This window comes from Trachinotus anak, unplaced genomic scaffold (assembly GCF_046630095.1).
Source record: "Trachinotus anak isolate AG129_WGS33_773 ecotype Australia unplaced genomic scaffold, CSIRO_AGI_Tana_v1 ptg000008l, whole genome shotgun sequence".
Lineage (NCBI taxonomy): Eukaryota > Metazoa > Chordata > Actinopteri > Carangiformes > Carangidae > Trachinotus > Trachinotus anak.
In genome coordinates, this window is record NW_027273859.1 from 16,618,347 (window position 1) to 16,686,323 (window position 67,977).

General features: G+C 39.2%; 4 protein-coding genes and 1 long non-coding RNA gene across 6 annotated transcripts; 1 reads left to right on the forward strand and 4 right to left on the reverse strand.

Annotated features, from left to right (window-relative positions):
* Nucleotides 1-328: 328 nt before the first annotated feature.
* Nucleotides 329-9,777, reverse strand: opn4xb (opsin 4xb). The gene is made up of 9 exons (XM_071483097.1): nucleotides 8,743-9,777; nucleotides 6,774-6,907; nucleotides 6,386-6,589; nucleotides 5,871-6,042; nucleotides 5,264-5,425; nucleotides 4,266-4,373; nucleotides 3,902-4,076; nucleotides 3,202-3,348; nucleotides 329-2,959 (listed from the first exon to the last, which is right to left on the reverse strand). The coding sequence occupies exons 1-9, from the start codon at nucleotides 8,907-8,909 to the stop codon at nucleotides 2,552-2,554; spliced, it is 1,677 nt and encodes a 558-aa protein (XP_071339198.1). The 5' UTR covers nucleotides 8,910-9,777; the 3' UTR covers nucleotides 329-2,551.
* A 4,133-nt stretch (nucleotides 9,778-13,910) lies between these two features.
* LOC139623464 (putative defense protein 3) lies at nucleotides 13,911-16,677 on the reverse strand. Its single transcript, XM_071481698.1, has 5 exons — nucleotides 16,482-16,677; nucleotides 15,714-15,826; nucleotides 15,308-15,417; nucleotides 14,887-14,951; nucleotides 13,911-14,805 (listed from the first exon to the last, which is right to left on the reverse strand). Exons 1-5 carry the CDS (start codon nucleotides 16,672-16,674, stop codon nucleotides 14,687-14,689), a joined length of 600 nt encoding a protein of 199 aa, XP_071337799.1. The 5' UTR covers nucleotides 16,675-16,677; the 3' UTR covers nucleotides 13,911-14,686.
* Nucleotides 16,678-19,375: 2,698 nt separating this feature from the next.
* LOC139624191 (uncharacterized) lies at nucleotides 19,376-21,153 on the reverse strand. Its single transcript, XR_011691634.1, has 2 exons — nucleotides 19,550-21,153; nucleotides 19,376-19,509 (listed from the first exon to the last, which is right to left on the reverse strand). It is a non-coding gene; the product is annotated as an uncharacterized lncRNA (long non-coding RNA).
* Nucleotides 21,154-46,298, reverse strand: LOC139624190 (pikachurin). 2 transcript variants are annotated; one of them, XM_071483098.1, is made up of 25 exons: nucleotides 45,929-46,298; nucleotides 41,723-41,832; nucleotides 40,246-40,332; nucleotides 39,672-39,698; nucleotides 39,312-39,429; nucleotides 39,069-39,204; nucleotides 36,094-36,260; nucleotides 31,941-32,053; nucleotides 31,509-31,747; nucleotides 30,623-30,810; nucleotides 30,425-30,525; nucleotides 30,238-30,338; nucleotides 29,546-29,690; nucleotides 29,203-29,392; nucleotides 28,335-28,460; nucleotides 27,625-27,868; nucleotides 27,404-27,515; nucleotides 26,617-26,733; nucleotides 26,263-26,443; nucleotides 25,623-25,646; nucleotides 25,327-25,405; nucleotides 24,986-25,129; nucleotides 24,642-24,725; nucleotides 23,868-23,971; nucleotides 21,154-23,735 (listed from the first exon to the last, which is right to left on the reverse strand). In XM_071483098.1, exons 1-25 carry the CDS (start codon nucleotides 46,032-46,034, stop codon nucleotides 23,584-23,586), a joined length of 3,195 nt encoding a protein of 1,064 aa, XP_071339199.1. In that variant the 5' UTR covers nucleotides 46,035-46,298; the 3' UTR covers nucleotides 21,154-23,583. The 2 variants fall into 2 exon arrangements, with proteins under 2 accessions (XP_071339199.1, XP_071339200.1); XM_071483099.1 differs by lacking the exon at nucleotides 25,623-25,646.
* An 8,008-nt stretch (nucleotides 46,299-54,306) lies between these two features.
* Nucleotides 54,307-57,684, forward strand: gdnfb (glial cell derived neurotrophic factor b). The gene is made up of 2 exons (XM_071483100.1): nucleotides 54,307-54,958; nucleotides 55,862-57,684. The coding sequence occupies exons 1-2, from the start codon at nucleotides 54,724-54,726 to the stop codon at nucleotides 56,434-56,436; spliced, it is 810 nt and encodes a 269-aa protein (XP_071339201.1). The 5' UTR covers nucleotides 54,307-54,723; the 3' UTR covers nucleotides 56,437-57,684.
* Nucleotides 57,685-67,977: the final 10,293 nt, after the last annotated feature.

Genomic DNA, 67,977 nt, shown 5'->3' on the forward strand with positions numbered 1-67,977 from the left:
TTCTTTATCTCAACTCCTAAGATCTTAAGATTGTCTTTTTTTCTCTCACTGCTCTGATCTTTACTTGTCAGAAATAATCAGCTCTTAAGACAACAGTAAGATCTTAAAGATTTGATTGACTTATAAAAGAGCTTGCACAACAGCTGAAATTGTGATTGTGATCAAATGAAGGCTTGTAAGCAGAGCATAAGATCTCCTGCTTTTCTTGTGTTTCTTCTGTTATTCTCAAATTGGACGAGATTGATTTCTCAGATCTTGAGCTCTTCTTTTGCTCCTTATTTCTCCTAGGGAGAGGTTTAGGAGAAACAAATCAGAATTCGGTGATGTTCACATAAGATCTTATTTATTTCTGTGAGACAAAGAAAAGACATCAAAATCTTCCTCTGGGGATGGAGGACCAAGAGGAGGAGGAAGTCATTAATTATCTCAAAGGTCACACTGCAGCCCCTACGAGAACACTAACAATACTCCCCCCTTTGTTGGCTGTCACTCTTCTCTGTTAAATTGAACATACATCTCAAAAATAATACATAATAATATAAACAAAAAGTAACACAGCACTTGTGATATAAAAATTACTATCCAGGTGACCTTCAGTGAGCCATGTGAGGTGTTTTTCACTCTTCTCTAGTCCATATGGCAGTTACAGCCCAAAATTAGCTGCACCAACTGTCATTCACGAATGACAGTTCAAGTACATTCAACTTCAGCCTCAGAGTTTGGAAACATGCAAATACTGGGTTTCAACAAAATAAAAATACAAGACAGAGATTCGTCAAAATCAAACATTCAGTTTCATTAGTGTAATCATCTTTTTCCTCTGATGACTCATGTGGTTTTTCAAGTTACATGTTTTGGTATGTTTAGTGAGGCTGTCACTGTCACATTGTTTGATTAGGATTAGCCATAACTTACTGTAAACCACAGTTTATTTGCCAAAGCCACAATCTTACTCTTGAACCAAACTGAAGTTGCTATCATGTGTGGACATTTACAAATTTAAGAATTTATTATACAGTGGCATTGAACACACAAAAGAGTTGTCATTGAATGTAATCCAGGGGGTTGTAAAATTGCCCAGTAGTAGTGGTCAGTCTGGTGACAGAATTAACATGACCAGTGCAGAGGTAACACATCTCTGCTTTTAGGTTAATCACATCAGGATAATCATGTGTGCTCTTCACAGGGACTGTGTCAAAAGTTGGATTTAGAACTGTTTAATCAGCACATGAACTAACATGAAAAAGTGCTACTTCAACATGTCTTCAACTTTCTTACTGCATAATGCTTATAGCTATAAAACCAACAGATGCACAAGTATCAAATGTTAAAACACAGATGATACAGCTGTCACACCTGACGTGATCACAGTCACTTTTGTGAATCAAGTCAGGAGCTATTTTTGTACTGCATTCTGCAAATAAGCCTTATTGGACGAATTACATAACTAGGAATAGGAATCAATAGCCAATTAGAAACAAGAGCAGCTGTCATTTATTGAGTGGAGTGATTCTGTCATCTGTCTAAAAAGACAGGACAATTAACCATCCAAACAAATTGATAAACAAAGTTAACAAAGTCTCCAGTGAGCATCTTTGGTCACATGTGTATATAAATCTCCTTTACTTGTTCTTCCTTCCTATAACGGGACAACGAAAGCACACACTCACTCAACATCACAGGCAACAACGCTGTAGCACAAGCAACAGAAATAGGACAGTTAGGATTTTTTTTTTTTTTATGAGGGAACAGAGGAGAATTTGTTACAAAGCACAGTGTCCACACAACGAGCAAGACACATAAAAAGTCATCACAAAGAAAATGTAAAAAGTTCATTGTTTTATGAGACATATTCGACCCCACTTTAGTCTTTTGACCAGCGTCCACAGCTTCACTTTTTCATTTCACCACTGTCTCGCTGCCAATGAAAAGTTGGAGAGGTCCACACTGCCTAAAGGAACAACTACCACAAGACAAGAATTGGATATACTGTACATGCTTTATATATTCCTTTATATAATCCTCACCATCTGAAGTTATTGCTTTGCTTTCCTAATTCAGAGAACTTGTGATGTGGACCTCAAAACTTTATATCATAATCACTGTAGTTTAAATAGCTAAACAAAGAATCCACCCTGTCAAGCTTGGCCCCAAGCTGATGAAAATATGTTGTTACACTTGTCATTTTTGAGGGATTTAACAAAACTATACTGCAGCCCATGTTGCCCCCTCAGGGTGCCCCTGTCTCTTCCAAGTCTGACAAACACTGCATAGTGCATTCCAGGAACCAGCTCATGTTGTTTCATTTGCCAGAGCAACTTTTCTTCTGCCCTCTACTTATCTCTGTTTATCTAAGAAACAGAGTCAATGAGCTCAGAAACAGATAAAATGTTGATTTCAGTGGATGAGTGCTTTGTCCATAGCCAATACAGGTCTGGGCATGTGGGGAAAAGTATGGTGTGACTTGTGGTCTGAACTTAAAATAATAATAATAATAATAATAAAATAGCTTTAATGGAAAAGTGTGCAATGTTAAGGAAAGTCCAGCTCGTCAAGAGAGTAGCTCCACTGCCTCAAAAACCTCTGATGAGAAGTTCAGACTGACAAAAACATTGTTCTCCATTGCCTCAACACTGTCCTCCAGGCAGATGCTGTCATGGTTGATGAGACTGCTTTCAGAAGTGGGACTGATGACAATTATGCGCGGAACACCCTGAGGCGACTTGGGATCAATGGATGGGACTTTTCTCAAATTGAGGGAATCAAAAGAGTCACTCTTGTGGCTGTTGAGCTTGTCACTAATGCTGTGTTTCTCCTCCCCACCGTCTGAAATATCATTGGTCAGACTCTGGCTGCGCCTCCTGGTAAGAACTAGTAAGGGGAGAGTGGCGATGGTCAGAGAACTGGAGACCAGTTCATGCTCGCAGGTGCTGGATGATTCAGTCATGGTAGGTGGATGCTAGCAATGTGAAGCAAGAAAAAACAAACAAACAAACAAAAAAACATTCAAACACAAATACACAAGAACAAAATCATTTGCAAAACATATATACAAATATATGATCCCTGATGCATGCAGGCAAATAAAATTAGCATGCTCAAAATCGTCCAATCATGCATGGGAAAAAAATCAGCAATGTCCTCAGTAACCCAAAAAATATTTAAGCTGATTTCACTATTTTTCGTGTTGTGTTTTCTCACCTTCTGTGGTGCTTGGGTCTTGGTGGTCTTCTGCTCTAACTGTTTCTTAAAGGACCTCCCTCTGCGAGACTGATTGTACGATGACATGCTTCTGAAGGAGTCACATGACCTCCTGCCCAAAGGCTCCATCTCTACGTCCCTCAATACCTGCAGGACAGAACAGAGCTGGTTGAGCTGAATTGAACTGAGCTAAATGGAAATTATTCAGGATAAATTTGCCTCAGATCATCATGTAATCTAACTGATTCATTTTGATTGTTTTAGCTTTAAGTAATGGAAAACCTGAAATAGCTTCTGTCATCAGATTCAGCCAGATGAATGTGCTGTCAGAAAGCTGCCACTTATCTGTTTCATTAACGTCTGTATTAATGTTTTCACCCTTTGTATTAAATGAAGCCTACCTCAGGCACTTTGCTGGAGGAGCACTAACACATGCACTTAATAGCATGGCACAAATGACTAACTTGCAATGATGGCAATTACATATGTTTTGTCATTTCAATTTAACTCATAGATAGATATAGATATAGATATTTTGAATTCCAAGTAAAGTTGTTGGTTGATAATGAATATAGCAGGTATGTATGTTTCTACATGTGCATTAAAGTTTCTAAAAAAAACAATGAGGACAATGAAATTGTCCATTTTCTTTAGTTGGATGGTAGGAAATACAAAATCTATGTATCTTATGTACAATTACCATGCCTGTGGAGTTGGTGGAAGCTGTAATGAAGTGAGTCCTTGATGCTGTGGACTGTCTGCTGATGATGGAGTCCCTGAAAGAGGACTCACTGATGGAGGAGGAGGAGATGCACTCCTTCCGAGGAGTAGGAGACAGAAACCAAAGGCAGGGAAACTTCTCTGCCAGAGTCATCCTAATGAGTAAAGAATGATAGAATAAAATAGACGGGCTTTTTTTTAAATTTTAAAATGGTTTAAATATGCAAATAACTGCAATATGTCAATGCTATCAACAATTAATCTGAATTACTTTACAAGTTGTATGCATGCCATCCATTTAAAGATAGACAGGATGAATACAATAACTCTGAGTCATCCTTTACCTGTATTTGTTGTGTATGATAGCATAGATGAAAGGATTGTAGATGGTGGAGGCTTTAGCTATGATTGCAGGGACGGCCTTGGAGTATGGTGACAAGATGTTGGCATGCCTATATGAGACAGAACAGCAGAATATAAACTTTCCTTCCCTCAAGTTCTTGTTCATTTTGCAGTCTGCAGTTGTTTGTTTGTAGCATGACAAAACAACATGCCTCAAAGGTCCCCTTATCTTCCTATATTTTGCAATAATGAAGAGGCATTTTGGGTCAGGGATTAGCCAAATGTGCCAGCTGCCACAGAGGAGTGGTTAAGTCTTTCTGATTGTGCACACACACATGTGTGTCTGTGTGTGTGTGTGTGTGTGTGTGTGTGTGTGTGTGTACAAGAGTACCTATCCCTGTGAACAAGCAGGGAAAAGATGTGATTTCAAAGTTACATAACTACATCCCATCCTACTGTATGTCTCAGGAGAGACATGTGGTTGAATGAATGTTGTGATAGTCGGGATTAGCAACTTCACCGTCTGTTGTATGTCACTCATCCAGGGGTGCTTGGCCTCTAGCTCACACAACATTATATAATAACACGGTTTAGGGAGATTTTATCCAAACTGTGTCCAAAATGTGTCCTAAAGTGTTCCCTGTACATAGAGTATACTGAGGACACGTTGCCCATACAATTTCTTCAACAATAATGGATAATTAAATACTGTATATTCTCTGAAGACTCCAACCATTAACTTTTTAATATATGTATTGAGATACATAAAATACATAATATATATTATATAACCGATTGGGGTCTACATGGTTCACACAAAGAAGTAGATGAATAAACATAAAATGTATAAGCACACTCATAAAACCACCATAAATTATTATTCTCCGGGCAACCAAATTTCCCCCCTTGGGACAATAAAGATTGATTGTTTGATAAAAGCTGCATGATAAATATTTTCATATTATGATTATTATTATTATTTACATGAAATAAGTCCTACCCAGCCCAGGAAATCAGCGTGACACAGGCGTATGGTGACCAGGAGAGGACATAAACCACAATGACGACAAAGGCGATCTTTGCCAACTTCCACTCATTCCTGATGGATTTCTGCTGGATAAGGGTGGATTTCCTCACCTGAGTCCCCAGACGTTCTACCTCCCTGTAGGTAGAGCAGGACGTAGGGGGCATTTAAAGAGAAACATTCACATATTCAAATAGCTTTATTGGCATGAACAAAAATATGTTGTTGCCAAAGCCAACATATGCATAGATTACATATACATATTAATGTATATGTATATGTATGAACCACGAACTGATACAATATATGTCATGGCTGCCATATAGATACAGTTAGGAACCTTCCTAAGCAAAAAATACTTTTCGACCGCAGCCACGAGGTCTGTACACACAGAGCTAATAAAGTGATCAAATTGACGCTGCAGGCCAAAAGGACCCTCAGGCCACCAGGAAATGACTCAGTGGTCCTGACAGGCTGTCCACCACACACACACACACACACACACACACACACACACACATATATATATATATATATATATATATATATATATAAACTAAAACATAGTTAACAGTTACATTACCTGCTAGTCTTCCGTATAGCCAGAAACATTAGGAGATAGCAGTAAAAGATGATTCCCAGTGGGATAAAGAAAACAAAACAGCACAGCATCATTGTGTAGCTCCTATTGGCCAATGTGTATGTGACATAATCCCATGTGCAAGATGTCATCAGGCCCTCAGGGATATAAGAGCCTAGAAGGGTAAAAGGACATAAAATACACTTATTGAAGGTACTGGAAGATATAAGGAAAAACATTAGTGGTTCTACATGTTTGAAATAAGACTTTGTTCTTGTTTTGGTGTTATGCCTGAGGTACAGCAGTTTAAGATCACAGGTGACCTATGTTACTGCAGGTGAATGAAAATTAGTTACGCTGATTTCTATATTCATTGGTTTTTCCACAGTAGGGAATGAAGAACAGGTCATTTTCCTGTTTCTGTTAGACTCTTACATGGCATGGTACAATATTAATGAGAGATCTGCAGCGAGTGAAGGAGGATTACAAGAAAAGAGACCAAAATAAATGAAACTCACTCCAGCCAACTAGAGGAGCCAGACTCCAGGCCAAAGAGTAAAGCCAGACCATGATGATGGCCAGGGCGGTTCTTCTCTTGGAGCTCCAGTGTATTGCCTGCAGTGGCTTGGTGATGACCACATAGCGGTCAATAGAGATGGCAAGTAGGTTTATCATGGAGGCAATGCCAAACAGGGCACCACAGAATGCATACAGCTTACAGCCTACAGGGAAGGAGCACATGCAAACATATGAATGACTCAGCAGTAGAATACTATTTTAGCTATTTTTGATTTATATATATATATAAGCTCTGTATTTGAGGCTGTAGCAAAGATCTAAAAGAAATGCTAACAGAGCAGAACTGGACAGAGTGCACTGTATTAGAAAAACAAAAAGCAGAATTACCCATTTCTCCAAACACCCATTCTTTGTAGAGACTGTTGATGAAGAAAATGGGCGACTGAGTGAAGGCCATGAGGAAGTCACTAACCGCCAAGTTCATAATAAAGTAGTTAGGCAGATTACGAAGCTTCTTGTTACTACACACACATACAGGGAGAAGATGGGAAGTCTGGTGGTTAGTAAACTGTACTGACACAGTGTGTTCAGCATGTTGGATTGTATCTGCTTTAACCACTGATTTCTAATCCAACAAATATCAAATGTGATCATGATCATGAAAACTAGTCTCTTTTGGTAATTTTTAAAATTTGAATGCTTAACTCAATATACACAGAACTGTTTCATTGTCAGAATTAATCAGATATAAGCCCTGTGTTGAACTGATCAACTCTGTGTGAACCTACATTCATACCAGCTTGATTAAGCAGCATATTGACCTGCTGTCTGCCTCCACAGCTCTTCATTGATTAAACTCTGCCTCTTTGTTCTCCTGAATTAAAAGTGGTTGCTCCCTGAGCTCCCCTGAACACCAAACTATCTGGTTTCTTATGCCTGGGAATATTTGTGCGTTTGTTGTTATGTCACAACTGGCTACGTGTTAGTCTGACTAAATGCCACATGTGCATGTGTGTGCATTTAAGTACAGCATTCACTTCATTCGCAAAAAATCATTGTATCGAGTGACATATCACCTGACAGACAATTCCCCCCCCCCCCCCCCCCCCCGTGTGTGTGTGTGCATTTGTGTGTGTGTGAGTGAATTTTCGTGGAACCCATAACATCATGTGCATTTCTGATTCAGTAAACACAAACTATTAGCACAACACAATGAAGGACCCATCTAATCTATCTACAGTGATTGACAGATGGAATATAAAAGCTCCTGACAATCCCTAGAACAAGCATACACACACACACACACAGACACACACACACACACACACACACACACACACACACACACACAGACACTTTCTCTCGCTGACCTAGTTTCTGTGAAACAGTTAACATCAGTAGAATAATAAGAGGTCAATGGCTGTCCAAATTACACAACAACACACATATACTCCCTCCTCGGCTTCTTAAAGAGTTTACCATTTGAGAGTCACTCATCTCGCAGAATTACTTACAATACTAAAACAGATTGTCCTTTACTTTTAACATTACCTGGTACATGTGTCTGTAAATGGACCGTGGGAATTTCACCATTGCTTTGAACTGCATGGTACATTTAATTCATGGTGAAATGCACAATAACTTTATGCAGTCTGAGTCACAGCTGTTCATTTATGCTTATAGATTTTTTACTAAATAGTATGTTGCTGTACTGGTTATTTCAGAGGGATTAGTGCCTTCTTAAAAGACACACGTAAGTGTTGCCACGTTGCCTTGTTAATTTGGCTAGAACACCTTGTCTAGAAGACCTTGCACCTATTGTGCAGATGCGTATTTCCACTATCAGAGGACAGGAAAGATCATATTTTTTATACAGGGTCACATGATATCTCAAGGATACAGGACAGATTTTCTACCATGAACACTATGTTTCACCTCGTTGCCATGCAACTAAGATGATCTTTTGGCTCTGATACTAAGATAAGAGAAGCAAAAGATCATTTACTGATAATCACTAGCTTTTTGGAAAACCCCTTTGATCCTCTGAGGAGTAAAAGACATGACATATAATGACCCTCACTGCAGTAAATTAAAGTTAATTGCAATGTTGTCTCCCAAACAATCAAAGCCCACAGTCCTGCACAGATATAGTTCTCTCCATCTGTGCAGCTCTCTCTGAGACCATTACATCTCTGAGTGATTATAACATGTCCTTAGGGTTCTGAGTGTAAGGGAGACCCACATTAAAAATGGTAAGGGCTAATACAGTCAGATGCTCAGAGCACTGAAAAGAGCAGACACACACATGAACTCAAAATGAAATTCTGGAATAAACAAACCACTCACACAAACCCACCTATAGAAGGCGAACATAACCAGAGCATTGCCAGTGATGCCCAGTGCCCCGATAACAAAGACGAATAAAGCGACAATGTAGTGAGCATGGTCAGGCACATCCACCTTGCTGAAGAAGCTGCTCTGAGTGTGTGCTTTCTCCGGCTCCATGCTTTCAGTGGACCACATGGTTCAAACACCTCATCAGGACTGCCAACCTGGCAGGATGCAATAGGTGTACCGGTCTGTAATCCACTTCAATTTGCTTGCATCGTGCCTCCATAATTGAATCATTTGCTACAAGAGATGCAGTGGAGATGTACAGTATCTTCTTTAGATCAAGCTACATTAAGGAATGGACTGATCAAGTTTAACTTTACTGAGTGTTTTCAAGAGAAGGTAACTATTGTCCTTCCCATCATAAATCATCCATCCAGCACTATGAAGGACCAGGTGAACTCCACTTTGTAGAGATGTGAAATGTCAAATCCAATCAAGTCCATGCTTTTACATCTGGAGAAATGAAAAAGATTATCTGTACAAAATGATATATTTTTTATAATGCCAAACGTTATCGCGTTGTCAATGTTGTATCATTCCGAAAATAAACTGTAATAAAATGTAGAACATGACAAAATAACAGTTCCTCTTTTACTTCTTTGTCAGGTAGTGTTAGATGCTAGATGACGTCCACAGCCATTCAAACATTAGTTTTCTCCAAATGTACTTTAAAAGCAACATCCTCCTCTGGTTATTCCCCTCTGGTCTGTAGCTCCAAGCGTGTCCTCCTCCTGCAAGGTCCAACTGTTTCCTGTTTGACTCTTGGGTTATTGAGTTGATGATACTCTCCAGCACATTAAATCCCACACTTGTTACACATTGTCACTGTCCGTTGACTCGCTGTCACCCTGCAGCCTCTTCACTCGTCACACCAGCTGTGCACCAGGCTCTGAATCAGTGGCCTGTCTCTGATTATCTTTCCAACTAGCAACTCCTAACCTCTCATCTCTCTCTCTCTTTCCCTCCCTCTCTCTCCATGTGTCTCTCCCTCACTGTCCCATGTTGCTCTGTGTTGCTCTCTCAACCCTGCCCCCTTGTCGCACTCTCTCTCTCTTTCTTCCTCACTCTCTCCCTCTCTCCTCAAACTCACTGCCTCCCTCGCCTCCCTCCCTCTCTCCCACCCCCTACCCACCCTCCATATAATATGGCCCAGCCCTGAGCTCTAACCCTTTAACTACCAGCTTCTTACATAACAGTCATGATGTTCACTAACACTACCAGCCATTTTAGCTCAGACATGCATCAGACTTTGTAAACTAGACATGCACACAATGATGCATGCACATCACCTTTCATGTTATCGATTCCTGCCAGTATGCAACTCATTGCAGCAGTCATCCCTGTAAGCCAATGAGTCTGTTCTGTGAAACCTCCTCCATGCATGTAAGCAGTCATGCATGCTGCACAAAGACGTGCATGTTCTCTTGTCCAAACGGTGCACGCTCTGCTTTGACATCATTGTGTCACTAACAAGCTCAGACTCTTTAAGATCCCTCATGGAGCCGGCCAAGCTAATTAGTCTTCTCACTCATAACTTATGGAGTCAATTTACCACAGCTGTGAATCGCAAGGCAGACATCACAATCCCTTCACGATACCGTCCCTGCAGCTGTGGATACAGGTTATCCATGTGCAGACGGAACAGCTTTGAGAAAGTCTTTGTTCACTCTGGAAGGAGAGCACTAAAAAAAGTTAACCCCAAAGTCAAAATACCATAGGGCAGTTATTACAAATGAGAAATCTATCAGCAGGATAATAGTGGAAAAGACTAGTTCGTGCTGTATTGGTTTTATGTTTTTGTTTAATTCTGTACTATAATGACCATGCACTGTCCCAATTTAAAACATGTGCAGCTTATCTGTCAGGACTACACGCTATAAAATATATATTTCATATTGTCATCACAGACATAATTTACACTGTATCAACTGAGATTTGTGAAACCATACTCTTATACTAAGTAAGGCAAATTAACATTTCTTGGTTAAATGCACTGGGTGCATTTTGTCTATAATAAGAAGACTTATGAATTAATTTTTAATAGTGGTATTAGATTAATCACAATCAATTTCAGAGAGCAAATGGGGACAAGATAGAACTGAGTAATATTCTTATGACTGCCTGTAGGACATGGGTCAGAAGCACGCCACATCTGCTGGTCATTGCTTTTTATGGTGCTGGACATTTTGATAAAAGGAGATGAAGGGAATAGAGGGTGGTGAAGAATGCAGAGCTTAGACAGAGATGCCAACTAAGCCCCTACAGCAAGGGATAGCCTTAATCTGCACACTGTGCATGCATGTAGATCAGTGTTTGATCTGCCTGGAATAAGAACTTGTATGATACTGTACATGCATGTGTGTGTGTGTGTGTGGGAAGGGGACTGGGGGTGGGGGGTGGGGGTGGGGGGGGTGGGGGGGCATGTGCCTGCACGCATGTCTGTCCATGTATGTATGTGTACTTATGTATATACGTATGTATTTGTGCACTTTATCACAGAGATATCACAGGGGATTACTGTTGTAGGGTTCTGCTGCCAGTCTTAATAACCTAATCACAGTTATTGTGTCTTCACTTACATGTCAGTACAGCAGGGAAATATACAATAGGAAATAAACATGAGGACATCTAATTCTACATAAAAAGCAAGATTTATTTTGTACATGTATATAATTCCCCATTTATGACCCAAGAAATGCAAACAGTTGTGATAGAAAGAGACCAAATATGATGATGCAAACTACTAAAGCTGAAATAAACTCAAATATATGTTGTATATTGTGAACTACTAAAGCTTATAAACAAATACACTTGAGTTAAAACAAAACACTAGACAAACATGGAATTACACATTTGCCTTTTGATTACATAAAATCAGTCAAATTTGATGAAATTTGTTGCTTTGCTTTACATTGACTGCGACTACAATGCCACTTGTCGTGTTATACAGTTTGTGTAACAAGCTTGCGTTAGAGCTGGATTAGAAAAAGATGAAAGAGGCAAGTCATACTCCTCATCCAGCTCTTAGCTCTCTCAGATGTAAGCAGCTAGTTGTAGAAAAAATGCTTTATATTCAAATATAAAGGTGACATTAAAATGAATTAACATTCAAATAAAATTCAAATTCTGGTACTGTATGGTATTGTATGCAATGACTCAAAAGCAGATATATGCTACAGTACAATGAATATCTTGTCTTTGCTTTCTAGCAAAGGTTGCAAAGCACATTTATACACCAGAGATTTTGAGTTGCTTTACATAAACTTATTAAAATATACAACTGAGTACATATTACGTGTCATAAAAATGTTTATTGCATAGAGACTTGTTTAGAAAGAATTTATTAATTATGGAAAAATGTTATTAGGCCTTAATTTGAATTAGGCTATGTTTCAGGATAATTTCAGGTTTTCTAGCAAGCTATGTCAAAAAATAGCTGAATGTGGCTTTGCTATTTAATTCATTTATTTTTCCCTGTGGAAACACTATGAGGCCTTTTCCAGAAAACCTAATAGACAACATAAGCAACTCAGAAGCATCTTTCAGCATAATCTTTATTCTGCTTGACAGTCCTGCAGTCTTATATCCCCAAGTTTTTTTGTTTTTTTTTGGCTGATGTTTTTTTCCTGCAGGTTGTGAGCTCATGTCTCTGATCTTCAGAGTGCCCCCTAGCTGTAGTCTCCCCTCTGTTACACTTCATGTGAGCTGGATAAATGACCTTGTCTTGATGGAAAAACACATCAGTGGTGTAAAATTCACGGAGCACGACCCGAACAGCGGAGTTCAGAATTCCACATGTCAATGAGTCAATTACTATTGAACCAGCTGGTAGTGCTAGTGCTTAAGTCCTGGGCTCGAATACCCTGTTTAAAGCTTTAGCTAGCTTTTTGCCCACAGCGGAAGCAGACTAATTATTATTGATCATTGCTGGTCGTATGACCAGGCCTGCTTCCTCTGGCACATGAGTTAGTTGCAGATCAATACATCAGAACGCAAAGGCAAATAAGTTACTGTACTGTGCTGTACTGAGCACCATCAGCATAAAAAAATATGTCCCCACGGAGGTTGAGTGATTGTCAGCTGTTTGTTGCCTTGAGGTGGCTTCTTTACCTATGACAACTGGCTCACTTCTTAATCCAGATGTGCCAGATTTTTTCTTTTTAACTCAAGTGGGGAGAATAGCACAATTGCCCTTTCTCAGAATTTGCATCAGCAACAAAAGCTGATCGTATGTTCCCATGCTGTAACTTCCCACCAAATTTTAATTGTATCTGTTCTTGAAACATCCTGCCAGTTAATAAGCAAACAGACTTAAAAACTATAACCTCTGAGAGAAGTAAGAGGCTGTATTTACTATAAATACATGTATAAGCTCTCAAGGGAAGTTTACTTCCTGCAGAGTATATAAAACAGTTTGTGGTAGGATTGTGTCACAAAATCTGCTTTTTAATGACAAAAACAGATTCTAACTTAATTTCAGTAGAAGTCATGCTGTGGTCATTTGTCTGCTGTTTTGGATATTGCCTTGAAGAGGTTGAAAAGTTTGAATACTCTTCAAACAAACAGAAGTTTTGCATTTAAATGCCATCATTTATGTATTAAGGCTGTTCCATGTTTACGGTCTATAATCAAGATCAAGATTAAGGAAGAGCTCTTGATGTTAGGTAGCACTTACTATCTACCTAGGGTTTGTCACCCTGAACATGCTGTGAATAAAACTGCAGCTACCTCTGCTTTAGCAAAAGTAAACAGACATACACCTGCTCCTCTGGTTTCAGGCGCATATGTTACAAGGCCCAGCCTCATGTGGGCCACAGAAGTGTGAGTCAAACAGGAAATGGTGGAAATGCTATAGAGATTTAAATCACATGTAATGCATGTCTTAAGCTTCTTTAGTGTTTGCCTGGATTTCTGTTAACTACCATACTGGGAATCTGGGTTATAGATGAAACCATGTGGAAAAAGCAGGTCACAACATGCCCTTCAATAAGTGGAATGAATTTCAGTCAATAACAAACCATCAGTCAGACCCTGGATGTCCAGTTCATCTCTTTCTGTCAGTCTTTCTCTTTCTGTCTTTGTCTCACCTTCCCTTTCTTTCTCTCTCTAAAATGTAAAGACAGCAATAAATTTGGTGTTTTTTTTATTATTATTATTATTATGGGAAGTGATGGATTAGGAGATACACAGGTACATACAATATAGATATGGAGAATATGTGAGAAGCATAAAAGTCTGGTGGCAGAAAAACAGCAATAGAGTCAACTTGATAACAATCCATCAACTAACAACAACATAAAGAGGAAGTGGGTTCACAGCAACACACATTTTTCTCATCGTTCAGATTGCAGGGATTCATTGGGTATTAAGTACATTAAGGGAATAGGAGTGTATCCTGCCTGCTGTTATACAATATCATCATGCTGAAGTAAAGTGTTAAATATGATAGAAGTGGGAGTGATTCAGCAGGCTGACTGTGCTTTGTTATATTCATACATCCATCCTAGAAACTTTTTATGTATTTTATTGAAAGTGCTGAAATGATTTAAATGGCGGTTCAGGTCTGCAAAAGTGTCCCAGTTCCTCTCTTTGCAGACCTCCATGTATTTTGTTAAGTATTAAATATGACAGAACACACACCATAAAAGCTATGGACAAGACGGCATGCTGCATTTTCAGCTGAGGTACATTTAAAATTTATGGCTATGGTGAGTGAATGGATATAAGTCTGTTGTTAAGAGGGACATGATATAAAAGGTAGGGACCACATTATCTATCTATGTGCTCATGTGTTTAAGAACAATATCTGACAAATCTGTGAAATTCAGTGTGATTTGACATGAGACCATAAGACTGAAAAATAGATCATCTGAAAGCATACATTCATACATTCATTGTAACAGTTTTCATTGTGGTCCCCCCAGCACCTGTAAAATCAGAAAACCTATCACAGGCAGAAGCAGAGATTTTTCTCTAGTCATTCCAGCACTTGCATGAACTGCCAAACCGAGACCCCCTGGTTTCTCTGAGAAGCAGAAGATGAGGATAAAATCATCACAATTTTTCTATGTAAAGTCACTTTTGATTTGTCACTGAATGTACCTACCTCTGGCCAGGGTGGTGGACTTCACATTTACCCAGAAGACTGTGCGCTGCTGAGCAACCGTGGCTCTAAAACACAACAGTATTATATGTTTCATGTTTTATAAAGAAATTCAATTCCTCTCCTGTTTCAAATTAGACTAAACTCTTGCTTTCTGCAACATGGAACCCTATCGAGTTACACTGCATAAGGTTTGCAGAGATCTGAAACATAAAAAAGCTCAATTTGGACCTTTGGAATATTTTGAAATGTTTGTTACTATGATCATTCTATGGAAATTGCTATTCACCCATTTGTAAAATCTTGCCATTACAGACATAAAAAGACTAATGTGTCCTGTGAGACCTCGGCAAATAATGATTTTAAGTAGGTTTATGTTGATGATGGTAAAAAACAGGTTTTAAAAAAAAGTATTTTCCCTTACATGAAGTAGACAGGACTTGTAGAGTTAGGTGCGATCCATCTGTACGCAGTGCTGTTGCCCTTCAGGTTGGTGTTGGAATGAGTAACAGCACCTTGTGGATTCCCTGAGCACTGTGAACATAAATTATTTACACTGATCAGCCTCTCTAGTTAAATCCACTTGTAATTTTTTAACCTTCTTGCATATTATCATGAAAAAAGTCACAGTGGCTTAAGAAGGTGCAGTTTTGAGACAAGAGCATTACATTCCGAGGACTTGGGTTGGGTTTGCTTGTCTTGGTTGGATTATTTGTGACATTTTGTAGATGTAGGTTGGCACTTGTTTAGGTCCTCAACATACACATTATATCCCTTCTTAGCACTTTAACATTTGTTACCAGCTTAAGTGCAAAGTGCCTGAGAGTCACCTCAAGAAACTTTGTGTCTGGAGGAGGAAGCTCCCAGTTCCCCAGAGTGTTCATGTTGCTGCCTGTACGGGCTTCCAGAAGCACACCTCTGTATTCTGGTCCACTGATAGTCACTGCAGGAAAACATAACAGACAACTGGTTGTATATAAAATGGCCTTTCATGCTATGGACTTACTACAAATAAGAGAGATACATAGATAATGAGACTATGCAGCAAATAAAGACCATTTGAAGATCAGCAATAGTGTGACAAGCATGCACATAGCCCTTCACAAAGATAGGCGTGCACACACACAGGTATGGTCAAAATCTTCGTCACTTTGCCTCCTTTTAATATGTAAAAACACTGTTCTCATGTCAATATTAACATTAATATATTGGCTTAACCCAAGCAGGGGGTCAGAGTTTGAGAGATCCATCTTCCATCCTTCTGTGTATAAAACCCCTCAGAATAAGATTCATAAACTAATATTTACTGTTAATGGCACTATTACTCAAACCAGCCATGGTGTAACAAAGCTTTAATGAAAGATAATACAATTTATCAACCACATGAACTGTAAAATAATCCCATGAATTTGGTAAATATAAATCCCCCTTTATCTATAAAGTGTGAAAACAAATGTTCAGTCTCTTTATTAATGTCTTTGCTTATGATTTAATCCTTAAGTTCCACTGGAGACTTTCCGTCTACTGATTTATTAATAATTTTGTTGTGTTTAATCTAATGTTTGTATCACCTCTGAAAACAATCATGGACTTCTTACCTGTAATGGGCTGGCCCGGCTGAAATGTCCTGGTGTCGGTGTGAAGGGCATAGGGTGCTGGTGAAGACTGAGGCAGCACCCCAGAGTGGCGAGGCAGCATGTCCTCACAGGCACCAGTGGGAGCACCACTGGGATAGCCCCCAACAAAGCAGAGCAATTGAAGCACAAGTAAAGCAGGCAACAACAGCTCCATCAGGTCGACTGAAAAGCTACCGCACTTCAAGCAAAAGAATGAAAAGAGTGGTACATGATGTTAAACAGAGATGGATACTGTTGCTGAGTCACACAGCCAAAAGAAATTTGATCTAGTTGTCACTTCTCTAACCGTGAAATGTGTTTTCACATGCATGCTCTCACAATTTCTTGAAAAGAATAGTGGTATTCATGCATTTTAGGGCATTGTAACACTTTCTATGAAGGTCATGTGATCTTTTCTTACAAGAAAGAATAGTCCTTAAAATGTGCCATTATATATCTTAAAAGCTTTGCTTTTAAAAAGCTTTAAAATATGAAATCCATGTGAGGCATTAAACCATAGCTGAAAAAACAAAAAATTCACACAAACAATTGCTAATGCTCATTAAGGATTATTCATGACATAAAATGAGCATATGTCATGGGAGAACATTTTGACTTGGCAGTATTTATCCACTGTTATGGATGCTGCTGGCTGCTGGCACTATGAAATACACATCATCTTAAATAATATGCAAGTCTAGGCAAGTGCTGCAGTTAATCCTCCAGAACCCCTGCACAGAGCCAAACCTTCACATCTCAGCGCATTTGCCAAAGATTATAGACAAAGATTATACTTTGAAGAAAAACTGATAGAAGTAAGAAGCACAAGTGAGTAGGGAACAGTAACAGTGCCACCACAGAACATGACCATTCAAAAGCACTCATATCTGGTGAGTTATTGATAGGCAGCTCAGTGGGACGCTTATTCTCAAACCTCTGTAAAGGTGTAAGAATGGTGTAGATATAGGCTTCCAAATGACCAACAGGAATATAGAGAGCGATTGCACAGTGCAGATGCAGCCTGCTTATGTCTTTTAAAAGGAATGTATAAAAAGCCAACAGTGACAAGGGCTGGTTAAGTAAGGGAAAAACCTAAAAGCTAGCATGAGAGTTTTCAAGTATAATCTCTTGATGAAACCACATCCAGGTCATTTGCTCCTGAATGTGAATATTAAGGCCTTTAGATAGACATTCAAATCAGTGCAGTAACACTTGAATTACACTTGATGTGTTGCTGTGAGTTCATCACACGTTTAGTATATGGTTTATATAGGATTTGTCCACTGACTGAAAAAACTGTTTGCCGGCATTGAGGAACTGAGAAGGAGAATATTACTGACTTTTTTCCACCTGTTCTGTGTTATCCTCATGATCAGCAAACACAAATAAACGCACACCAAAAACAAGCAGGAGGAAACTGCCCAAGCAGACCCAGTGAAGTAGCCTGTGTAGCGTTACCAAGTCTTATTCATTCACATACCAAGCATGAATAACGCCACTCAAAATGTTATTTCAGTATGTAATGTTAAACATCTCCTGAGTCTCTGATTTAGTGCTTATCAGGAAAGGTTTTCAGAGTAAAAAAAAAACCCATACACATGTGTAATCTTTGTGCTTAAAGGATTAGTCTCTCATTTGCAGTATTCGGGCATTTCTGAGTGAGGCATAGCAAGAGTTGATTGTGTCTTCGTGTCTCCTTAAAACTTGTTAAATCTTTTCTTTCTAAAAAGGGATTTGTCTGTAACAAAACAAGAATGAAGACATGATTAAAAAAGAACTGAACCTCTCATTGAGACCATCTGATGTCTGTAGAATATATGTGTTATTTACTTTACATATAACAACACATTTAACAGCTGGTGTGAATTTGACGCTAAGAGGAAGAAGCAGACTTTTAATCTGAACAGATTTAGTGCTGAGGGGATTGCATTTACCTGAGAATACCTTATTCCATGACATTCTGTCTGGCTTTTCTCTGGGGAAATGGACTCTACTCTTTCATCATTTATCAAGGGATATATGGTTTTAAAAAAATGACTTGAAGAAGCATTATGGTTCATACGTCAGACTGTCGTAACAGTCTGACGTATGAACCATAATCATGTTTGAAGTCTTTTTTTTCTTTTTCGCAGACTGACTTTGGGCCACATTGAGTGATAATGTTTTGTTCCAGCTTATTACTGAATCATTGATGGGGCACATTCTAACTAATTCATTTTCCATGCATTGTCAGAGGAGACTGGTTTTGTAACAGGGTGCTCTGTTCTCCATGTTACTTCACACCTTGCAGTCGAAGTCTTCACAGACACGGTGAGGATAACTTTACAGCAACATTTTTGAAATTTTTGCTGTTTTTCGCTGCACAATGTTGCACAATTTGGGAATAGTTTGTTTAAAATGATAACCCAGCAGGAAACAAAGCAGATGAGTAATTAAATAGAGATTAAATCAAGGAAGAAAATGGCCTTGAATGATACTCCGCTCTGCGTACCAGCGCTTGTCTCCTCCAATGGAATAGTTACATTTCCTCAGATTCCACAATGTAAGGGAGGCTGCATCAGTGGAAACGATTAAGCTAACACAAATCCCCTCTTGGTCAGACTAAACACTGTCCTCCCCTTCTCCCCTAAATACAGTATGGTCCGTTAGGCTAGTGAATGTGGGGAATACAAATCCAACATAACATTCCCTTGTTTGGTAACACAGTTCCTAAAAGCCGATGTGAGCAAAGACCGAATGAAAAAAATAAAAAGAACTGTGCACAAAGACAAAGGTCAAGTGACTTTTCAATCCATCTCCTCAAGTAAGAGCCTGAGGCTCTCTGAGTCAGCTGAGCAACTCAGAACAGACACACAAGAACCAGTAGAAGGTGCAAGTCCGTTTCCACACTAGTTTAATACGTCTAATAGATGTAAAATGTGTTTCAATTTTCATCTTCAGTCCAGTTCTCCCAGTACAACTTCTTTTACAGCAATAGCAAAACCATGAGTGCAAACAGAACAAAATTAATCTTCAGTCTCACATATCTAATGTTACCACTTGCAATTCACCAATATATTGATTGTTCAATCTTATTTCTTTTAAAAGAGGTCACAAACTCTCATTGACACTGCTTTTTGATTAACTTTGAGTTTGCTCTATTCAAACGAGTCAATGTGTTTATTTAAAAGGTGGGTGCTGGGGTTGTGTCTGAAATCACAAATATTGATGACCAAAAAATATCTGCGTGGCTAGATACACAAGATGTGAGTGCAAAATGTTAGTCCTAACTAGAGCAGGATGACGTTATACAGTTTCTGGCATATGTAATATGATTTGCTACAGTATCCAAGTCGAGAGAGAGACCGTGAGAGTGAAAAAATGGATTAGGGTTAGGGCGCAGGTTAGGTAACTGTTCTGATAATAGCATTAATAAAAAAAATGGAACATACAGTGTGACCAGATAAAACCAAATTACATCCCATTAGTTATGTGACTGAATCGTTATCATGAGTGAAGTGAATAGAGCAGGTTTAGAGCAAATATTTTTTGAGGTTACCTTTAATCTTAAACTGTGATAAAATGTGGAGCTGACCTCAATATGACTAAATGCTTTCACCGACATCAGTTACCTCTGCTTTCAGTTCATTCAAATGTGAACGCTACTGACTTTTTGCTGTTCCTCTAGTTTCAGGCAAAGGAATATCTCGGACTAATATAGGCTCACCGCCCAAGAGAAATGGGGACACTATGGCGCATGTCTTTAAGTGTACGTGTACATGTTCTTGTGTGTGTGTTAAGGTAATAAGTGACAGGAGGGAACAACAGCAGCAGAACAATCGAATGAAATTCAATATAAAATTCCACTGAGCAACAGAGTCAGTGACAGGGTTACATTAATATGATGGAGCTGTGTGCTGAATTTAAGTGAGACAATGTCCTTCCTTCTGTTAAACCACGACTCAACAGTGATCAGGAGAGACACATTACAAGATCCGCATTTGTTGGAGTACAGTTACATTGTTAAAGTACATCGAACACAAGTCAACGGATTTGCCTGAACACAATACAGATGTTCTTGTGCAGTCATTTCTGTATGTGGTGAGTACTCTAACCTTCAAGTCGAGCAAACAGGTTCAAGAAGTACAGACGCAGGTCACCAAATGCATTAAACTGCCTGTTTTCAAAGCTGAATAGAAAAACCTTATAGCCCCATGCATGTCACAAAAAAACCAGAATGCTCTGAAATGTAATGTCAAATCTTGTAGCTTTGCTTGTGATTGAAAAGCCCTCTAGAAAGGGCAATAATACAATAAAAATAGGCTACAGGGAAAGAGAAAAGAAAAATAAAATTACAGGTATTCAGTGTGCCTCTTTGTCTGCAGACCATTCTTCTACTGAACGTTGAGTTCTTGGGGTTTGTGTTGTGGGTTAAAAATTGTCTGTAATGTGGCAAAAAAAAAAAAAAATTCTAAGATTTGTGTGGGTTTTCCAACATCTAATCAGACCATAATGATAGGTAAATAGGTAGGTTGCCTCCAAAATGACCTGTGTGACGTTTTCTTTTTTTTTTTCATTTTCATTATCTTGATACTGAACCAATTCTTCATTCATGCCTTTCATTTTCCTCCATATGTCTGAGAGCTGTGAAACCCTCAGTCTTTGACTCCTTTTTGCTACACTGTATACTTGATATGCAGATTTATTTTTTCACATAATCATCTTTGGATTACAGCAGAAGCATTCCCTTGTCTTCTTTTATGAATGTTGTTTCCCACTTGACCCCATTTTTGTAGAGCAATTTGCAGACCTTGTAAAGAGCGTTAATGTTAGTACAGCTGTTAAAGATACCCTATGACTGTTTTGTAATCTCCAGCTCTGTGTACCACACCACCATCAGTTAGCACAGCAGGTGAGAGCGTGCTGCCGCCCCTGAGAGACCATACAGAGTAAAGCAGGAACAGCTTATGTTGCTGCAATTCTGGTTTAAATGGGATTTGTTTTCAAAGAAACTTTGAATAAATGTTACTATAATAAATACAAATTCTGCCCATGACTTTGTGTTTTTCAATTTCTTCACAGACATACAGTATGTGACTTCAGCTTAGTCACATACATAGTCACATGTTTGAACTGAGCCCATTATCCCAAAATGAAAATGCAATGACAAACAATGACTAAATTTGGTTAGCAAGTTCTGTAATTGGCTATTTGCCTTTTTGTTTAGTTTACGTTATTTGCAGAATTAAGTTATTGACAGGCAGCTGACAAAGGGTACCAATTACAAATACAGTGAGCCATAAAATTGATTTTAAGAAAGATTTTTGCAAAATAAGTTAAACATTATTTAAATCACTTCATGTATTTCATTGTCTTGCAGTGGGAAGTGACTGCAAGGCTGTGGTGTATCTTTCAAACTGGCCTGTAATGAGTACTCTTTCATATAGCATAAAGTAGTGGCACCTGGATACACCTGGTCATTATGATTTTCAGGGAATTATTTAGGGGTTATTAAGGCTTGAATAGTTGTATGTTTTTTTTTTTTTGGTGAGTGCACACTCAGCCAGGGTGGTTCCTGTTTGTTTGCCCCATTTCAACTGCACCCAGATCAGATATTTGCACATATTTTGATAATCTGGCTTCACTAAGTGACAAAGTTGGCAATCAGCATAAACCTACACTTAACGGACCTTCAGACACATATGCTGACAACACAGATGCTACATCAACTTCTTCCTACATTCTACAGATATTTGCTATGTTTCATCAAATACATACAGTCAAAATATGCTACATTTTGTACAGTGGACAGTCAACCCTGTGGTGGATCACTCAGTGGATACCATGTCCATTCACACTCTACAGTAACATGGTGTATTTCAGTGAATGAACCTGTTTTGTAATTTTTTTTAAAACTTCACACGTGTTGAAGATGCTGCAGGCCTTATAAAAAATCATTGACTTTCACCGTCCTCAAACTAACTAACTAACTAACTAACTAACTAACTAACTAACTAACTAACTAACTAACTAACTAACTAACTAAGTTGTCAATCAATGTTATAATTGTTGATTTATTACAGGATTTGTGATTAAGTCAGACTTCAGATCCTTTTAAAGGGTAAAGCTTAGGCATGGGAAAGCAGTTGACATGCAAATAAATAAGAGAACTGATCTATTTTTCTCTGGTGTGAAAACAAGAGATACAAAGTTGCTCAGCATAAAAGCCACATTACTATGGTTTGTGTCAAATGATAGCAGCAGACTGTCATGCCCAGTTTGTTCAGGATTTTGGTTGCTTCACTGTGTCAGCATCAGACTTTCATGTGACTAACATCTGAGAGTCCCAAATAAAGGAGCATGTAAACTAAAAGAAGGTAAAGAGAAACAATTATTTTGAGCAGCTGATATCTTCACCCTCCAAAACTAGCAACCTATAAAAAACTGACATCAATCAGACTTTAGAAAATTTAGTCTACAGACTGATAATATGTCACAAAATACAAATGTCACAACAAAAAAACTCCCAAAAAACAACAGAAATCCTCTAGGGCCACAACCAAAATCCTCTACAAAGAAGTTTATCTCTGCTAGCTGCTCTAGTTTTTCAGGTTCATGAAAAACTTGTGATGACACTTGATCCCTTGGATCACTTGGTTCTTCCAGCAATCAAATAAGGATTTACAGTAAAAAAAAAAAAAAGAAGAAAAAAAAAGATACAATTGGAATCATCCCATGAAAAAAAATGTCCTTCAAAAGGTTTTTCAAAGACCCTCATTACCCATAATGCTAAGCTTTTTCTCTCCTTTCACAGAGTACTTATGCTTTGTAATATCCTCTGGTCGTTTTTGCTGTTGCCATGTGTCGAAACTGTTTTTCAGAGCAATTCATCAAGTTGTTAACTGAAAGCAAACTTTACAACTTGGCAGGTTAGAGTTGGTTTGAAAATTTAGTGTCACAGGAGCCAATTAAATGGCTCCTGGTTTTAGTTTTCACTCATTTGGTGCTGGCAAGTATGTTTCAAGATGACAAATCAGCTGGTCGAGGTGTTCACTCCGGTTTAAGATGGTGCTGAAAGGGGACTTTCCTCTGTTGAAGCCATTTTCTAGTTGGAGCAAGTATTGATGTTCTTGCCATCAGCAGCATCTTCCACCAGTGCCAAGTGATAATCAGTGGAGAGTGTGAAGTGGGACACGCAGCCCACCAAGCCTCCAATGTACTGCCTGTTTGTGTGAAGAGCTATCTCTTTCATGCCACCTTCAAGGGGAGAGCACAGAGAAAACAGAAATTAAAGAAAGAGAATGTAGAGATGTAGAAATCAAAATTACTGTTTGAGATGCAGCACATATGTAGCATTTTAGGGGATTGTGAGTTGTGAGCTCCACCTACCAACATATAATGGTCCGTTGATATTGAGTTGTCTCATCTTGCCAGGTGACCTGCCTGTCTTTGCTCCATAGTCATCCACTGTCAGCTTCCCTGACTGGCCATCCCTGAAGACAAAAGTGATAATGGTAAACTTATTAGGAAACCTGAGAAACAGTGCAAAGATTCTGTAATGTAATTCATCAAAGAAATTAAATTTGTCCTTGAATTTTCCAAAGATTGAAAGTTAACGTGTCTTGTGCAGGAAAGGATAACAGGATCCCAAATGACCTCTCTTTAAAGCTGCAGTAATCAATCATTTTATATTTACTGATCAAATGACTATGTGTAACATGCAAGGGCTTCCTCATAGGGGTGAAACCACAGACAATTATAACTTGATTCGGCAGTTTCCTTCAGCTCTGCTGTGAATTTTAGCATCCTCAGTGTTCAGTCACTCAGTGTTTTGGTTGTAATGATAATGTTTTGGGTTTTTCTCACTTTTTTTCATTTCTCTAACGACTCTCAATAAACACAAATATTGCTCCATGTGTCTGCAAGATGTGTAAATAGCCATATTTCATAACACGATAATATGTCAATGTTGAGATTAAAGCATGTTCTGCTGCCCCAAAGTGGACAGTGAAATCAACCGATGGACCGATATGGCTTTAATGTTTAAGCTGTAAAGACAAAGGCAAAAGCAAAACAAGGCCACAGATGTGTTGTAGTCACTACAGCAGACATTGATTTCAGAGGATTTCTTAATAAAAAGAGGGATTCTTTTTTAGAGCTTACCTCACAGCTTTGACTCTGTGCCACTTTCCATCGCTAAAGGTCCCATTGACAACAATGTTAGCTGCACCACTGCCCAGGTTATAACTAGAACATGGAAACATATGTAATGAGTTTAGCTAGCTACACAGGGTGCAGCGGAGTCACATTTGTATGGAACAGCACAGATAGATCTTGGCCCCTTTTCCGGGTAATGGCCCTGCCTCAGACTTTGGCTCATCAAAAAGACACAGGAGAACCAAGTGTTTAACACTTTGATTAAAGAAGTTTCTTTATACCCTAGATATATTTAAAAAAGAATAAATAGGCCAGATATTAGTGGTAGTATATTTTACACAAACAAATACCTGAAGATTAGTGCACCATCCTGAAGCCCCATGGACAGGAAGTCACTGTTGGGTCTCATTGGACTGTCTCCTCGCCATAGCAACAAGCCATCCTTGGCTGTGCTCTTAAAACGCATGAAAAGGTTGGTCCTGGACCCAGAAACCCTGCAAAAATAACAAGCACAAGCAAATATGGTTACAGCAAACACTTTTTCTGTGTCAGTCAGCTAGTATCTAAAGAGCAGCTATGAAAGTTCAAGGGGCCTTAAAATGAGGAGCTGTCACCGCACATATCAACTGTAAAAGACACCAACAACCCTTTTGAAAGCTTTGTCTTATTTCATACACATTTCACAACCAACCTTTTAAGAATATCTCTGTTGTCATAGTTCAGGTAACTTCGTCCAATGAACTGTGGGATCTCAATGGCCTCAGTCACAGCTGTGTGGAGAAAACACTGTATTTACTTCATATCACCACAAGGTGGCAGCACCAACATGTAGCTATTGGCTGAAGCTAAGGGAGAACACTAAAACTAATACTGAGGACACATGAATGATGGGGAAAAAGTACGAGTATCATTAAAGTTAATATTAAAGGTTAAGATGTTGTTCTGTTAGTTAATATATCCTTTTTGAATTCATACAAGAAGACTTACTGTTCAAACAGTAATTCCCACACTCTGTTCAGTGAAAGCATTAAAAAACAGAGAAGACATATATAGGCTTAAGGGATTATGTCTAATGTATTATTCTATAACACATTATATGATAACAGTGAAAAAACATTTAATCCACGAGAAGAGGAATGATCATATCACATTAAAGCCATATATTACACACACACAAAAACATTGCCATCGTTAATTTATTTAAAATCGTTTGTAAAGAATGGAAGTGAATGGCTGCATCTGTTTTTCTTCTTCTTTTTTTTATTTTTACTCTACAGAAGACAGAAATGCCAAAAACTGATATATATTTATTCCTAGTCCTCAAAAACACATGGCAGCAGCTGCAAAACATCTTTTTTGATGATTTGAAAGCACACACTGTTTTAGTGATATGTATCATCTGATTTGATTCGTGATGTTCTCTGATCACAATGCAACAAACTGTGAAGTGCTTTGTTTCTACACAATCGCATCAGCTATTGGGATGTGCTGGCAATTGTTTGAACTCTAACACAAAACCAACCCCTGAACTGCACCCATTTTACAATTTCTATAAATGTGTCTACTGACTTAATGACATGCATAAAATTCACATAAGAATGATAGAGTGGTAAATACTGAAACTGACCTTTCTGGCAGTGCCTGCCATCATACCCTAGGGGGCAGTCACACTCATATCCATCCCACTTTGGCCTGCAGGTCCCTCCATTGGCACATGGACTTTCCACACATGGGTGTGCTGAATTTGCAACATTGACACCACCAGCAGAGCCAGTTGTTATTGGGATGGTGCGATCATTGAGTACCAGCTGTTGAGATGAAAAGAAAACAGACAGAGGAGAAAAATGAAGATAACGCAAGAAAAAAATTAATCTTGTCATAGTGGTCAGTTCTGTGGCTGGTGAGATTATATATTTATATATAGAGTGACAAAAGGAGTCTCAGACTTCTGGACTCCACTGTAGATTATATATAGCCATACCTTCTGTATAATTCCAGTGAAGGGCTTTATCACACCTGCTGTCTTCTTGGTTTTATCATATTCTGGTACTCCTCCAATATAGAGAGGCGAACTGCAGTTGATCTGAGTGAAAGCTCCCTGTAGAGAAAGATTAGTTATGTCAACCATTCATGAATAAATCTAGTTATGCCATATAAATGAATATGGTAATTCGGACTATGCTTTGCTTATAAAATACTTGCTTAAGAATTCTTATGTTTAACCAGGTATAGTATAATTCCCTCTCTTCATGCACATTGCACTTGCATCAAGTTTACTGGAATAGCAAATCACATACAGCAGTTGGCATTTTACCAGTATTTATTATTGGAAGTCTTTTTTGTTCTGTGTTGTAAGTACATTTAATAAGCAAAGTAATGTTATACAGCCAAATCTGCCATCAAGTTTAAAGTGACATCTTTGTAAAACAAATATATGAAATTATGACCAAACATTAAAGAGGTAAAATTCCCATATCTGTCACTTCAGAGAGTTGACGAAGAACAAATCAAAGAGAGCCTGATATTTTTCTCTGGAGTATGAGGACCAAACCAGGGCTAAAAGACGATTAATTGTCGCACATTTAGAATGTGACTGAAATGCGACACCCATGTTGCTTTGCTTCTGCTGAAGGTGTGAGTAAACAGTCATCAGAACTTTAAGTGTGTGTGAATGCCCTGTTGCTGAGTTTATTGTAAGGTTTTTCTGCCCTCTTGTGGTCATAAATAACACAAACCAGCTTCATGCAACACACATCGAAGGAAAATACCTCAGCAATTCCCTCCATTGGCCTCTGGCTGTCCACCTGAAGGATACCACTCTTTGCTGTGCGAGACACCCTCAGCTCATGCCATGTGTCCAGACTGATCTGCTCCTCACTCCTGTAGCACAGATCATCACATTTAGTGTGGGGCATCTAGTTAGAAAATCTAAATGGAAGAGGAAAATAAAAGAGACACAGACTAGAATAAAGGTGGATCTAACCGGTACCTTATGACTGCTCCTCCAGAGCCGCAGTCAAATCTGAACTCTACATATCTGTCCACCAGGTTTATAGCCAGGAAGTCTCCGCTGCCTGCGTCATCACTGTACAGCAGCATCCCGTCGGGCAATGATGGCCGAAACGTCAGCTCGAACTCCGTGAAGGACAGATAACTCTGAGAGGACTGAGGCCAGGGGATGACAGCGTATGAAAATACTGTCTCATTGAAGAGTGGCGAGGACAGTGAGAAACCTGAGGAGTTTGAGAGAGGACAAGGGAAAAGAACAGGCGAGAGGAAAGAAGAAGGATTTGGGCCATGGGGGAAGAAGAGGCGTTGAGCATTAAAATGATTAAGAGTGAAGAGGAGGAAAAGGAAGAAGTCGATGCAAATGAAAGAAAATGAAAGGACATGTGGAGGAGGAAAACTAAGTGGTAGGCTGTATTGTCTGACAGCTGGTCTGACATGCAATCAATCCCTCTGCCTCTGTATTAGAAATAATAATCCTCAATTCAACCAGTTTTCTTCATATTGCACCCAACTGTTCAGCAATTACCTTAAAAGGTGTGTGTGGCAGTATATGACAGCCGTCGAGTAAGAACAAATCTCAAAGAGACTTTACTTTCTGCTTTCGCACAGGTACAAAACTCCTCTTGTAAACAAGACAAGTGTCTGTTTTTTTGTGTAGGTGTGAGAAAAGGAAAAATAGAGTTGACTCACTCTCTTCACAAAGGGTTCCCCTGAAGCCGAGCGGGCAGAGGCAGATGTAGCCGTCAGCACGGTTTGCAAAGCAGGCGCCGCCGTTAGCACAGCTGACCAGGTCACACACAGTGTCGCTGCACTCACCTGGTGCAGAGTGGCAAGGAGATATGAGGTGATTAGGCCAGACTCATCACATGTATCTACACAGATAACTGGAGGAACACGCACACATTTAGAAAACAAATACAGTTTCAGTGGTTACATTGTTTCCAACTGGCAAAAACAAAAAAAGAGCAGAAATAATAATGTATGTGGGATTGTCATTTCACACATCAAGTAAAAAGGGATTTTCAAGAAGGCTGATATTTCATATTTTTACTGCATTCATAAAATGTTTTGCAAAATCCTCTGCAAGATTATAATTTGCCAAACATTTCTGCTTCCCGCTTCATAGACTAATTGGCCAAAACCTAATTATCAAAAAGCAATTTTTTCTGTCACTGTGCCAGAAAATGATCTAGAGTTGTTAATATTGAAGATACAATAACCAGATTTTTTTTTTCCTTTTTTAATAGCATGTTTGTTGTTCATGGTTGCACCTGCTTTAACCAAAGGATTACTGCTGCACTGCTGCTCTCAGATTTGAAGTAAATGACAATATGACCAGTCTGTGCCATAAATAAACATTAAACAATGACCAACTCAAAAAAGCTGTCTAAGTGTATTACAATTATTTGCATTTGAAGGCCAAAATAAATAGTTTAGACTCTTAAAACTGCTACTAAACTACTCCACAGAGAGGGGAAGCCAAAGTAGCCAAAGAAAAACAACACTAATTTCACAAACACACACACACACACACACACACACATATATGCTTCCTCACCTACATCAGCTCCACTCAGAGCTCTGCCCAGTGGCCAGGGTCTGGTATCTGTGGCCTTGTTGTTGATGGTCAGACTCTGAATGCAGCCAACAAAGCCATGATTTGTCCCTGTTGCCCTGACCAGCCAATAAGCACTCGGGGATCCCCCGACATACAGTGGGGAGCGGAAAGTGATCTTTGTGTACTGGCCCTGAGACAGCAAGAGTGAAGAGAGAATCTTGTATTACTTTATACACAATCCGTACTTTTAACCAGTATAGTTAGCAATAGTTGACACATCCTTTGTTATCAAAAAAATGATGTTTAACAGGAGCGGCGAAGCTCTGTATGTCTTATTATTAACCTGTGAGCGTCCAGATATAGGGGTGTCATTGTCCATACGGAGCCAGCCGCTCATGCCGTCTCTGAAGACAGTTACTGTGTGCCACTGACCCAGAACTATACGACTCTCACTGACTATCTGAGCTGCTCCTGTACCACAGTTAAACCTGTCGAGACAAAAATCAAACAGGTAATTGTTATGTATATATTCATGAAGAATATGCTGTAAAAAGCTCAAATGATGTAATGCTATATTTCACCTTAAATCTTTCCCGTAAGAAGAAGTTTAAGAGATTCAGGGTAGTTGTTTATCCCCATGTTTCCAGGCTTTTTTGATATCAGTCTTCTCATCTAACTCTCAGTAGGTGTGCACTTCCCAAAATGCTTAACTTTTCCTTTGAGACACTTTAAATCTAAAATTAAACTTTTCTACGCTGTATCATATGTATATTCCATATGTGCTTATTGTAATGCTCACTGAAAATGTACAGTGCTTAAAATGAGAAAAATGTATTTCAGGTGCAATGTTTTTATGGCAAAATCACATAGAAATGCATCATTAAATCTTACATCAACCCTCCGTTTTGTAACATAATATTGAAATGTAGGTTGTGTTTCTTACTTGGCCTATGATGTGTGGTTGCTTTTAATTCTCTCCAAACCCATGAGCGATATGCAGTGGATATACAAAATGCGAGTCTCTGTCCTCCTCACCTGTAGTGCAGCTTGCCCCGCACCAGGGCCACAGAGGTAAAGTCTCCACGACCGTGTTCGTTTTCTCCACAGTATAGCAGCAAGCCATCCTCAGAGTCTGCCTGCACCAGAGAGAAAGTGTTTCAAATATGTTTTCAACACTGTCAGGACAGAAACACAAAGGTATAAAAACAGCACAATGCCTTACCTTGAACTCCAAAGTGATCTGAAAGGTCTGGTAAGAGTTTTTCAAGGGTTCAAAGGTCATGTGAGAGTGGCCATAAAACCTGGGAAAGTTCACCGATACCACTGAAGAAGAACAACGGATAAAATCATGATAAATTCATGATAACAGAGCTGGTGGGAATAGCTGCAAAAAGACAAGCAGTCAACAATGTTCTCTCACCCTCAGAGCAAGTGTCCCCTCTTCGTCCCAGGTTACAGTGGCAACGTGAACCTCCACTGTCATAATCACTGAGACAGAAGCTGTCGGGGGGACACACGGTATCATCGCAGGTCAGGTCATACATACGAGGCACATCACCTTTCCATGGTGACATAGTTGGGGTGGTAGTGGTGGTGGGCAGAGTGATGCTGGGTGGATCCAAACAGGAAGAAAAATAGGGAAGTTTATTGAAAACAAGGTGTTTACACTGCAAAATGGTTTAGCTAATAACAGTCTTTCAATGTATTTACTGCATTATCAGCTTTGTCCTCAGCTTTATCTAAAGGTGACATTTGTTTTTTCAAATGTTCTTTGTAGATACAATTTTCCCCTCTGTGCTTTAGGGAAAGAAACAAACAGGGAAAAAAGTATTTACCTAGATGTAGGTGAACAGTAGTTAGATCAACCTATATTTACTCCAGTTAAAGCTGTACATTACAGCCAGACTGACAGCTTAAATTGATGTGATTTTCCTCCACACTGCTCCAATCAACATCTTTATCAAATAATTAAGTGAAAGAGCATGAAAAAAGCAAATCGTAGGTGGCTTTTAGGAGAAAGCAGCAAGCCAGGACAGACAACAATCGAGCAATCAAAGAGCCAGAGGAACATCAATAAGAATTGTGATTTTGTCAAGATAAAAAAAAAAAACCCTTTCCTAATACCCATGTTTTTTTCCCTTCATAGAAAAAACATCCGTTAATGTTCAGTTTGCCTTTTAAAAGAGAGGCCATTACCTTCTCCAGTTGCTGATAAATAGCACTGACATCTTTCCAATCAAAAACAGCATAGCATCCTCAGTAATACAGATACAAAGGTAAACCAGGGCTTTCAAGGCACATCTTACCTGGTAGTGGTAAGTGGGGCAGTAGTTGTGGTGTCAGGGATGGTAGCGGGCTCTATAGTGGTTGGGAAAACCAGATCTGAGAAGTCTGGGAAAATGGACGGTGAGACTGGTGGGGCAGTAACATTGGGAGGAGCGATGGTGTTCATGCGGTAAACAACGTTCCGACTAGTTGATGGATCAGAGCGAGAACGAAGCTGGGATTTTCTGTTGTCCTGACTGATACCCGGGAATGGTTTCAACTGGGAAGCAGAGAAGTAAAGAAATAACAGAAAAAGATGGATAGAGAAATATTTTAGACATAAAAGAGTGCTGCATTACTTCTTTTGACCAATGTGTTCATTGTTCCCTATCTCCAATTTAATTTGATTTGAGAGTCTGAATAAACCCAAAAAGTCAATTATTGCTATCCAACTCTGTCATGTAAAAACCTACCTCTTCAATAAAGATATCATAATCAGAGTCATCAATCTCAAAGCCATCGTCATCTTTGATCCTGGAATCTGTGATGTAACGGCCATAATCACCACTGCCTACGTCGGATGCGCCTGTTAAGAAAGTCAATGAGGATTATTACATGTCTATTATTAAAGGCTGTGAAAGGACTTAAATGATGACGGCTGTAAAATGAAGGGGAAAAAAGGGTCCACAAATACAAGTCATGAGTTAAATACAGTAGATGCAGGTCAGAGAATCACATGGGTAGAGAACAAGAAGTCAAAGGAGTGACACTGCAAACACAGGTAAAGTCCAAATTTTCTTCATATTGTTTTTGTAGAAGGAAAATTCCTGAAAATTTAAGATTGTGATAACAGCTGCCGTGGAGGGCGCTCCGTTTGCTTGTATCCATTGCATCTATTGAAAACCTTTAAATATATCTATCATCAATAATTATGTCCTACTTCTCCTCTTATTCTCTTTTCAGTGTCAGGTTGGTGCTCACTAAAATCGATTACTGTCACTTAATGTTTAAATGAGATTTTACATGAATACTACAGAACAATCAGTGGTGCAGGTTTGGACTTCTCCATTTGCAGTATCACCATCATTTACAGCGATATTTCAGTCACAGCAAAGTAATGGTGACAGTGAACATGACCTAAACAAACAATGAGTGGTTCACTGAAGGAGATGTTGAAGAACGGTGGATCTTTCTGTAACCAATGATCGGGGTGTGGAAAATGTGACCATATACCACTGATAACGGAGATGATGATGATGATGATAGACTGATAATAGTATACAGCTGCTGTTGGCCGAGTGGGTCTACCTGTTAGTCTGTACCCAGGCTGCTGCACCACGTACTGAAAGGTGTCTCCTCGATACAGAACAGTGCCATAAGGAGCTCATAATGTACAAAGACAAAGCCAGACAGTGAATACAGTGAGCATGGCTTAAAACAACTGCCAAAACTGATGTTTTTCACCATTCAATTTAATTAATTAATTAGTAATTATGATTTTTTTTAAACTAATCTGATAAAAATAGGTTAGTTGATTGAAAGCCCAAAGACCTGCTATTTCTGTTATTGTATAAGTATGTTCAAGACAGTACAAAAAGTAAGTGAGAAGATCATTTTATAAATGCAAAAAAGTCCAAAAACTTACAACAGAACAGGTGCAGGAAAAACTGAGGAATTTCAGATGGAAACACAAAACTCTGAAAACCTGAACTGAAGTAATCCAAAAAAAAAAAAAAAAGAAAAAAAAACTGGCAAAACTCACAAGGAAATTCACAAGGGAATGTGACCACAACCAATAGTAGCAAAAACAAACAAACTGACAAAGGGGAAGAGAGAGACTTAAATAAAATTAAAAAGGACAATTGAACACAGGTAAAACACATTAGGGCGGGGCAGACAATCTAACTGGAGGGAAAAACAACGCAAAGACAGGAAGTAAAAAACAAGGGAAGTAACTAAACAGGAAATGACAAAACAAGAGACCAACTAATATAAAAAGTCCAAACATAATTTGTCCTCTAGGGCACACCATGACAATTTCCCTGTCCTCAATACCTACGAGTGTTGATATACAGTGTTGGGGAAGCTACTTTGAAAGCATATTGGTGCTGAGATTGGGAGGTTAATAAATAATGACGTTGTCATTGTGTGAGCACTGGGCAATGCCGGCCCCTGGCTTTTGCGCATGCACAAAGGTCAAGTGTGTGGTGGTGACTGCCTGACACATGCATCGCCTGGGCTGACTTCACAGCGATCGGGGCTGGTCAAAGGGGGGTTCACTTACAGTAGAGAAGCAGTGGTAAAATCCTTCCATCCTTTGATGGCCCAAAATAATCTTTAGTAGTTTCAATTTAGTTAACTACACAAAAATGTCAAAAAAGTAATTTGATTACACACATATTAATGTAGCTGAACTAATAGTAAGCTACTGAAAAATGTAGTGTATTAGTTTAATTACATGTAGTTCACTAGTCTGCAACATTGGTTATATATTTTGTGCATATTCATTACACAGTATTATATAGTAGGCCCTATGTTAAATTTACTTTTCACTATAGTACAAGTACACTATACATTTTTTGTAAATTTTGCACATCATGCTTTATTCAGATATACTGAGTGTATTATTACTAGTTTTAGATGCACACTTCAGCACAAAAAGTTGAAAAAACAATAAAGTGCATGTTTAATATAACACCTCCCCTACATCCACCCCACGCTGAGGAAGCTTAATCTTAGCTTACATAACAGCGTCCCCTCCCTCTTGTCTCCTTGCCACTCCACCTCCCCATCTATCTTCATTGTACAGTATCATTCCTCATGTAGCATTGTTGAGTGATATCAGACGACCGATACAAATAAAATAACATTTCATTTGTATAACATCTCATGGAAACTTGACTTTTAAGCTTGAATGGATGGAAAGATTTAAAGCGGTAATTTGCACAGCCTAATAACATTAAGTCCTGAATACTGAGTGCTGGCATACAGGGAGGGGTGGGGTGGGGGGTGGGGGGTGGGGGGGGGGGGGTGCCCAAAAAAGCCCTAATCTGCTGTTGTGTAACAATCCCCCTCAATCCATACCACCCTCTTTCTAACCATTATGAACACATACACACACACACACACACACACAATGCACCGCTGCTTGAGTGAATAGCGGGGGTGGGCTTGACTGACTGACATACTTTTCTTGTTGCGCTCTCAGTGATAGCTTGTGTGTGTCTGTGTGTGTGTGTGCAACCATCAGGCAGGGGTGTGGACGGGCAGAGAAGGGGTCTGGCATACCGTCCTTAATCCTGTCTGATGAGACTCGGACGTAACCCGCTTTTATCCCCTGCTGAGAAACCACGCTTCTCTATCTCTTCGTTTCTGTCCGTCTGTCTCTCTGTGCCTCTCTAACTAACTCGATTTATCTTGTTTCATGTAACTTTCAGTGACATTATTCTTAACTTCTCTCTGACAGTATCTTTCTCCCTGTCTATCTTCTAGCTCTTCTCTGTCTCTGAGCGAACTTGCAGGACTGAGGGAGCTCAATCAGAGCAGTTTACAACAGTTTGTGACAGCTAACATAGCCTGTGTGTGACTGTGACTACATGGCTGTTTAATCTTAATAATCATACATACATCATGCCCACAAATCTGTAGGTAAACTGCTTGAATGTCATGGGCCTGAATCCATTAATACATTGCTATTACTGCATGTTTTTGTATTTGTGTACGTCTCCCACACACCTGTGTGAATGCGTATGTGTTTGTGTGCTTTAATATCAATCAGTCCTGACAACCCCCCTCCCCCACGCACCACCAGCAGCTGACTACATCAAAAATAATAAAGTAAATGAGTCGCTCTATATCTCATTGTGGAAAACCCACTGACACACTGCCAGGTGCTGTCCTACATTCAAGCAAATGCTGAAAGAGGCAAACTGTCTAGCACCATTTATATTATTGAATTTTCACTTGATCTTCACATGATGATTTAGGAGGTTATGTGAGCATCCCAAAGACCAAAAAAAAACACAAAAATAGTGCAAGATATTTGGAAAAACTACATTCAAAATTGCATTATATTATGGAAATACCTGTGATGACACCTTAATAATGTTATTTCAAACCAAATATAAAATAAATAAATAATATAATAAAAAACAAAATAATCAGCTTAATGTGATAATTTAGATTGGCAGCTAGGAAAGGTAAAATCTGCAGATAGAATAAAGTTAACCACATTATTCAATACAGGATGAAGTTCTACTACTTGTCTTTACATGGAGGAGTTAAGTAAATTATGTCTCTACTCTGACTGAGAGAAATTTGACTTTGAGTTTCTAAAACTTATCATTGCTTCACACTGCCGGGAGAAGACCACTGTCTCCTCAGTAAGACTGGGGTTTATATGGTGTGGTTGAACATGGTAAATATTTTATTGTGAGGATAACTTTGGTGATGCAAAAATAAGCATGGTCTGTTTAGTTCTGTGTGGGTGTATTGTTGAAACTAAACTGAAAATGACTTTGTTTTTGAAATGTGGTTGAAACCACTGTAACAAGGGAGCTGGGACTAAGCTCTAGTAGCTGTAACATCACAGCACGTTTTGCTCAGAGATCAGCATTTTTTCCTTACCGAGAGTGCGAACAGGGTTGTTGATGTGGCTGGGGGGGCTAACCCCATGCACGTTGACCGCCCGGACAACAAACTGGTACTCTGTTTCCGGTATTAACCCCTTCAAAACCATGGAGTTAGTCTCAATGGGTTCACGAATATACGTCCACTCCGTGTCCATTTCTGGCCTGAGAAAAAAAAGGGATATGTATAAAGATACATAAACATAAATTTAATGGACGATTAATCTATTAAAGAGTTTCACATCTGGGTGTGACATTTTACAAAATGCAAGCAGTCCTCATTTGATTCTTTTGACAAATCATCAACAAAAATCATCATTCTCAAAACATCTTCAATGTAATTGTTTTGAGGATGATGATTTCTGTGAGGGATGTTTTCAAAATTCTGATCCTTCACTTGATTGTGCTCCTCCTGCTGTTCTATGTACCTGGAAATGTGAAGTGAAAATTAATGCAAAGAGAACAATTGCTCACAAGCGTAGCTCAGAAAAATTCAGAGTCATAAAAATACTGAACAAAACAAAATGAGCAATTGATTGAGGTGTTTTTTTTTTTTTGTTTGTTTGTTTGTTTTTTTTATTATTGAACTATTTTTGAGCCCCTTCAAGCCTTAAAGTGTTTTTTTATGTTTTAATCAGACTTTTTGTTTTGTTTTGTTTTTTGGTGTTTTTAATTTAGTTTTTTAAGAGAAAAAGTGAAGCAAAAACTAAAGTGATGAACTCCTGGACTTCATTTTTTGGCTATCATCTCCAGCTTCCATCTCAAGCTGCCATGTTTGTGTGCTGATTTTGGACGCCTGGAGCTACAGCTATCTGCTGAATAGAGTCATCCTCATCATCACTCAATGTCTCCCTTCAGCAAGACCTCTTTTGATGTAAGAGGAGAAAGATGTGCCTCTGACACGGCCCTTTTGTGTGGAAAATCCCCACTTCATGCAAAAAAACAGGCACTGATTCACATCTACTCTCTCGCAGTAAGTGGCAGTCTCTCTACCCTCTCTCTCTTTGCTATGTCTCAGGGTGTTAACTTTATACCATGAAGGACAACACAACTGTGTTTTAAAGCGTGTTTCCTTTCATGTCTTTATAACTTTAAAAAAACAAACAAAAAAACAAAAAAAACAACTCTTTCAGGGGTATTAAAAAATTCTATCTGTCTTTTTTTTATTTGTGTCTGGCAAATCATCAGAGGACTCATTCTAGCCAGAGGACTTGTCGAGACATTGTAAGTTCTTTTATGTGTGTATGTTTGTGTGTATATGTGCGTGCATATACTGTTGATGTGTGTGTGAGGCTGGACGCTACACAGAGAATGAAGTTCATTCCTTCTCATGTCCCAACTGACCCTCATGTCAAAACACAACACTGAACAGACCAGCAAAGACCTCAAAAGAAAGTCACTGTAAAAGAGAGCTGTGTATTCTGCATTATAGTAATGTGACAATGAGAGGATGCAGAGTCTGATTAAAGAGGCTAAATATGCAGCTATCTGCACCCATTAATGCACACAGATAAAAGTTCGGAAAGAACTGCAATTTAAAGCTGATTATTTCTCAATATGATGCTTCATTCGTGTTTTGTTTCTATTATTCTGCCAATAAAGCACTCCTACACGTTTTGCCCCAAAAAGTAAAATTCATTAGTCATCATGTTTTTATAGCATAAATGTTCTCTTAAACTCCCATTATAATAGCATTATGGTGAAAAAGCCTAATTTATATTCTTCTCATTTTGCTTACATATAAGAAAATTATAAAATTAAATGGAAAGTAAGTACTACAGCATTTAGGAAAATACACTTTATTTGCTGTCTTGCTGAGAGATAGATGAAAAGATTAATATTTCTTTCATATTTGTGTATCAACTTTGGAGCTATAGCTGGGAGTCAGTTAGCTTTGCTTAGCATAAAGACTGGAAGCAGAGTAAGACAGGGAGCTTGGCTCAATCCAAAGGGTCAAAAACAGGCAAACAAGTACCTCTAGCACTCACAAATTAACATTGTATTCAGTTTGTTTAAACCATACCCGAACAGAATTATAAGCAACAGGTTTTGGTTTTACAAGGATACCTGGTAGCCTCATGGAAAACCCTTGGAAGTCACTGCTCCTGGCCAAGATATGGTTCCTGCATACAACTCTTCATTAAACCAGAACCTGTTGTTTTCAAATTTCTCTTTGTGTACAAATTAAACAAACACGGTATGACGGTATTAATTACTGAGCTTTAGAGATGCTGGTAGGTAGATTTTGTTGCTTAAGATGGAGCAAGGTTGGCTGTCTCCAGTGGTTCTCGTCTTTATGCTAAGCTAAGCTAAACTAGCTGCTGGCTCCAGCTACATATTTACCTTACAATGATGGGAATGATATCAATCTTCTTATCTAAATCTCAGCAAAAAATGTGAATGTGTATTTCCCAAAATATCAAACTATTGCTTTAGGATACTGTTATTTCAATGGCTGCACTAGTACATCTGTAACTACCAGTCTTTCTTCATAAAATTTTCACATTCAATATTTTTAGAAACTTTGAAATCTTAATAAAAGTTTGGGCTTGATCGCTGCTTGAGCCCATCAAGAGATCAGTGTGGTTTTCCATGATAAATGGGGGCAGTGTTTTGGGAAAAAGCTCTCTGAATTGTACTCACCTAGTTTGTTCAGTTTTTAATTTAAGAGAATGAACAGGAAGCTGATAAAAACCAGTTAGCCTCTTGCTTTTCCTCACACAGCCATTGATGGAACATGGCTTTTCACTCTGGTCTTTCCCTCCATTACATGACTGCTTCAAGTTGTCCTTCACCTGATGTGTCTATGAGTTGGTCTGTGTGTATATGGGTGTGTTTTTAATGTGTGTGCGCTCAGATGCACATCCCTGTGAATATGTATCTGGTACTGATGAGATCTCCATAGGAGCATTTCATAAAGGTATACCTTCATTAATTTCTTTTTTGAAGGATGATTAATCATTTGTGACTCACCTAATGTAGGCCACAAGGAAGTGAAGGACAGGTGCGCTACCCTCGCTCTCTCCTTGCTGCCATGACAACGCCAGCTCTGTGTCAGATACAGCCATGACAACAGGCTGAGTGGGGGGTGATGGGGGCATGCACATTTCTGATGGCAGAGAGCGAAACTGAATTTAGTGACAGTTGTTAACAATACTACAGGAGAAATAATAGCATCAGCTGTAAAATGGATTCCAACTACTCACATATTCTTACCATGTGAGGCGGTACTGATGTCTCTGGGCATGCTGGGCCTACCCTCCCCTGCCCAGCCATATGCTCCAACACTGACTCTATATTTAGTGTTCACCTTCAGGTTACCAATATCCACATCCTAGAAGACCATTTATATGGAGGAATGGGGGTAGAGATACAGATAGATAAGGGAAAATAAACAAGCGCATATCGGCAAGTATGGTTAGAGGGAGAGATAGGAAAGAAAAAAAAAACAGGAGGCAATAAGAAAAAGAAATAAAGATGGTGAAAAAAAAAAACTGGAAGCGGACATTTGTCCGTTCTAGCTATAAATATCAAGTGTGAAAGGATAAAGCAGGGACAAGGCTAAATGATACTTACAAAGCTTGCTTGTCCATCAAATTGCCCCTTTGAGAAAATAAGAGCACAGATGTCCATAAATGTTTGAGTATCATACTGTGGCCAAAATAATTTCTAAATAATTTCCTGAAACAGCTGGGCAAAAGTAAGTGGTGCATGTGCTCAGGACTATTATACATTTGCTTCTCTAGTATTAGGGCAGCAGGGTCAGTACATGTGGGATAAACTTTAATTAAACTTCAGTGATTGGAATAAAATATATCAAGCTTTGGATATGTAGACACTACTTGTTTGTAGGATCAATTGACTCTTTGTTTCGGTCTCCTCATGGGCTTTGTTGACAATAAGAGCAATGTAGTTTGCCAACCTTATCTTCTAAATGTTTTGTTTATACTTTTTTACTTTTTTTTTCTTTTGAAACATGTGCACCAATAAAGCGGCACTGCAAAGATTTCGTTGGCTACCACAGCAGAGATTCCCCACATTGTCAAAACTGGATGTCAGAACCAGATCAAAGTTTTCCTAAACTCCTGAGCATGTTCATTACTTATTTGAAAGTGACAAAGAAAAAGGTTAAAAGTCTCCGTATACTCACAGTGGTCAGCATGTCCAAGCTGAGAGGCACCTCCATCAAAGATGCTGTACCCACTGGATGACCATTCCTCATCTCTGTATAGAAGACCTGAAAACATCCACACAGTCAAAGACACATGCAAACACATATTTATGTGAAAAAGTGTTTTTCTGTTTCAGTAAAATCAAGCCTATTTTGGCAGTGTCTGGTTTAGCTGACAGTCATAGTTGTCACGTCTGTTATTGTCTATTACTGTTTTGGTCATGTCTGTTTTTTTTAACCTCCCAGCTCCTACACTATCAAGACATGGCAGTGACAATGTAAACACTGCATCGTAAGGGGGAAATACTATGAGGAAACAGGATTATCTATGAACTTCTAAAGTGACTGGCTAAATGAACACAAATCTGCGAGTCGTGGTGAAGCTAGGTAGCTGACTAATCCTCTTAGAGCAGACATATGGTCAAAAGCACAGCACACACAGTCATACTGATCCTCACTTTGTCAATGGTTAACTCAAAACAAACACTAGAAAGGAAGGAAGGGAGGAAGGAAGGAAGGAAGACAGACAGAAAGAGAGACAGAAAAAAGAAAGAAAGGAAGAAGGAAAGACAGAAAGAAAGAAAGAAAGAAAGGAAGAAAGAAAGAAAGAACGAAAATTGGGTTCTGATATATTATTTCACTCAAAAATACATCTGAGGGAACATACAAAAAGTATCTGTGCTTAAAACGTATATCAGAATAAAAAAGGAAGAAAGAACAGACCCAGTCCACTTTAGAGAGATGTCTACCATTGCATTTTGCTAAATTTATGTCCATCATGTTTCTACCAAGTAAAGCAAATGCTGTCAGTACTTTAGTACAGCTTGCCTGGGGTGGACACTCAATAAAGATTTGGAACCACATCTTTTCAGAGCTATATTGCCTCTGAAAAATCATTAATTTGGCTGTGAAAGGGTTCCATCAAAACTTTTTTTTCAAAATATCAATCTAGACATCAAGGCCATCTTGCTGGACAGTGAATTTGACAGGCATTTTAAAAGCAGAAAAAATATGAGGGGCCATCCATGTCAGTGGTTTGCAGAGGGAAATGGGCATGCCTTCCAAAAAAGAGAGGAAATTTGATTTGTGACGTATCTGGGAAGTGGTTGTTTTTTATGGTTGAAAACCTTTTGATGCATTTTTTTTTTATTCTTAAAAGGAACATGTAGGGTTTGTAGCTTTTTATGTGATACCTGGCAAGAAAGCCTTGACACTGAAATGACTGCTCATCAACCAGGGTTATGCTGGTAAACCCTCCAGCCAAGGGCAACTGGATTGTAAACATCTTACCTAGACTAATATAAAAATGTTAAAAGCTGGAAGAAATGTAAAATGAATATGTGCTCATAAGATATAACCCATATATCACCGGAATATCTGAACTGAAAACAGCTCACAGCTTTTCACTGATCATTGGTCTTATTACTTAATGTAAAATCACAATTTGTGACTATACCTTGTATCCAGTGATGGTGCTAACATGTCGCCGTGGCATCTTCCACCGTACACTGAAGGCTGTGCAGTTGATTGTCTCCAGTTGGATGTCTAACGGAGGACTCAGACGATCTTGTTTATACAAACATAGAGAAAGACATAATCATTGAAGGAAACAAAGGATATACAAAGGGGAAAGCACACAGAGTAGTATCACCAATGCTCTGGTTCCTCTCATCTCTAGCTTTTGACGTCTGTCTGCTCGTTGTTTCAGTTTCACAGCAAGCGACTTTACTGTTTTGGTTAGCCCTCACTGCTAAGCGTTGTTTATGGCCATATGCTAAACCAGCCAAATATTCCCCTTAGGAGCTGGTGGGGACCAAAACTGAAGTAAAATGAGGGTGAATATTGGACTTTACATTCACCAAGAGGCCAGAAACATGAAAGAATTCACATGAATCAAATGCTAATGTTGCTCCATGTGTGCTGGATGTTTAAATAGCTGTTTAACTGATGTGCTTACTATTTATAATATATTTTTGTCATAGGTTTAATTAAGATAAAATACAGCCTCTTTGAACACACATTTACCCAATCCTATCCTTGTAAAGACTACTTTTTCGAATTAAAAAACTAATTTCCAGTTGTTGTAGAAATGCCTTTTCAATAGCTCCATGCAAAAGTCTGTTGCAGTATCGGCCCATATTGTCAAGGATGAACAAAACCTACACTGGATTTCATCTGAGTGTATTTGAACAGTGGAAAAAAGGACTACTTGAGATGACACAACCTGTAGTTTGACATGCTGGCTTATAATATCAACTGACTCTTACTTCAGATGTCATTATTTTTATGGCCTGAGTTATTAAATCCTAGGTGCTTCTGTGGCACTACAGGAAATTGTGATTTCACTTACAACTGTGGCCTGAAAATACTTCAGGAGGCTCTTATGGGAGCCAGAAAGAGAAAGGTCTATAGAGCTGTAAATCATCAGTGCTCCTGATGACCTACTGTATATGCATTACCAGGCTTTAATGGAGAAACATGTGCAGACAAGGGCTCTCAGAGCCTCCTTGTCATACACTTTATGTCAAATATTTGCACATAGTGGATCATAGCTACATTCAGATCATCAAAAGGCTCCTTAGAATGCTTGATAACAATATAAAGTAGCTGAGCATGATGCATTTTAAATGGCATTTTTTTATGAATTTGCTAATTCAAGAGTAGATTATAACAGGACTGGTTACAGGACTTTTAACAAGATTGATGTGAGTAGTTTTATCTTTCTAAGATTTGAACCAAGTTGGGATTTAGTTCAAAAGCCAAATATTAGCCATAATTAGCCAAATAGTATCTCCTGTCTCTGCCTAAATGACAAAGGAACAGACATTGCTGGTATAGACTGACATGAAGATCTCACAAATATAAATATAGCGAGCAGAAGTCAGTAAATTGAAATCTCATGTAGCTACAACACTGCTCTTTTCCACTGTTCTTTTTCTCTCCCCTTTATTTCTTGTGACTCTTCACTTCCTATGCCGACCTCACTCCTGTCCTGTCCCCCTGACTCCTCTCCTGTTGGCATCTCCCCTCCTTTCTCGTACCCTTCTCCCTGCTCTTCCATCCGAGCAGATAATACAATATGTCAGCTGAATTCCCCGATCATCCATATCTCCCCAGGGGTGTGGCCCAGCGAATGTACGGGTGAGCTGAACTCACAGAATTAGAGTAGAGAACAAGGGGACTTTCTCAAATCATCATCTTCATGGCTATCAACATACAGTGGCTTTCAGTGGATCCTTCATGTTCAAGATAGGTCTGGATACAAATTATAGTAAACGGTGGGCCTAGAGTTAAACTGTTATGTCTAATCTGTATGAATTCAGGAAATCTTAACATAAACCCCTGAACCAGTGGATTATGTTTGGTTGGCATGAATAGATATGATATTGATCCTGCTCCTGCAGGTGCCTCTTCAGGTGGTCTCTTGCAGTAGCTACCGAAGCTGTTCTCAAGCTAACTGTGAATTTTTAGATGGACACTTTTTGGAAATGAAAAAGAAAATGATTAAGATTTGTTTGGGTTTTTTTGTTTTGTTTTGTTTTTTTTGTTTTTTTAAAGAAATTGACAAATAATGATGTTAAAACACTGTAACAACACAATCCTCCAAATCAGTTGGTAAGATGCAATTCAGAAATACTCTACTTTCTGTGATAATTGTGTTTTAATCAAAATGAAAAACAGTTATTAACACTAAGTCCACTGGCAGCAGGAATCAGGAGTAATATCCACAGGCTAAAGCTAACAGGCTAACACTGGCTCTGGTACCTGAACCCTCAAGCTCTCAAATGATGTATGGGCTGTAGTTTGGCGTGTATGGTAAGGATGACTCTGTTCAACATCTGGTATCAGCAGCCATCAAGTTAGGTTTATATGGGTTTGTAGTACTGAACGGTCTCAGCAGTGAGTGCACACAGCTACAGTAAGCCCTGATTCTGACAGTCACCATCTGCACTGATTAAAGCTAAATTTTGTCACACAGTAGATTGAGTTTGTAACAGTATTTGGGGTTGAAGGTAGAGGGTGAAAGCTTTTGTCATGGTAGATAGTCTAGTAATACTTGCTCTCACTTGATCAACAATTATCCAATCTTAAATTCAAATATCTTCTTTCTGAACAAAACACCATCTCTATCTGATTATACATTTGCACTTTTAGAGTCAGCCATGTAGAAGTGCTGCTCTTTCCAGGTCTGAGTCATCCAAAAATGAATGAGCACAGAGACACATGCTGTGATGGTCCTCTTCAGCATGATTTAGGATTATTACATTAACATTGAATCAGAGGAGAAAACCTGTTTTCGCATTTTTATTGTCTTAAGTTTCATGCACTACATGTGAGGTGATGGAAAAGATCATTTAAAATGCGTGCATTTCACGATAAGTTAATAGATTTAGATATACATTATACTAAGTGTGTAAAAAAAAAAAAGCGACTGAATTGTTCTATGAATAATTCAATAGGTCATTCTTACCCGGGAAAAAGCTGTCAAAATCCTCAAAAAGTGAGACCACTTTGGGGTGAGATGTCATTCAGTTTTAACCCTTTCCAAATATAACCACTTTTGTTATTTAGAGGCTGACGTGATTCATCTGGACATCGAGCCCTGTTGACATCCCCCCCTCCCTAGAATGAGGCCTGAAAGACCTCAAAACAAAAAACAAGTACAAATGTCACTGGCAGTCATGAGGACAGACCTACAACCATCCTCTGTATGGCAGTCTCAACTGTGGTGAGTTTTCTGTGCTGACAGACAGATGTAATAGTCAGCTTGCTAAGGCCTGTGGGTCTGGAAGACCGAAGGAGTGAGGGAGAAACACAACACACAGTCAGAGAGAGTGACAGCGAGAGAAAAATGAAGTGATGGAAAGAGCAAAAGAGGAGGAAAAGGAAAGAAACTGGGACAGAAAAAGTGTTCAGGGTGACAGGATAACAAAGAAAGATAGAGACAGGGAGAGAGACGTTGACAGAGAGAGACACTGGAAATGACAAAATCAACAAGGATTTTTTTTGCCCAAAGAGGCACACTGGCAAGTTTGATGATGGTGTTCTGCTGGTCTAGAGCTGAATATTATCTTTCTTTTTTCCCCACTCTTTTTCACCAAGTCATATTCATTATCAAAGTCCTTTTCTTCTAAGCTGACAATCCTGCCTCAAACGTACCAGGCGAGTGTTTATACTACACTTTAGATGGATGAATGTAGTTCACTGATAATGGCTAAAACGCAGTGTAACCTGCCGATCAGCAGGGTGTAACATGTAACATGCTGCACAGTGGGCTTTGTGACAGAATAATCACTTTTGCACTGTCTGAACAGGGACGTGGTGAAGATGAAATCATGATGATGGTGTGTTTTCCCGATGATGAGCATTCAGCAACCATATTATTTTACTTGTAGTTTTTATTGCCATAAACTAAAGTTTATAAGTTTGAAAGGGTCACACAGATTGTTAATGTGAAGTTTTAAAGCAGGCTTGATGACACTTAATGTAATCAAACGAATGAAAAGAAGAGCACATACAAATGCTGCCCTCATCGACAAAGTTTAAATATATATATATATATATATATATATATATATATATATATATATATATATCTAATCTATTATTATTATTATTATTATTACACATTGTCATATCTGTTTTTAGCTGAAGAACTTACCAGATCTCCGAACATTTGATTTTCTTGCACAAAAGCAAACGCTGGCCGTGCATATTGCAAAGAGAAGAAAGTACAGAAGACTCTTTTCTTTAGATGTAGATTCCATGTTTCCTTCCCGTCGAAAGTTTAGAACGGTCAAATGTTCATTTTATCACACATCCAAACGCGCCTGTAACTGTGAATGTAACTGATTCCTCCGCTGATAAAAGTTTTCTCAGTTAAAAACCGGTTTGTTATCCAGATTTTGGCGCTAACGCCATCCAAAGGCAAGCAGAGACTGCCCGAGAGGAAAGGGCAGCTACGGTTTGACACTGATAAGATTACAGTCTGCAAAAGATCAGTGGGTCGGACACATTCACGGACGGACAGACTGCCACAGTGTCCCGGCAGGCGCGCTGACACACGATGGAGAGGGGCTGTCCCGAGAATTCACGCGTAACGCGCAGCGACTAAACGCAACGGAACGATCATTTTTACGCAGGAATCTCGCTTTCGTGTCACGCACGTCTTAGACACCAGATGAGATGGACAGCGAAGTGCAGGAACGTGGGGCCATTTAGAGCTAAGAGGATAATAAGCGTCTAATCCGCACACTGGACACAGATGGAGAGCATGTCTTGACGCAGAGGCAGGGGAGCTGCACAAGCAACAGACACTCCATATTACTGTGTGTGTGTGTGTATGTGTGTGTGCGTGATTGACTGCTTGTGTGCACAGTGACAACAATGACCAAAGGGGCAAAACAATGAATTCATTAATTCATGTTGGCCATAGCAGCAGCTGTGTGCTCATTACCAGTCCAGCTGATTACGCGCCATTTATTGTGGTCGCAACCTGAAGAAAAACACACAAAAGTAAAGTTTGAACAAGAAGAGTGGTCTGTGCGTGTGTATTCTCGAGAGAGAGAGAGAGAGAGCGAGAGAGAGAGAGAGAATTGTGTTTGCAGAAGAGATCAGCTTAATGGTATCAGAGAAGCATTTTTCTTATCAAGGACCACTAAAAGACAGAGGACTGGGAACAATGTGCACACAACTGTACCAGGCACTATTAACACAGATGAAATGCATTTTCTAAGTCACAGTTGTTCACAGCCTCCACTGTTAAAGAATCTGGTGAAGTCCTGCAGAGACCACTGTCAAGCAATGCTGTAACCTTTGCATTAGCCCAACTCTTTCCTCTGGTGGGCCACATTTTTAACTTTTCATGTCAGTTTTCTTATTATAGTATTATATTAGAGGTACCATGGCAAACAAATCTAACTAGCAGCCAGAAACCAGGCTGGTTCCTTAAGCCATTTTCATTTTCACTCTGCTGGTTGTCCACTTACACTTAATTTTTCAAGTCAGGCATATTCCACCTTCATACAAAATGAGTATGTAAAATTGAGTAGTTACTCAAGCCATCCATTTGTAGAGAATAATGTGAAACCCTCTTATCTAATTCTGATTCCATATTTTGCCCAGGTCAGCTACAGAAATTCTTTCCAAGTAGAAATTGAAAAGAAACCACTTCAGATACCTCGAGTAGTTTTATATGTTCATTGCAGTCATTTTTATAATGACTCCCACTGTGTAGCTACAGTAGCTCAGATCATACCATCCATCAGACTCCCTCAGAGAGCTTGGTGCTAATAACCTGGGGCTGAGACTTGCTGAAGGTGAATATCTTGACGCAGCTGCCATGTTGTACTCACAGGACATTATTTTGTCTGTATGAGTTAGGTTACGAGATGACAGCTCTCATTGTTCCATATGACCTGTGCTAAAACACTGAATATTAGGTCCAATCCAGATGCACAATGTTTTAATGCTCCCTATCAGTACAAAGAAACAGCAAGAAGGGCAGAAGAGGAAAGACTAGAAGAGGAAAAGCAGAGACATCAAATCAACATGTCTGTCCTCAGAAACCTCACAGCTATTGACGGTCTCCCACATATTTCCATTGAGGATTATAGATGATCCAAGTGTCAGCTGCATTTAACAAAATGTGAACGTCTATTTTCTTTTCACTAATGGCATTCTTCTTTTCAGTCAGAAAACCGTCTTATAATGGGTGTAGTAATAAAGGCCCTCTGAATATCTGTGCATAGATTGAGATGAAATGACACAGCCATTCCCTAAACCCAGTCTGACAAAAGTAATCAGGCATAGTTGGTAAATCAGAAGCATGATATGCAGCTGGCAGGTTTACCACTGATCACCAAAAGAACATCACACTGCCAAACATCAATCAAAGATCTTCAGAACAGATACAGCATAATATTATTCTTACTGTGCGATGCAGAGATGTGTGAATTTCTGTTCTACTTGCATCCATCTTTCTCCACATTCACATGTGCCACTTACATTAATTATATACTCTCTGTGTCACAGAGGCAAAATGTGATGTGATTATTCCAGGTTATTCACCTGTTATTATCATCCAATCACCACAATATTACATAGGAACAGGCAGAGGACCAGAGTGAGATAGTGTGAGTGAAATATCATCATTGCCATTGTAGAGAGACTCTACACTGTGTGGACAAAAGGAAGATGATTTTATGCAATTATAATCCTACATTTTGACACACACTCTAAAGCTTTTTTTTGTCATTGGTAATGAAATGTTCCCAGCAGGGTGCAGACAATGTCAGTGCTCAGGTACTTCAAAATAATCAAGATCAAATGTTTTCTGGACTTTGTGTTCTCACCTATTCTTGCCTAATCTTCACCTATTCTTTATCTTTATAAAAATCAATTTCAGTGCTGTGACCACAGGCTCACAAACTGACAGATAAGATATAATTCCAATGAGATGATATGATATGATACAGCACCTTTTTTTTTTACATTTCAACCCGGTGCAGGGTCGGCAGTTGGAGCTTGTGACAGACCTGAAAGAAGTGAAATGGTAATGGCTTCAAGTTGTTTTCAAGTATTTCCTGTTATGACAAACGTGGAGTTTTCAGCAATAACAGAATCTGGGTACTGTGAGTCATAAAATGTAAAAAAAAATCATGCACTGGCAGTACACATCTGTACCAAAATGAGCTGAAGACCAGATTTTAATGCATCCAAAACTCATAACAAGACCTCACATGGTAAAGCTTCTAAAAATGTAGTCAGATCAGTGGTGTCGACTGCAACTAAACTGTAAACACAGCAAAAGCTTTCAGAGGATCTTGACAATTTTGCAACTGAGAATGGTTATCGCCAAGAGTACATGAGTATATGAGTATACGAGTATATGCAAGAGTAGTGAGATGATGTGCAGCGGCTCAGGTGATGGAAACTGAACTGCATGTGAGGAACTCACTGGTTCCATCTCCTGGACAAATACAAACACACAGGAGAGGATGGAGAGACTGAGAGAGACACACACTCTCAGTTGAAGCCACCTCACAAAACAAAGCCATATTTCTTCACATACCGATGTCATATAAACAACTAGTCCATCCAGCTCTATTTTCTACTGTAATCTAATTAAATAATGATATTTTCCTTCTAGTAAGAAAGCTTATTCAAACCACGAGGAAAACACAAGGCAGCTTTCATAAGAGCCTTGTCAAGTAGAGAAATGTTTTGTTATTTTTCTATTTTAAGCTAAAACAAGCAAATAAACCAGACTGGTGGTTTAGAAAATTGTTACCTTGATGACAATAACAGCAGCCTGTAGTCAAAAGGGTGTGACATGTTTTGTCAGATTTTAAGTGGTTCTTTCTCACCACAGCACGTAGATCAGTAAAGATGAATTGATGTTAGTCATTATTTGCAAATGTGACCTCCACCTCTGTTGAGCTATCATCCATCAGCCTCAAAACCTTCAGACCAGTTATGTGTTTTTGTCAGCCTGCAAGTAAAAAATGATCATAAGCAATCCTTGTTATTCTTTGAGTGTACTATATTTATTTCTGTACCTTCAAAAACAGAATACAGAAATTCGCTTTGCAGAAAAGAAAGTAACTGATATGTAAGCAAGTCATTGTAGTTGAACATGAAACAAAGAAGAAAAAGAACTTACTCTCATGTATTGATGCCACCGATGTGCTGTAAATGTGCAACACATTGATGATGACAGCAGGAAACAGTGTCCACTAGTGGTAGCATTTAAGTCCTACATGCAAATGTGTGAGAATACATATGAGTTCATTGTTTTCAACCAGTTTACTGAGTGTAATGTGCTTCACATTTATTTCTTCAAATGAAGAGACATTTAGGTTTTACACAGCCACCTGTAGCTGATCAAAATGCCACATTTACTTACAATTAAAAAAACTAGAAACAAATGTAGAGTAAACGTCTGCTTGTTTACTGACTGTTATTGACCCCACTTTAACATTTCTGAGCCAACTCCCAATGGTTCAGCTGAGCAGACGGCATCCACTCCACTCACAGCTTCCAAAAGCCTGATCGCTCTCACCCTGAGGCCCCAGCAGCACCCGTGTACATATGGTGTGGATTACTCTCTAAGCACCAGTATGGCTTGCCAAGGAGGTGATTTTTATCATGTATTCAATGATCCAACCAAATCCATCAGTAGATATAAAATCATCACCAAGAGAACTTCTTGCTTTTGCAGTCAAACTAAATTAAGCTATTGTCAGTAAGCTGATTTGATAACGACTGTAAGAAAGTAAAGTATAAATGGTTATTTTCTTATTTTTGGTAATTGCTCATACTAAATGTTACTATTCACATACTAAATTCAGTGAATCCAAAGTGAACTTAGCCCTCTAATGGTTAAAGTTGACCTTCGGAGCTTAAAACTGATCAGCTTCCCCTGTTCATGAGCCCTAACCTTGGTAATTGATGGAGAAATATGTATTATTGTATATCCATTTGGCATAAATAAAACGGCCATATTAGTAGTGTTGCGATTCTGAACTTAGACGCAGACGTGTTTTGAGCCTAATGCTAAAGGCCTAATGCTAAAGAGTTAGCATAAAGTGAGCAGGCTAACAAGCTCACAGTGACAATGCTAACATGATAATGATCAGCAGGTAGAATATTTACCATGTTCACCATCTTAAGCTTTGTGTGTTAGCATAAACATTTGGTAATTACCACTAAACACAAAAAGGTGAGACTGATGGCAATGCCATGACAACTTGGCCCTAGGAGAAAAGTAAAGGGATCACCAAAGTCATTAGAAGTGATCCTCTGGGCACCAAAGTGCACCAAATGTAATGCCAAGCCATCAAATAGTTGTTGAGATGTTACAGATATTACCATCCCCCAAACCATTTGCCTCTATCCTGGCATAAAACAGTTCTTTGAATATGATATTAAAGCACTTGCAAATGCAGAAAACAGGACTAGAGGACACATTGTCGCCAATCTCCCCACTCTCTCTGTCAGTATGCAGAGTCAGGATATTCTTTTTTCCTGCTAATTACTACACCGGCAGCCATGTCCCAAATCAGACATCCATTCCAGCTGTCAGCTCCTCCCTCCCAAAAGCCATCCTGAGGCTGCAGTTTCATGTTAGCTGATAATGACGGGTGAAATGACCCGTGCAATTAGCCGCTTATATGTGAGTCAAACTGAGCCCCAAAAATGGCTGACAGATTCAATTGCAGATCAGCCCCCGATTAGCCCTCATGCCTTGCAAGAAGAGAAATGGACATCTGTTTGGTATATTTGCTGCTTGGCAAGGGTGTAATTGCTTGAGGATGAAGTATTTCCATACAGTTAAGTGAGCGAGTTAGTGGAAAGGGAAGCCTGCTCTGAGTGATTAGTACACTAATGTCTAAAATCACGAGCACGAGACAACTCTTATTCTGTATGAATTAACAGTTACAGCACATTTGGATACTCAAATGGTTTTTGCATGTTCAGCGTAGTCAAGTGATTACAATACAATGTGGCCAACATGTGTGCATGCACTGACACAAACATGATTCATCATGAAACACTGCACTTCAAGGGTGCATGGATGAGCGTGTATGTTTACACATCTGCATATATTGTTCAAATGCCTATGGACGTGCAGTATGTATTTCAAATCAACCTTGTTCATGAACTGCTGTAAAGTTTAAGGCCTGCCTCAAACTAGATTGGAGGAAATGGAAAGATTTTTCTAGGGGGAAAAAAAGTGTGTGCACCAGAACAGATGTACATTTTATCCAGAATAATCATTCAAAGAACAGAGAAAATAAAGGCTATTGCTGTGAACAACACAAAAGGAGAGAAAGGTCTGCACATTTCAAGGACTGCAAGGATTCATTTGGACAAAACCAGACGACACTTGAACTGTCCTTTTACCTGAGGCAAGTCTTGGTCCTGGTGCCATAGAAGACCACCTCTGAGAAATTAAATTTGCTTGAAACACTCTAAAACATTTCAAATGACTGCAGTATTGGTCTAAGCTTTGCTTTGGACATACCCATGTAAATTAACTGGAACTTAATCCATCTGGACTTTGAATCAAATACGCTCATGTGGCATACATTATCATCTATATATCCTATTTGTTCTGAACAAAAAGTCTTTAAACATTACAGCTGTGTGTGCAGTTATTTTTTTTCTGTGCAGCAGACTAAAGTGAAATAAACAGCTTTTAACTATTCTTGGAAGGAGCGCACTTGACACGCAGGCACATAATCTCCTCAGATCACTTTCACTCATCTTTCCTCTGGTTTCAATCATTAAACATAATTTCACCCATGCACATCTCTGCCTTGTTATGTTCTTTAAAAAATGATAACAGTGAGATGAATAACAACATAAGTTGACAAAGTGTTGATACAGATAGTGAGATGGATTTTGTCTAGTTCTCATTCTTTCATTGAAGTATTGAAGAAATAGATGCTGAGGATTTAATCTGCCGCTGTATACAAAGCAGAGTCCTGCGTTTCTTACTGATGCTGGTTTACAGCCTCCGGAGGCAGTTTACAGTTGTTTCATTTGTTTAACATCTCCACTCACAAAACACATGAGGTAAGCTGAATCACACAGTTAGTTGTTTTTCTCAGCATCATTATTCATCATAGTATGCATTTTGATAAATATTTTTCACCAAATCTCAAACATGCAATTATTACACAACAAACATCATAAAATCTCTTCAACACCATTTAACATGTCTTTTAGCTTCTCTGAAATTTCTACAAACATAACCTTCCACAAACCTTCCACAAACCTTCAAGAGGAAGGTTATGTTTGTGGAAGGTTATGTTTGTAGAACTCTCAGATAACCTAGAGGGAAAATTCCCTTAAGATTCTCTGACGGTTCCACAAAAATTACTCAATGAATGTACCAGGAACATTTGCTACAGGTTACATTTTTGCAACTTTGAGTGAACGTTCCAGGAACGTTCACTCAAAGTTGCAAAAATGACAGTTCCACAAAAATAACTTTTGAACGTTCCAGGAACATTAGTTAGGTTATTTTTGTGGAACATCAGAGAACCTAAAAGGATCATTCCCTCGAGGTTCTCTGAAAGTTCTACAAACATAACTTTCCAGAAAGTTCCTGGAATGTACAATAAAAGTTTGTTTTGTGGAACCATCAGAGAACCTTAAAGGAACATTACCTTAAGTTTCTTTAAGGTTCTCTGATTTCTGTTCCACAAAAGTAACTTTTAAAGAACATTCAGGGTTGTTATTCTTGTGGAACCGTCAGAGAACCTTAAAAAAACAATTGGAATTATACGTTAATGTTTTCTGTGGGTTAAATCTTTGCAACTTTTAGCGAATTTACTTGGAACGTTTGTTAAAAGTTACTTTTCTTGAATGGTCAGAGAACCCTTCCCTTAAAATTCATTTCTACCTTTTGAGCAAGTGGTTCTTGACATGTAGCTTAAAGACCCTGAGAAAGGCATTATTCTAATGTCATGGAATTGATGTAAATGTAATGTCTTGGTCATAATATAAGATTTAAAGTAAGTTTTCTGTTGCTAAATATAGGAGGGAAAAGATTTTCACAAGAAATGACTGGCAGAATTGTACAAGTAAAGCAGTAGTGGGTATCAGCTCAAAGCCCTTGGTGTTATATATCATCTGCTGGTCAGCTGAAACACAGCATGATTTCAAGCACACTGTGGTTATAAGTAGCAGCACAGTCTATCTGCTGTTTTGACTGGCTGATTAGAAACACGTTTCCCATCCAATATCAACCAAACACCAAAAGCAGGGAGGGAAATCTGGCGGATTGTTAGTGGAAAGTGTGAAACCTCTCTCGCCCTCGAACACAGACTGAGACTCTTTCATAACATTACTCCTCCACTCTCACCAAGTTCAATTATAAAGTTGGACTCCATCCCTCTGTGTAGTCTGCATGGGTGGAGACTGGAAGAAGCAGAGGATGGACCGAGAGACGTCACCACCACTCCCCGTCTCTCCTGTCCGACCTCTCGCTCCCCCTCAGTCTGGATTGATGGTGAGTGGGGATGAACAGGAGTCTGCGTCACTGCACTGTGCAGTAGAAACTGAATGAGAACCCGAGTGAAGGACCGTGAACTGGGAATCATTTTTGTCCATCCGAGCGTCGTTGGATCCGTCGGTTTGCAAACAAGTTCAGAGGGAGGTTATTTCGCGCTTTTGCCATCGGTTTCCTGCGCCTTGGATGTTGCGCCACGCTGCGCAGTGATTGCCAGCTGGCATGAGGGTGATATCGTGCAGTTTACAGTGAAACCTCGTTGTTGTTGTTGTCCCTCACGGTGTTTTCAGTGAGAAGAGCCTGAGCTGATGAGTGCGCCGCGCCGCTTCCTCTCCAACTATTAAGCGTCTTCAATATGCTGTTTGTCCTCGTTGCCAGATGATACCTGTTGGTTTTGCATCGCGCCATGTCCGTCTGTTGGATTGAAGTGGACAATGAAGTTATGGGATAGTCTGACCACTTGTTTGATACTGCTGAGCGCCGTACACGCCGGGCCGCTGCTCCGGAGCCCTCAGCGGTCCACGTCCACCAAGAAGAGAGGGCGCGCCGCCGAGAGTCCCCTGGAGCTCCCGCCGGTTGAGATCCGCCTGTCTGTCACCTCCCCAGGCATCAGCCGCGCTGAGGCGGATACAGCGGACTGGGAAGAGACGCTGGCTGGAGGAGAAAAATGTAAGAGCCTGTGGTCTTGTACGGAGTGCCAAAAGTGCCAAAACCATCCGAAGACGTCATTTGCAAGTAGCAGAATGGCTGAGTCTGGAATTATTTTTCTTTCTTTTTTTTTTTTTTCTTAAACAAGCCAGGTTTATAGCCGACTGTTATCTGTGTCCAGTAAACAATATAGTATAAAAGAAAATTGGAACTGACCACTTTTGGCATATTTTTTTCGCTTCAGAAAACAAGTTGGTAGACTACTAAACAACTTATTTAAATTGAAATATTTTAGAGTGCAACATACAGTTATTGCAATATTTGCAATAAGAGCTCATTCTGCCCTGTTACCAATGAAGCCTAATTTATTCAGAGCTAGTGAAGTTTGTGGATTTTGATCTTATTATGTTGTTGAAGATGTTTTTTTGTTGTTGTTGTTGTTGTTGTTGTTGTTGTTTTTTCTTCTACTGATCGATCTGATCTTATTTAGTTTTTGCTTCCAGGCATCTGTCTAAAACCCAATGACACATGTTTGAATGTTTAGAACTTTTTCTATGAGAAAATTACTTAACTTGATTGTTAAAATGGTTGCAATTTTCTGTCAGTCCACTAATTGATTAATTGGTGTGGCTCCTGTGGTATGCACCACAAGGCTATAGTTTGGCTGCTGTCGCTTTAATGAAGTCCACACAAACATACAACTGTCTGGTGCATAAATATGAATGGGATCATTCTGTAAAATGAATGCATCAGTTCAAATGGAATTCCTCTGCAGAAAAAGGAAACAATGTGTATATCAGTTTTGCATTCGGATGTGTAGTGTCTGACACAATACTCCAACTCTTCAATAGCCAGTATGATGTGGTAAACCTTGGATTTTGTCCAATATGATATACCCTTTTAAGAGTGCCATTCCTCTTTCAGACACCATGGACGAGCCCCTCCCAAGTGAGTTTGAAGATGTGGTGGACTTCATCAAAGTGACCATCAGCAGAATGCGTCGATCCTCCTCATCCACAGCATCTTCATCTACCTCTCCTTCCACCACCTCCTCCCCCTCCACAGAAAACTTGAGCAGTAGTGCTCGACACAAAAGGGAGAGGAAAAAGGGAGCTAGCCAGCAGAGTGGTAAAGGAGGAAGAGGAGGAGCTAGAGGGGGGGAGACAGGGAGGAAGGTTAGAGGAGGAGGCGGCAGTGGACGAGCACAGGGTTGTGTGCTCAAACAGATCCACCTCAACGTGACGGACCTTGGTCTGGGCTACCGCTCCAGTGAGGAAATGATATTCAGGTACTGCTCAGGACCCTGCAGGAAGTCCGAGACCAACTATGACAAAATCCTCTACAACCTCGCTCATAACAGGAGGCTTCCTCCCAAAGACACACCCCCTCAGGCTTGCTGCCGGCCAATAGCGTTTGATGATGACCTCTCGTTTCTGGATGACAACCTCGTTTACCACACCGTGAAGAAGCACTCTGCCAGGAAGTGTGGTTGTGTGTAGGGAGTGTAAACCGGTGTGAGGCTTTGTGTAATTTTGCATTCACTCCCACTTTGAAGTAGGATGTTGGGTGTTTTTTTCTTCCGATTTTTCACATTGTGAGGAAACTTTCCAGTCTGACGCGTTACGATGCTTGATTTGAGTCCAATGGTAAGCAAGTAAATAAAGAGAGGAGGTGGCATCACTTCAGTATCAACCCCAAAGCAATGAGTCCACTTCTTCTCAACTTCAGCTCCATCAAAATATCCACAGTTTGCTTTACTGTCCACACCTTAGATCACAAATGTGTGTAATTTGAAATGTTTCCATTGATACTCAGCCCAAAAGACTGAAATCAATCAAACTCAAACACAATTCAGCAGACTCACTTTGTCTACTGTATAGCACATATGTTACATGGACACTTATGAAAGGTATTTATGAAATCTTGAATATATTAACTTATTGATATTTATTTTTGTTTTTATAAAATGAATGAATGTTATTTATTATTGTAATGTGATATTTTAGAGTGTGCCAAAGGTTTAAATCAAATAATTTTTATTTCCATATAAAAGCAGTAAAAGACTGGGTGGTTTACAGTGCAAGATTAAGTTTTACACATCAAGCTCTTACGTTAAAGGTGCCCTGTGGAGTCGCCTTGTAAACAAACACCTGTGTGGCTGCATGTGTGCACGATACGAAAAAACTGTGTCCAACTCTCAAGACATCTACAGTGCTACTAGTGGTCAAAAACTTCATAGGGCACCTTTAAAGTTTTTCTTCACAGGAAGACTTTCCTCTTTATCTTAACGTTTACAACGTTCTACAGTTTCAGTGTCATTTGACTGCATTGTTTCCTGTTTTTTATGAATGGGGTGAGAAAAACTATAGATTTGTTCTCATGATTAGAAGAATGGTTGATTCATGGTTAGTCTCATGTCCTTTAAGATGAATTGCTGTGGTCCTGAAACAAGATTTCCTCACTTTAAAAACATAACTACAGCTATATTTTTTATACAGTATTCACTTTTGAATTGTTTCATTTAATTGTTAATAAATGCATTCTTACACTGTGTGGTGTACTCAATTCAATTCAATGTTTCTTTGTAGATGGGTTTAGATGAAAACACACCGTGCTGTTAGAAATCTGTCAACCTTGTTACTATTACCATTCGCTCAGAAAAAACCCTGGTTTGCCAGTTGTACTCCATAATGCTATTACATAAACTTGACATCAAAAACCAGTTGGGGGGAAGATCCTTGAAAGTGAATGGTAGCAGAAATTAATCACTGTATTTCTGTCACTTTTTGTGTAAAAGAGGGAGAGGAAGAATAGAGCAGTAGAGCATTGGGGTGAATCTATTGAGTCCTTTAAGATATGAGAGAAAACGTAAAAGGATGAATAGCATCTGATGTAATCAAATGACAGGAACAGGCTTTAAACACAGAGCATCCATACCCACAGTACAGTATGTTATCTACAGTATAAGAATAGAAGGAAGGTGAGACCGACAGTGTGGGATGAACATGGATGAAAGATCTTTCAACAGAAAGAAAACGCGGAAGAATGAGCGAAGAAGTTAAGAGCTGGAGCATACTGTGTGTTGGAAGAGAGGGAGGACAATGAAATGACAGAATGATTAAAAGCTGGCAAATATCCAGAGAAGACAAATGATGTAGGAGAACATGAGAAGAGAAGTCTTGCTTAACTAATGTGTGTGGTCGATATCTGATCCATCCCCTGCTCTCTCACATGTCACAGCCCTTCCTCAGCCTGTCTCCTGAACTGTGAGTCAGTACAGCCTGGTTCAACAACTACAGGGCTTATGTTACTTCATAAAACTCATTGTCTTTATAAACAGCATTCTGTGGTTGTCCGAGAGACATTTTACCAAGACAGATCATACACTAATTAGGCTCAGAGCAATGATTGTAATTAATACAGTTTGACAGCTGAAGTTTCACTGGTCGACAGATTTAGCTCAACATGCTTTGGGGGCATAGCTAAGAAAAGTCACGGAGAAATTTATCATCCCGTGCTTGAAATTATGATCTACTGAATGAACATATCACCATGGTAACATAATATGCTGCCAGCAACTTTGGAACTAAAGTGGTTATTCACAAATCAATATTTTCATGTGACAGTGGCGAACTGTTACTGGCTGCACTGTGGAAAATGTACATACGTTTGTCAGCTTTGGCTGTTGACAACAGAGGAAATCATTAGTGCTTACTGACAGTCAGAGGATAGTGTTATTAGAGATGAGTCTTCTGCGCTTTTGTTCATGGTGTCAAAGGGAGCTTGTAATGAAGGATAATGTTCCACTGGAGTGTAATACAACACAAGTGTTACCTGTTAAGAGGATGGTGTTCGAAACAGGTGCTAAATACTGGCAGAACCGTACATGTTGACACATTAACTTTTGAGGGTCAGTTCACTTAAATTACAAAATAATACATTTTCTTTTGTATCTGTGTTCAGGGTCTGCTCATGCAGATAAATCTCGATTTATTCACCAAGACACACAGACTCTATATCAATACAGGGGAGGTCAAGAGAAACAAGAAGAAAAGACAAAAATTCAACAGCAAGACCTATTTCCAGAAGTGATATCCTGGTTGCTCGAGAAAATTCAAACACTTGAGTGTGAAGTTTTTATGATGAAATTTTAAAATCAAAACTGTCTCCCATAAAAACAAGATCCTGCTAAATTTTCTAAATGCATCTTTGCTGTGAGTTCTGCAAACACATTTCATTCACATCCGTTGTCTCAGTGTCAAGGCAAAAATTTCAATTCAAGTCTATTTTTTTTCCATTTTACACACATAACTACAGTGATTGTGTCTTGGGCTCTGAGTGCCGCAGAAATGCAGGTAACCTAGAACTCAGTGCTGTGTCAGAACACATCGTGTAGATGCAGATGGAGGTCTGAAGCTGCTGCCCTGCGAACATGCTGCTCACAATATGCCTCCTGTGAAGAGACTGTCAAAGGAAATATTTTGAAAACCTGGGTAAATAAAACCATTTTGTAATTTCTTAAATGTGTAAAATTTATTGTGTCATTTTAGTGATTTTAAGAGTTTATAAAACAGAGAATAACATTAAACAGATGTTTAAAATGTGAATGAATGAAAATACTAAAATCAAATACTCTTGAATGGGAAAGCGGTCTCATACTTTTGGACCCCACTGTATCTTATTACAAGATGAACGCTTTATATTAATTCTAATTAGATGAAAGGTTTATATGAATGTTTTCCATATGGATATTTTTACTGAGAAACTGACTCAAAGGCCTTTTGTAGTAATTACTGAGGGTAAAGAGGGCACGTGAAGTTCATTTTTCCCATAATTTCCAAACCAATCCGGTGACACTGCTGTTAAAAGTCGACCTCTGACTTTCAGGAGAAAAGCCAGCTTCCTTTGCATCTCAACGCCTGGGTTCACAAAGTTCTCTGTGGCAGCTCAAATTCTCATCATTCGATTCAAATCAGCTTGTTTACAAGAGGAAGCCACTGTGGGCAGAGCTTTGTCCGCCACTATTGTGCCAGCTGGCGCGAGGAAAGATACAAATGATAACCTAAATGTAATCATGGTTATATCAAACATGTCTTCATGACAGATTTGTCAAACCACAAGACGCTCTTTGTGCCACTGCTCTGGAATCTGTCAGTATGACTCAGGCTGCATGACGAGTCAATTCTAAGCGACAACCACAGAAGGAGAAAGGAGAGTCATCGCAGATGAAAACAATACAGCTACCAATTCAAGGAGTATGACGACAACACAACGCTGACAATGTCTAACCCTGTTTCTAAGATCAAAAGAAGCTCCCGGATCTGTTATCTTCTCATCTTCACAACTGATAAAAGTTGTGTATTTTCATGCATCTTTTATTAGGAATTCTCAAAAGCTTTCAAAGCCCGAAGGTCGTGAACGAAAATACAAAAGTAGGGGAGAAGTTTGACGTTTTGGCACCAAAGTTCTGCTACATTAGATTAGATAAGAGAAAAGTCTAAAGGAAATGGTATTATTTTTGTGATTTATACAAGAAACAGGCTCTTCCACATGCTTAATGCTGAGTGTACATAGTTTAAGAAACACTGCTGTGCTGTCATCGGCTGGCTGCAACACAAAGCAGAGGCTGAGGGGATTAACATGGAGCTGTAACCGCAGTGCACTGATCATCTTCAATTGGCCTATCGCCAAACCTCCAGTCTGGACCACCAGCCGCAGGCTCCCCACTCATCACTATTACCACACACACACACACACACACACACAGACACACATAGACACATGTTATCAGTCATCACTGTAGTGAACTGCAGGGAGCAGAGGGACACTCAGAACCATCTTATAACATTTCAGTGGTGTAGTTTTTAAAAAAAAATGTTTTTAAATGGTCATTATCCTGAGAAAATGTTTTGAATTTTGCTGGGGGCTTTAACTTTTTGTATACTTGCAGGCAACAGTAATGGAGGTGAAATATATACAGGTGAAATATACACACACACACACAAAAAGAGATAAAGCATCTGTGACATTTCTGCAGCTCGCAACACATATGAAGTAATCACTTGATATTTTTTCTATACTTGATATATTGAAATCATTTGATCTCTGTTACACAAACAGGCGTTTGGTAGATTGTAGATAGTATTTTAGCACATGACTGATTAGTGCAGTGGGAGGAACTGGCGAGGGGTGTGAATGTAATACGATCACCTGCGTGTTGGTGTGTGAGAGGTGTGAGTTCAGATGGTTAAATATTCAGTTGAAACCGGATAATGTGCATCACAGTGTGAAGAACTTATCTAAATTTGTGGTCAAACTCCCTTGAGATGAGGCACCTCCACCACTGAGCCATAGTGTCTTTAAATCTAATGGTCATGTAAAAACAGAGGTTGTTTCAAATCCATTACAGCTTTTAGTCTTTGAAGGTCTCCTTTGCTGTCAGTACCTTTGGGAGTTCATGTGTGTAAACCCTTTTCTGAATGAATGCCCCAGCATGGAGCAGGCGAGGCAGAAGAGATTCAGAGGCAGAGTGAAAGACAGGCTGGTTGATGACGTGATTTTCCCTCCACTTCTGTCTATGTTGTTAGAGTGTAATGGTAAGAAACAGTTTGCAGGCAGGACGGACAGTAGCCCTGCTGGAGTGGAAACAGTCCGCTTCAATATGACACACAAGAGGAAACTGCTGAGATGAGGTGACAGCCTGTTTGAAAGTGGTGTGAATCTGAACGACACTGCCAATGACACACACCGACACAAGCGCCAAAGATGTTATGTTTGAACCCATTTCGACCGGCAAGGATTTACAGTCAGAGGAATGATGAAGACTGTATTGTTGATGTAAGTAGTCTACTGACAGGTTGCATTTGAAGCTCCGTGACATTTTTACCTTTCACATTTATCACATTAAGTTTTGTATGACTTTGATCTCTTGTATTATGAACAAAGTAATTTTTTCTTGCACACAGACGAAAAAAAGTCAGATATGAGTGGATCGTATGAGTCTGTGTATGCATACACAGATATTTATGCAAATATTTATACAGCTATTGACAAAAACCATCTCACCACAAGGTCCTCCCAGTAGCTGGAGCTTTAAACCAGATCACACGATGTTTCTCAGCAGACAGAGTTGTCATGGGAAGTGTAGATGCTCAAGTTTCCATTTTTGTCTGAGCACTTTAAAGGAGGCATTTGTAACTTTTGCTGTTGCTACATAGGGATTAGCCAACGTTAGCATTAACTGTTTACGTACCAGTCTGGAAGAAAAATTGCGAGTTCAGCATCAAATTTGTTCTCTTTTATTCGCCACGAACTGTCTCCTGTGGCGGAAAGCAACGCAAATGGCAACTCCTGTCTTTATCACATCTTTTCTTCTACTGAAGCTAAAAAGCTAATCAGCTAGCCAGGGCCCGTCTCATCACTTTCCAAGGAGACTCACTGTAACCTCCAATCTGCGCTGGAAGTAGGGCTGCTCAGAGGGCACAATATAACCTCTTGTGTTTTGTAAACAGAACAATGAAAGCTAAACAATTAGCTGAAACGTGCTACAGATTGTCAAGTTGTTTTCACATTGTCATTTTTCATTATAAAAATGTTGAGTACACAGAGTCTGAAGTGAACCAGCAAACTCAAACCAAACTGTTCCAACTGAAACATTAAATTGAAGCATTAGCTAAGTAAAGAGCCCAGTCTCGAGCTGTTTATTCGTATTGTGGTTGCGTGAGAGTAAACAACATGAAACACAAACTTTAAACAGTTCTAACAGCTATGACATTTTTTGCAGAATAATTAAAATTTCAGGCATTTAATCATGTTATTTGCTCCATCCATAAGGGACCTGTGCCACTTACCATAAAAAAAACAAGAATTTGGGAGTTACGACATACTACAGCTGTTCCCTCTGGGGTTATAAAGATTATAAATGTTACAAAATGTACATAGCATACATTGTCAATACATCAATGTACATTCCTCTCATCGTTTACACATATGGCTCTAAAGCACCTCTGCTACGCTGAGGTACAGAGTGGAACTGCTCTAATCTCCTTTGTAAACACAGTAGTGGTGTGTGTGTGTGTCTAAGACCCCAGGAGGCAAACCAGACCCGAACTCACCATTCATCCTCCCCTCATGAGGAAAAGGCAGACCTCCCTTTATCCCCTTCTTGCTCCTCACTATCCCTCCATCCTCCTTGTGTCTTTCACCACTTCCAACATCTCTACGTACCCTCCCACCTTACCCTGTCCCCCGTGTCCTCCTGCGTTTTGATGTCCAATAGCTTAATCCATTAATGTCTACAGCCCTCTGTCCTTCTGTTTTCTTGTTCTCTTTGACCGTCTGTGAATAAATGCAGGACTTGCTTTGCTGTCTACAGCCTCCTGCGTTTGTGTGTGTAAATCTACAGTGTGTCTGAATACTCCCCAGCATTAAAAGAAGGAACCTCTCACTTCCTGCATGAACACCAGTGAGAGCTACTGACTCCCTCACCCTCTGTAACTACAGTTATGCCTTGTAAATATGAAACATCAGAAGCTATTGAAAGGTCTTAAATGAGTCCTCTGAGAAAAACAAACATGTTTTTGACCCAGCATTGAAAGAAAAGCTACAGCTGTTAGCTGACACATTAACCTTCTGACTGTCTTGAATTTCAAGCTATATTTTTAATTTGTGCTCTGTTCTGTTTTTGTATTTCAATGCCATCCAGATTTTTTTCATGTTTTATTTCATGAAGTGAGCTTTACTTGTAAATCACTGTACTGTGCGTATTAGTGTTTGCACAAAATTGTATTTGTAGCCTTGTTAATGTTCCGTTTCCTGGGTTTAATTATTGTGGTATTGGGCTTAATAAACAACTAAACCAGAGTTTTATGAACATCTTGCTACTTAACTCTTATCTGGAAAGGAGATGCAGCTCTCTCTCTCTCTCTCTGTGTTTGTGTGTGTGTGTGCGTATGTGTGAGAATCAAAAGATCATAAATCTGTTGTAGATAACTTGGGTATTAAGGGGTAAGTACCACATTACATTGATTTGATTTTAGCTTCTAACTGTGAGACAATGTGAGACACACACACACACGCACACACACACACACACACACACACACACACACACACACAAATATAGAAACATAAGTACTGTATTCTTATCTTCTAACACAAACCACATCCCTGCTCTAACTTTGAGCCAAATGGAAAGAGCACCGCTGCGGTGTGTCAGCAACTGACAATACCACTGAACCATGTGTGTATACATAAATCTACTGCTCATCAGGATGCTAAAACAATATGGACTTCTCAGCCATGTAAGCAAGCACTCCTCTGTGATAGCTGCAGAATTGCACAAGTGTTTCCTCATCCTTGTCCCAGCACAGAATCAAAAAGATAGGAATTGTTTTAAGTTATAAAAAAGACTCACACCTCAATGAAATCTAAATATTTAAGCTACGTTTCACTGTTTAAGACCATGTTCAGATGAAAGAAACAGGAGAGATAATACAGATGAGGATGCTTTCAAGGTGACGTGCAGAAAGAGTATGAACCAAATCCAGACTCACAACAGTGAGATTAGACGTCCTGATCAGACCACTGATACACAGGGGTGCTAGAAACTAAAGAAGAAGCTGAAGAAATGCATGTGTTCTATGTAAACACACTCATGTAAAGCAACAGTCACACTTTAGCAGTTTTACATTTGCAGTCATTTGAAATATAAATGGATTGAAAAAAAGAAGATTGCCACCAAATATTGCAGTTATTAGTTCCTGATCAAATCCAAACATGAGTATGCAAGATCCCAGAAATACCTATACAAGTATTTGTGACCCCCTAACAGACATCTGTTTCCCCCCTGAGGTGAATAGACCCTGAAATGAATCCTACTAAGCCAGAAAATGACTCACAGAGCAAAAACAGGGAGCAAACAGTTCAAACCTCTGACTCACAGCCCCTTTATAACCTCTTTATAACCTTTCATAGTCTAGAATGACCTTCTTTTGACCCCTTGTAGTGCCTTAATAACCCCCATACAGGCCTGAGTGAGCAGAGACAGAACTGATGGAAACTTGATATGTTATGCTCAGTTGCCCTGTAATTCACTCACACACATCATCTAGCTTTGACAAAAGACCCACATGCAAGTATGATCTGCTCACAAGCATTACACGGACACATCATGTACACAGAGACACACAGTGGCTGATGTCTAACTGTTGCAGGTATGAAGACTACTTTTCACTGTTGGAAAGAAGAGGAGGGATAGTAACATGGCATGTTTATTTGCCCTTTGATTCATTTAAGTTATGCCATATGGTAGAAAGTGCCCTACACCACTGAGAAGTGGACACATTTTTAACAGATTAGCAGAACAGGAAATAAAACTTTGACCTCTGTAATGTTTTCAGCCATGTTTTAACCTTTGAGGTAGACAGAACAGTAACAGTTTAAAAAAAACAACTCCTCTCCACTCTCGATGGAAAAACAAAATCCCTACCACAGGCTGCTTTGGGCCAAATATAGAGCTAATAACTTTAATTCTTACTGCATTTTTTCATCCAATTTTCCTGCACTTTCCAAAAGACATTTAACCTAACAACTTGATTCCCAAGGTGTGCATAACTATGGCAGATGAAAATATGTGTATATAATCTAAAAAACCAGAGCAACAAGATTGTAACATATATTAAGGCAATAGTTTGACATTTTGTGTCGTGCAACTTTGCAAATATTTTCTGTCTTACTGAGAGTTGAATGAGAATATTGATACCACTTTCATGTCTGTACAGTAAATATGAAGCTACAACCAGCATAGAAGCTTAGCATAGAATAAAGCCTGGAAATGTGGGTAAAGCTCTGTCCAAAAGTAACAAAATCTACCTACTTAAGATGTCTCAGTTGTATTATGGGATATGTAGGATCCATTGTTTTTGGATACAAGGGATTAAAAGTCATACTGGCCTCAGCTGAAGTTATTTTGATTTTTTTTTTTTCTTAACCTGTCTTTTCCATGTTCACCAGCATCATAGAAGTGTAATGCTAAATTGCTGGGAGTGCCCCTTTAAAAAACAATTAAAGCCTATTTTGTTTTTCAGTACAAAGCAAATAAAAGTCACATCTTTTGTATCTATCTCTTTAAGAATATCAAGAGTAACGATGAATGTGAGCGCCGAACATTTTAGCAAGTTTAACATACGCCACATATTATACTATTTTATTATGTTTGATATATCTTATGCTCAACCCTGAGGCGTGCTAAGATGATGAAGTATTGAGTAATTTATCTCTATGTTAAAATGAGCTAAATAATGACAGCAAACCACAAAATGTGCTTGAATCCCCCAAAAACACATGTGTATATTCAAAGTAAGTTTCCAGCTGTTTTTTTTTTTTTTTCATTCAGAGCTCTATGTGACTCTGGCATCACTGTGGGACACACTTTATGTCCTGTTTTCTGCCTAAATCTGTGGTGGATCTTCCCTACTGTGGATTCTGAGGATAAATTGTCCTGACACAAAAGAATAACATTTGAGAAACTGTTATGTTTCATGCCTTAGCTGAATTATGAGCGAGCTGAAATGGAAAAACCCGCTGTGTGTAAACCGGTCACTCACTGAATCTATTATTCAACAAAAGATACCCTGATTAGAGCGCTTCACACTGAGGCTGAACACACAGGAAACTATCAACATGGGCTGAAGTCACACAGGAACCTGCCATAATGTCAACAAAGCACATTGTCATCAAAGGATCCAAAACAAGAAGGAGGCACTGACCTCACATGCATCAGGGAGCTGTGGGGGAGCCCATGGAAAAAGCTGTCACACACACACACTTGTGATGACAGGAGTAGACACTTTATGCTACTTTAGGCCGCAGAAGACTTGGATGAAGGGCTGCTTACTCTGTTCAGCTTTTATTCAGCAGCTTTTTTGTGACACTGACTCTATTTTCTCAGTGCACACAAGGAATAAACTGACCCTAACCAAGACTGCTGCGGTGAAACCAGCAAAAAAAATATATTTGACAGCCACAGAATGATGCGTTGTTATCTCTATAATTCTTTGTGCTATAGCTGTTAATGGCTGTGCTGAAGTTGAAATGTCAGCATCTGTCTGTCCTGTGCAACAAGACAGACAGCTTTTCAAATCTGAATCTTATTACAACAGTTGCATAATTTCTGAGCATGTGAGCTGAGCACAGCTGTAGTAGAACTTGATTTGTCTTCTAAATCTGGACACAATTAGCTGCTGGAACAGAAATCAAAATGCCAGAGCCAGTCATCATGTAGGTCTAAGGAAGATGAATTTCAGCTACACAGTGGTGTTTTGACAGGTAGCTGGGAGAAAGAAAATAGGAGAAAGCATGGAATTATGAGACAGAGCTCGCTTACTCTCTTTATCTTCTTCTTTCTCTCTGCCCACATTTCCCACATCTGTAGAACAGATTATTCTAGTGGCAGATGGGTGAGATTAACCCCTAATAAGACTCCACATTAGCACCTCTCTGCTCTACTGTGTCTGCCTGTCTCTGATATGACGGATTAGCTGCTGAAAGCCTTGTGGTACACGGCGAAGCAACAACACACACCTTCTCCAGGTCACAGAGCAGGGAGGAAGATAACCTTTGAAATTTAGCTCTGTTTTTACATGGTGGCTTTTTTCTTGGCACCTGAGTCTCTGTCTCATGTGCACACCACACATCAACACCATCACATATCCTCCTCCTTACATATCCTTTCTGTTAGAGGCCCCCTGAGAGTTACAAACACACAACCTCTGGAAGAGTCAAGCCTTTGCCCTCAGCCAGGTCATATTGACTTCCTGCGTGAGAGCAGGAACATACAGTGTATTAACAATTCATGGCACATGTATTTGACTGCAATGATCCATGATAAAATAGGTCCACACAGGCAGAGGGTGAAAGGCAACACAAGAGAACACAAACACACACACACTCAAGTTATAACCACGTAACCTGTAAGGAAGCATGGCAACAGGCAAAAGCACAAATACAAACACAAGTTTATTCAGAAATTCAGAAACACA

Coding starts and splice junctions, on each gene's coding strand:
- gdnfb (XM_071483100.1), top strand. CDS start 54,724: ATGAAGTTATGGGATAGTCTGACCACTTGTTTGATACTGCTGAGCGCC. Junction 54,959..55,861: donor GCTGGCTGGAGGAGAAAAAT/GTAAGAGCCTGT, acceptor TTCCTCTTTCAG/ACACCATGGACGAGCCCCTC.
- opn4xb (XM_071483097.1), bottom strand. CDS start 8,909: ATGTGGTCCACTGAAAGCATGGAGCCGGAGAAAGCACACACTCAGAGC. Junction 6,908..8,742: donor GTTATGTTCGCCTTCTATAG/GTGGGTTTGTGT, acceptor ATGTGTGTGTAG/TAACAAGAAGCTTCGTAATC. Junction 2,960..3,201: donor AGACCCAAGCACCACAGAAG/GTGAGAAAACAC, acceptor TCACATTGCTAG/CATCCACCTACCATGACTGA.
- LOC139623464 (XM_071481698.1), bottom strand. CDS start 16,674: ATGGAGCTGTTGTTGCCTGCTTTACTTGTGCTTCAATTGCTCTGCTTT. Junction 15,418..15,713: donor CAGACACAAAGTTTCTTGAG/GTGACTCTCAGG, acceptor TTATGTTCACAG/TGCTCAGGGAATCCACAAGG. Junction 14,952..15,307: donor ACAAGTCCTGTCTACTTCAT/GTAAGGGAAAAT, acceptor GTTGTGTTTTAG/AGCCACGGTTGCTCAGCAGC.
- LOC139624190 (XM_071483098.1), bottom strand. CDS start 46,034: ATGGAATCTACATCTAAAGAAAAGAGTCTTCTGTACTTTCTTCTCTTT. Junction 39,430..39,671: donor TTGATGGACAAGCAAGCTTT/GTAAGTATCATT, acceptor ATGGTCTTCTAG/GATGTGGATATTGGTAACCT. Junction 36,261..39,068: donor TTCCTTGTGGCCTACATTAG/GTGAGTCACAAA, acceptor TTTTTTTCTCAG/GCCAGAAATGGACACGGAGT.